General features: G+C 34.4%; 2 protein-coding genes across 4 annotated transcripts; both read left to right on the top strand.

Moving 5' to 3' along the window:
- The first annotated feature begins 862 nt into the window (after positions 1-862).
- Positions 863-9,119, top strand: LOC140881083 (uncharacterized). 3 transcript variants are annotated; one of them, XM_073286102.1, is made up of 11 exons: positions 863-999; positions 1,493-1,799; positions 3,351-3,428; positions 3,539-4,101; positions 4,838-5,464; positions 5,644-5,798; positions 6,877-7,088; positions 7,178-7,305; positions 7,382-7,728; positions 7,809-7,912; positions 8,818-9,119. In XM_073286102.1, exons 2-11 carry the CDS (start codon positions 1,511-1,513, stop codon positions 8,886-8,888), a joined length of 2,574 nt encoding a protein of 857 aa, XP_073142203.1. In that variant the 5' UTR covers positions 863-999; positions 1,493-1,510; the 3' UTR covers positions 8,889-9,119. The 3 variants fall into 3 exon arrangements, with proteins under 3 accessions (XP_073142203.1, XP_073142205.1, XP_073142206.1); XM_073286104.1 differs by lacking the exon at positions 8,818-9,119 and adding an exon at positions 8,517-8,767; XM_073286105.1 differs by lacking the exons at positions 863-999; positions 1,493-1,799 and adding an exon at positions 2,732-3,265.
- Positions 9,120-14,061: 4,942 nt separating this feature from the next.
- On the top strand, positions 14,062-17,829 carry LOC140885494 (serine/threonine-protein kinase PBL34-like). The gene is made up of 6 exons (XM_073292480.1): positions 14,062-14,954; positions 15,380-15,714; positions 15,821-15,956; positions 16,137-16,273; positions 16,396-16,519; positions 16,778-17,829. Exons 1-6 carry the CDS (start codon positions 14,777-14,779, stop codon positions 17,293-17,295), a joined length of 1,428 nt encoding a protein of 475 aa, XP_073148581.1. The 5' UTR covers positions 14,062-14,776; the 3' UTR covers positions 17,296-17,829.
- Positions 17,830-54,186: the final 36,357 nt, after the last annotated feature.

The raw sequence follows: 54,186 nt of genomic DNA, 5'->3' as shown, positions 1-54,186 counted from the left end.
TTAAGTACAAATAAAGAACTATCATCCACAAAAAACAGTTATATAAACAAACTGGCGACATATACACTAGTTCGAAAATAATTTTATTCTATTCGAATAGAGTGTAATTTATTAAGAAAAAAATTCATAATCAATCACTTTTAAAATTACAAACACTATCTAAGATAACTTCTCATTGAAGTAAGAAAACTATTGGGCGGAGGTCGATCCCCGCTTCAATCAACTTATTTTGGTTGGATCTATTCACTCCAACGACTTTAAGTTATCTCGATGCATAATAAAAAATTCAAATCTCTAGTACCATACCATAATAGATGTGTGATGCAAAATAAAAAAATAATCACACCAAATTATCACACTTAAAAATATTCATATTGATTCAGAATCCAAAAAATCATTTTTAAAATTTGTACATAAAAATTACTCAGTATTAAAAGAATGAGGCTTTTTGATCGTTTTCTAAAAACATTTTCAAAAATACAATAACCGAAAAGTTTATGATAGTTTTATCAAAGTGGATATCATCATACATCTATCACAATAAAGAGTAACACTCTTGTGAGACGGTTTCATCCGTGAGACGGATCAATTGTACCCATATTTATAATAATAAGTAATACTTTTGACATAAATTGTAATATTTTTTAATGGATAACCCATATAAAAGATCCGTCTCATAAATATGATCCTTGAGACCGTCTCATAGTAGTTTTTGCCCACAATAAATTATTCCATAAAAAAATCGAAATTATATATATAACCACGAAATTATATTTTAATTTCATAATATTTTTGAGGAAAAAAAACACATTTATGTTATTGTTATATTAATTTAATTTTATTTTGCGAGATTACTTTAAATTTTCGAGCAGAAACAGAGGTAAACATTAAACATCAGCACTAGGGACAGATCCAACCCTCAGTCTCAATTGCATCGTAGTTGATCTCTGAGTTCGATACTGTCTTCGGCGATCCGTAATCTATCCCTGATTCGATCAGGTGATTTTTCGCGATGATTTGAATATGCTGTTTGTTTATGTTGTCATCTGCATCTGGTTTCATCCGTAATCTACGTGTTCTGTGTGTAATTGCTTATGAATTTGCTGAATAGTACTTGCGATTTTTTTGAGTTTCGATGGATCTGAATTCTTGAAGTTGAAGCCCTAGGTTAGTTTTACAGAGTGGATGTATTTGCATGCTTCAAAGAAACTTTGTTATTTATATTTTGAAATAAATGTTTCAAATTCAGCACTATGTCGATGTGCGTAGAAATGCATATGTATCAGCCACAATGCCGTTGTTGGAGTTTCTTTGCACAGCTAACAGATTGAAAATTGTTGTTCTGAAAATGTATGTATGTAAATGGTGGTGCCAAAAAAGGTCCAAGTTAAACGTGTGGTGTGTTATGTCATTGGTTGTAAAATGGAGTTCGGATTTCTTTGAAGTTTGGAATGTTTTAATTCAATAGTTGCTATCTTGTTTGGTGTTTCAGGAAGGATTTTGGTGGGAAATGAATTTCCTAATGATGAGGACTCAAAGTCAGACGGCAATTCAGGAGCCGTCCATTCAAGAGACTCAGCTGGAGGTGAATTATGAGCCAAGACCCACTACTACGTTAGAGGGTCTTTTTTCTGATGATTCACTTCCAGAGAGTACACCTTCCGGAACTCGCAATGCAGAAAACCACGATTATGAGGGTGAGAATGGGAGCGCCACAAGTTCTAGTGGGGAGAGTAATTCTCAAGTTAATAGCCATATAGATGTTGCAGAAAATGACGGGTTGATAATCATTCCATGTAGTAAGGCTCCTTGCTCTATCTTAAATGCTCGCTCCATTTAATATTCATTATCATTGATGCGGTTTTTCTTATCTAGTTCCTTATCTGACAATATCTTTTACAGCACTGTATTGTTTTTGTTTTTTTGTTTTTTTAAATATTTGTCAAGGGAAAAATGAAGATTTGTAGATTGAAGGTACAGTGTCTTTAGCCACCCATCTTATTAACTAGTTGGTTTGTTTTAATTGTTTTTCTTGTCTTGATTACTCTGGCCAGTTTGTTATATTCACATCGCTGGTTTTCGAAAATCTGGTGCTTTATCAGGAATATGTGCCACTGAAAACATAGAAAGAAATTAGCTGTGAAACTGGTAAAATGGACCCTTTGAAAATTTACATTGAGTATTTTAAGCCTTGAACTCTGATCACGTGAGATGCTTGTCTATGTTTGCCATAGATACCAATTAAGACAACAAATTACTGATGAAATCTAGGTTTTCTTGTTGTTGCGCATTCACCTTGTTGATTTTCATGTTCTTGAATCTTGTGAAGCAAATGATCGTGTCTATAAAATTGACATTTCTTTGGTTTTAAAAATTAGATGTTCTTCCTTAAAAAAAATAGATAATGCGGTCTCTGCATTTTATTTTTCCTTTTGAGAGCAGCTAAATTGACAGCATGACTATGAAGTGTGTGTTTACACGTAAGCTTTTTCATGCTACTTTGAGCTGGATGTCCAAGCCCATTGTTGCTTAAAGCTCCAGTGGAAAAATGCAAATGTCAGTCTTGAGTTTATAAGATGGAATGAAACTGATGATGTTCTTGAGTTTATAAGATGGAATGAAACTGATGATGTTTGAGTTCTTTATTTACAGTCTACAGAAATGTTTACTTGTATGAAAGTCATGAATGCTTCATGAAAGACGCCTTGAAAGAAATGCTAAGGCCTAGGTTATCTCTTTCTAATCCTTTCAGTTCTTACTCAGCATGTCACCCTGGAAAGTGTTGGCCTTTGTAGCAACTTTTCACCTTCAAATAAAAAATTTTCAATGTTGCGAGTAAACGAATTAGAAACTTCGTAGCCAGTAATAATTGTGTGAAAAAGGGAACAAAAAAAACTTGATGTTTTGCAGTCTTAGCATGCCAAATATTCAAAGCGAAATTTAGAGGCTTTTCTTTTCTTGGTCAATATTGAAGTTACAAAAACGAATTACGGTTTCTTGCCCCAATCATCAAGTTAGAGACTCTTATATTTGGTTAAGCTTATTTCTGTTAGTCAGCACTTTTGTTTCATGCTATCTACTTAAATTTGAGTTTTTGTGTAATGCCAAGTGACGAAGTTTCATTCACAAATACTTTCACTTAAAATTAGATTTTAGGTTTTGTTAGTTTTGGATATCATTGATAATTGGTTTATTGGGGATTAGAAGTTTGTATTTGCTGCTTAGAGTTTTTGTTTGTCCAACAGGACATATCTTCAAATATCCGGTAAAAGGATCTGATTTATCTTCCCTGGGATGTGCTCAAGTTGCAATGTTTGATCTAATTTTAATTTTTGATTTGTTTTTCTCAGAAGAAGTTCCTGAGAAATGGATGGAAGCCCCAGATATACTTTCCCTTCGCTCCTTGGATCGCAAGTTTGTTTTTGCTGGTAACGTTTTTTTGTTCCTCTTGTTCTTCACACTGGCACACAGTGTATAGTTTCAAATTTATGTTTATAGTCCTTGATTTTTTCTCTTATATTATTGCCTTTGTCCTTAGGTGAACAAATCCATATACTGATATGTTTGTCTGCATGTAAGCAAGATACTGAAATTATTACACCATTTAAAGTTGCCGCTGTTATGAATAAAAATTGGATTGGAAAAGGCAATAGCAAACAAAATGGAGACAATGAAGGTCCAAAAGATCCAGTTACTCAGAGAGTGGACTTGAGTGCTGATGGGCTACGTGATCAAAATGGGACGGAAGGGGTTGACTCTCAAAAAGATGTTCCAACAGGTGAATCTCTCCTCAGAATGGAAGATTACAGACGGCAGACAAAACAATTGTTGCAAAAATTCAAAAGTTCACATTTTTTTGCTCGAATTGCGGAGTCATATGAACCACTTTGGACTAAAAGAAGAGTGCAGAAAGCCAAACTTCCGACTTCTGAAAAATTCGAAAAAAAATCGAGAGGAGATTCTTTAGAAACGGAAAAGATTATGAAAATGAAGAATTCAACTAATGCGGCAATTGACCGAGGAAAATTTGATGCTCGTACATCAGGGGGATTAGTAAGGGATGCTGCCAAATGCTGTTCTCTTCAAAATGGAGACATAGTGGTATGTTTAAGTTTTAACAGAGACCTTAAAGAATTCCGCTGGTCTTATTTCTTATATCAGAATATGTACTTGCTGCATAGATTATCTAATTGATTGTACATCTTAATTTATAGTTCGTACACATATTCGCGATACTATTTATTATTTAATTAGCTACTAAGATCCTAAAGCTGCAACCTATTAAAGTTTTTGCCCATGTTATACCATTTCCTTATTTTAGCGATTCTTGTATTAATGATGCCTGGAGCATCAACCATGCAGTTCAAGTCTGAGCTAGGACATCTTTTTGTGATGGTTTACTCATTTGTTATGGCAATCACTATTGCATGGGGTATGTGGGTGGTCATTGATGTCTGGCTTTAAAAGTAGAATATTCCTGTTAATGAGTCTTCTGACTTTTATCAGGCAATACTTTTTTAACAGTTGAGTTGTTTAGCAAACACAAAGTGTAAACTTGTAAATCGTGTTATTCACATGTACACAAAAACACCGAGAAGTTTTGCAGTTGTTCATTTACTTGGTCTTTAGTCTTTGCTTCAATTTTTACGTGTGCAAGATTAAGAGCAGTTCGGTTTCTTACTGTTTTATTTGAAAATCTGAGTTAATTGTTTTCCTCTTAGTTCTTGTTTTATTTAAGTTCTGTCTTTTTTCTTCTTACACAACAGGTTAGTGGTTACCTTGATTTGTAGGCATCAATACTTATTTGAATTCGTCTTTCTTGTTTGGAAGGATGCAGGTGCTATTACAGGTAAATATTGGTGTCGACTTTGTAAGAGATCCCATCCTGGAAATTCTTCAATTTGAAATGTATCAAGAAAGAAATTCAATTCTGGAGAACATGCATGCTCCAGCTTCTGAGAAGCTGGAAACTTCTGGAGATCTGTTAAAATGGTTGCTTCCTGTGGATAACTCTAGTCTTCCACCAGCTCGAGCGGTATCTCCACCTGTGTTGAGCTCTAGTTCAAGTATTCGGAACACGTCCACAAAACCTTCCATATCTGGGTCTTCTGGTTCTCAACTATTCTCTTTCGGTAATTTTAGAAGTTATTCTATGTCCTCACTTCCTCAAAATTCAGCACCACCGCCTCCATCTGTCACAACTCCTAATTCAAAACCAAGTTTTGAACCAGAGGATTGGAATCAATTTTCCTTCCGTAAATTTGTGGAAAGTGGAAATGAAGGACTCCTATCTTTCCGAGGTGTGCCACTGGAGCCAGAAAGATTTTCTGTTAGGTGTGGTTTAGAAGGAACTTTTACCCCTGGGAGAAGGTGGCGGAAAAAGATAGAAATAATTCAACCAGTAGAAATCAATTCTGTATCTGTTGATTGCAATACGGATGATCTTCTTTGCGTTCACGTAAAGGTGTGTTTTTACTGTTTCAATTCCTCAGTCCTGCCTACTATAATTTTTTTTCTTAGCTTGATGGAAGATTAGTTTTAATGAATGCCTTTTCAGTAGGAAAAGCCAAGTATTTCTGATTGGGTTTTTTTAGTCTTTTAATTTAATACACCAATTGATATATAATGTTTTTTTCCCCGCAGAATGTTTCCCCGGAATATGCTTCAGATATTGTGGTGTTTATAGATGCCATAACAATAATATTTGAAGAGACGTCAACTGATGGACCACCATTAAATTTACCGATTACATGCATAGAAGCTGGAAATGACTACCGCTTGCCAAATTTAGCACTGAGGTATGTGTCTGCTCAGGAAATATATCAACTGGCAAACTGCAACTTGAAAAATCAGGAACTTTATCTGTTGACATGTTTGTTTCATGTGAAATTCAAGTCGCATGAGAACCTCATTTTTACCTGTTCGAGATAATTCCTTTCTTTCACTTACTTTTCTCTATCAAATTCTTGTGGAAATTCGAACTTGCATGAGAACCTGACTTTTACCTGTTTGAAATTATTACTTTATTTTGTTTTCACCTTTCCTTCTATTGGATAAGCAGAAATTTTTTCTATTATCTCATATCTTACGGATACTCTTTCTGGGGTGGTGTTCCTTGGCTAACATCTGAATGAAAAATGTTTAATAATATACATCAAGTGAACTTGATCCATGATTTCTATGAGGCATAATTGTTTCTCATGTAAACATCTTCTGAAATTTCATGATAGATATGCTTCCTGGGATTGGAACCTATAAATTTTGGCGCTGAGGATGTGATAACTTATCTCCCAAGCTCTAAAAAGTACAGTCTACACAAAGTGTATATGGCTTTATTTTTTAGAAAAGAATCGTTCACTTAAAAAAGGATAGAATTGTTTGTTAAGAACTCAATTTATATGAAGAGATAATTGAAAATAGAATAAAAATATACTGAATTAAACCCAGAGAATAATCTCTGTACAAGAACTTTCGTTCTTCCCTAGCTTCAGCTAGTAAAACTCATAATGGAAATTCATCCATTTCCTTAACTCTATGCAACCAACCCCTATTATACTACCCTTGCCCCTTTCCCAAGCCACTCCTTCTAGAATTCTCTTCCTAACTACATAATGGGTTTGGCCCAATATATTATAGCCCATTACAAAACCACCCTTTAAACACCACGGACTTAAGATCATAACATTGTTTGCCTTTGCGGTAGAAGCTTGCGTTTGTTCGTTTATGAGCTTTTATTGTTTTTTAGCTTGCTGGTTCCTCATCCATAAGTAGTATATTTTGTGATGTTAACTGGCAGATGATCACTTGCTTTTGTTTTTTATTTGGTGCTTGACCCAAAAGTTCTAACAGATTAAATGTGGTATAAAATTGTGACAGGAGAGGCGAAGAACATTCTTTTATTCTCAAACCAGCAACTTTTTTGTGGAAAGGTCCCAAGGGTAATAGTGGCAGTAATTTACAACCATCACGATTGCCAGTTGGAAGTGGCGCATCAAGTCGGCAAAACTGCTCAATTGCTGAAGGAAAACAAAGTGCTTCATCAGCTGATAAATATGCTATTCTTGTATCATGTCGATGCAATTATACTGGTATAAGTTCAAAATTACTTGTTTTCCAAGGATGACTCTGAAGAGAACCTTTTAGTCTCTGTACTTATACTCTGTCTCCATATTTGTAGAATCTAAGTTGTTCTTCAAGCAGAAGACAAGCTGGCGGCCTCGGATTTCGAGAGATCTTATGATCTCCGTTGCATCTGAAATGTCGAAGCAAACACTTGGGTCAGATGGGACCCAACTTCCGGTTCAGGTTATATACGAATACAAGCAACCAATTTCTTCCATCTGAAATTTTAAGCTTCATCATATGCTTTTCAAATTTTCAGGTCTTAACTCTTCAAGCATCAAATTTGACTTCAGACGACCTGACACTGACAGTTCTTGCCCCCGCGTCCTTTACTTCTCCTCCTTCTGTGGTTTCTTTGAGTAATTCACCGTCCTCGCCACTGAGTCCATTTGGTTCTTCTGTTGAGTTGTCAGAGAGAACTAATACTGATAGGCGAGGAACTGCTGTGCGGCACCTGAGCTCAGTGACTATGAATCAAGGACAGACAGTGGAAGATGGTCTACAACCAGTTCCGTTGAATGGGGAACTCAGTTCTTTATCCGATGTGGTTCCTAGTAATGATCTTGGTTGTACACATTTATGGTTACAGAGTAGAGTTCCACTCGGGTAATCATCTTTCATCCAGTTTTTCTCTTGGACTCAATCTTGTCCTAGTCACATTAAAGATATATTTCTCTTTGCACCAGATCTGTCCCTTCTCACTCTATGGCAACCATCAAACTTGAAGTTCTCCCATTGACAGATGGCATTATTACTCTTGATTCTCTGCAAATTGATGTCAAAGAGAAAGGTAAGCAATTCTTGATCATATCTGTACCTGGCTCTATTCCGTTCAGCTTTCCCATATTCTAATGATGCTATCAAATAACTTTAGTAGAATACTTGCCCTCAAAAAAAAAAAACTTTAGTAGAATACTATTTCATGAAGTTGGTCAGTAATTTTACGGAGTACTTATTAGGTTTTACGTTATAGCCATGTCTGACATACCTTCCTTTATTTCTACTGAGTTATAGCTTTCAGCGAGACCTGGCATCTTCTTATCACTCCATTAATTTTGTTTGAGACCTGAACAACGATAAGATGAGTTCCCGAGCCAATCCTTGAATTTGCTTGATGTTTAGAATGAAGACACTATTCAAATTAATATTCAAATTATTTTCTTCAACCCAGTGTGCCATGCAAGTTCTATCTGAACACTCTAATCAGTGTCCTAGAAGTCTGAACGTTCTAACCTAGAAATATGGAAGTTACTAGAGAGTTGGAGAGTTGGAGCTAGGCATTTTAGGGACTAATATTTTTAGCTATAATACCGAAGAGCAGATATAATAACAAATCAGAAAATCAATAAATTCAGAGAGGAGCGCGTAAAGTTTGGTATTTTTTCCGTATGCAGATGGAGATGATTGCCCGTGCTCACCCCATTGGATCCTTCTTGATTAATTTTCAAACTTGATATTGATGGACAAATCACTTATATCCGCATGAGTCATTTGAATTTTTCCCATAAATGAATAAGATCAACACATGCTCACCATTAACCTTTCTAGTCCCTTTATCTGATGTCGATTCTCATGATGCTCGAGTTACCATGGAAGTAATCTTCACTCTTCACATTTCTTCAGTTTATCGTTGCATGCATGATTCAGAAACCATATCCATGAACTAACCATTGGAAATTTATTTGGTAATGACAGGTCTTACTTGTGTACCCGAGCATTCACTCAAGATTTATGCAACTTCCAGCATCTCCACTGGTGTGCTTTGAGGTTGTTTCATTTTAAGTTTTGATAATTTTAGATATCATCTTGGAAACATAACGCAAAATTAGACATGTTCCCGATTTGGCTCTTTTTCATTTGTTCTGAGGTAATTTTAGTGTTTGAGTTATATATATATATATCTTGTAGAAGGCCAAATTCAAGACCACATTAGTCAGAGTTGGTTGTGTTGTGATTTATTTGACATTGAATACTCTTGGGCAAAAAAAAAAAAAAAAAAAAAAGAAAGAAAGAGAGAAAAAAACAAAAATGTTGCCTGATAGCCTCGTCTTTTACCATTTTCTGGTCTTTCGAAGTATATTGGCTGGAAAAAAATAGTTGATACCTCTCGAGGAATTATTAGGACAAGGACCGAGGCGTTGCTTATAGGTTTAAGCGTTTGGCGGGTTCTTCCTTCTAATGACGGTCGTGCCCGATTATTAGCGACCAATATATATTTAAATGGTGTTTGGAATAACTTTTAAAAAACACATCTCAGCTTTTCTTTCATAAAATTTTGAAATTTTGTTAAGTAAAAACTGAGAAGTGCTTCTAGAAGTTCTTCCAACTCTATCTTAAATTGGTTAATCAACTTGTATTTGCGATGATCATATATCGCATCATCCCTAGTTCATTGCATCAACCCTATTTGACTTTGTTAGATCTCGAGTTTGAGTTTGAGTTTGAGTAATTCACTTACTACGTTGAATGTTGAGGACCATTGACTACCAAGCTTGGTTCAATCTGATTTGGACCTATCCTGTCAATGAAAAAATTGGATTTGGATTTCGACCCGCCCTGTCCCAAAACCCGGATGGTCCAATCTTATTTGACCTGCGAACTCGTTAAGCAATAAGCATTGACTTTTTATTTTATTTTTATTCTAGTAGATTCACAATAAAAAAAGTTCTAAATTTAATATTTATCCAAATTATATCCAAAATAATATCTTAATAATTAGTTAGCAACACAAGTGACAAGACGACCATTTTGTAAATTAAACTAAGTTTAGAGATCAGAACATTTATTATTTAGTATAACATAACATAAAATATAAGTAGATTATTGTCAATATACATCGGGGGGCTGGTCCATTAAAACTGGTTACCCACATCGGACTCGTTTTGAGACTTGTTGATCGGGTTTAGACTTGTCTCGTAACCGGTTTGACTGGTGGTCCATTGGCATACCCATTTTCGATAGGGGGTCTAAGCTACACATCTTAACTTATCCCAAGGCTACATCGAACTTTTGGACTTTGAGCCCTTTAATCAGCTGCGACTTTTGCGTCGCCATCGCGTAGAAGGAGAAGCAGCTTATCTCGCATCCGATCTATTTAGCATCCATTTCTTTGAAATTGGAGTCAACCATATACGTGTAACATCTTCGGATTCCATTATTTTGGAAGTCAAGATTATAAACAAATCTTTGACGTATATATGTACACTTCAGTTTCTGGTTCAAAATCAGGCTGAAAGTGCCTGCCTTGCTTCTTCATCTTTCTAATCTTATTTTGTTAGGTAAATGAACAACTGGAGGGAAAAATTGACCTGATTGCATGATTGGCAATATATGTATATTCAACGGATGTATATACAATAATACATTAATTTACTCGAAATACGTGTTTCGAGTGCTGTGAGTTAGGCAGGGTGAGTGGAAAGTTGGACAATGTTTTACAACAAAAAATTTCAGTATTATTTCAATAAATTTTATATTCTTTTTCTATAATTTTGCTTTGAACTTCAATCAGGTATAATGTTTTAAGTTTTGACTGATACAACAAGATCGAATCTTCTTTAAAAGTTATAGAAAACAATATAGCTGAAAGTATTCTTAAAAGTGGGAGGTGGGAGGTGGATGGTGGATGGTCATTCGTCGCCTAGCGATTAGACGCCTAAGAGTCATCTAGATATTGTTTAGACGGTTTTTGTTTTTAAGGCTAAATTTTTAAAATATTATTGTTCGTCTCCATATTTCTCTAACACTTCATCTGTATTGGACTCAAACACAAAATCCACGTCTTTTTCTTCTTCATCCAATATAAATTCTTCTTTGTGAAGTTTTACTAAAATGGACAAGATGTGGTATGAAGATAATCTATAAAATATATAAATTACTCCGTCTAGGCTATTTTAGGCGGATTTCAAACCATCCAGGTGGTCGATTAATGCTGCAGTGTCCAGAAGTAAAACACCTTTACACATATTGGGATGATGGATGACAGTTTTACGTCTAGACAACGCTTTTTAAAACACTGATAATCGATGATTACGAGGTGACTCAATTCTTTTCAACCTAACAACAATGCAGTTGTGATATTTCAAATGCTCCGATCATTTATTGTTTGTCAACAATTATATTTTTATTTCACATATGATAAATACATGCAATTTATATTTATTTATTGTATAAGTGTGGACAATTATTAAATCAAGATTCATGTATCTTGGCATAGCCGAAATTTCTTGTGATCATAATGATTAATTAGCATAATTGTGAAATCATCATGCAGAGAATCTCCATGTTTGTTGAAAGTTTTGTGTTATGCCCAATCAATCTTATTTTACTCAAGTATACCTCAAATTTAGTCGTTGTAGTACTCAAAAGACTACTATAAAACATCTCAAATTAAATTTAAAAATAGTATACCTCGTATTATAGACTCAAGTATAAAAGAGAAATAATCTATAATATTCAAAATACTGAGATGATCACCATTTAAATATCACTCTTCTTTCTCTTTTGACGTGATAAAAAAAATCCAAATTACAATAAATTTACTGTCAAGTGATAGAGGAATGATAATCTAAAAGCGTGAGGGGGGGTGTATTTGAGAAAACTTTCATGTTATCACACAATTATTTTAGCGAAAATGTCTGAAAAGATTAGAGATTTTTAAGAAATTTCTTCTTATTTAAGAGATATCATATAAAATACATACAAATTCTCATGAGATCATCATAATTTATTACAGGTCAATTTTGTAAACAGATTTTCTATCCAATCTGATCTATTAAAAAATTACTATTTTTATATCAAATTCAAATGTATTATTTTCAATTTGAATATAAATCAAATTGATACAAATTCGTTTCACAGGAGACCTAAAATAACGACGGATGTTATAATAAAATCCTAAATAAATGAGAGTGGATGATTCATGCACATCAGCGATTGAATTGTACCCACTCCCTCACGCGCGTGGGTAGCCTCCAGTCCGGAACATGACACGCCACCATTCATTTGAGTCCCACCTCTCATTATCTCTCATGCCCGGGCTGCCCGAGTCTGCCACTTCCGCTCCATGAAAACTGACCGCTCCAGCCAACCCACTTTCATGTGTTTCCCATTTTACCCTACTTTCATTTTCTTATGTTTTTTTAACAATTATATTTAGAAGGTGATTGATTAAAATTATTAAAAATTATAAGTTCTAGAAGCTTGCTTATAAGCTGTTTTAAAAGCTTATAAGTTATCATGTTTTATTTTAAAAATAATAAAGTGTTTAAATGAATTTATTTTAAATAACTTAAAAAATGTTGATGCGTTTGGTATTATAAAATCTATTTATTATCAAAATTATCAAAAAATAGTATAATACTATGAAAGTAATGTTAATAGTAATATATATACAAAAATAGTTTAAAATTTATCATAAATGTTAAACATATATTAGAAAAATAAAACTATCATTAATTTTAATTTAGAAAAAAATTAGATAAATTATGTAAAAAAATAGGCAAAAAGTATGATGAGATTTAATAAAATATATAAGGATAATATGGAGAATTAAAATATCAAAATAAGATTTTTTTCTAAAAAAATAGGGGACAACTTATAAGTGTTTGACAAAAAAATTACCAAACAAATTTGAGCTTATGAGCTATGCCAAACACCCTATAACTAAATGATAGATTATGGTTTATAGGAGCAAATAATTCATACAACTAGCATTTTTAATTAAACGAGATAGATTAAAAATTGAAATGTAATTTGAAAGCTTAATCGAGATGCATGGAATGCTAAAAATTAAAGTTGTGCAAATATTTTTTATATCTGAAATTATTGAGAAATTTTATGGTTGTTTGGTAATTTTGGATAATTTTATCTTATACCGAGTCGTTACACCTGTATTCTATTTTTTACACGCGTCCGATTTTATTATTATTATAATGCTATTTATTTTTGACATGTAGTGATGACTGATGATAATGATGATATCACAATTGTCATTATTAACGTCGTGAAATGATAACGTTAGCAACGAGAATTAAGACAAGATCTTATATCATATATATTTTTGTTTCCCTTTTTTTTTTTTTAATTTGGTAATAACCGAGGAATCTCATGAATTATTATAAGATTCATCAATATTTTGCGTGGTTAACACGATAACTATAAAGTGAGATATTGTTTTTTAATGTTAAATGAATGATGGTTTAAGATATAAATTTACTTATAGCTCAAGATTGTATATTAACGGTGAATAGTAGAAACAAGAGCAATTAATATATGTTTTGACATTTCTCTTTGTGTTGTCTTCGGAATGTTGCAACTTGCAACGACTCATTTTTTCAACACTCATTGAAATTTGTTCTATGAATCTCGATGATCATCAACACTAATCGAATATTGTTTGCTAATTTTCTTGTTAGGTATTTTGTGTTCGTAAGGCTTAATAACTGCTTAACTTTTCATCTATGATTGATGAAATAAAAAATTTATTAGCACTTCATTTTATATCTAAGGTATTTAATTTTATGAATGAATAAATAACGCGGTAGCTAAATAAAATTTTGTTCATAGTTTAAATCTTATTAAATTAGGAGTAGCTATTTTGTTAGACAATTTCATGGATTTATATTCATCAGATAAGACTCATCCATATCTATAATAAAAATAATTAATTTTATATAAAAATTATGATTTTTCTTGGATTATATTAAATAAGAGATTCGTTTTACAAAAATAATTCATGAAACCGTGAGAATTTTTCTGTTAAATTAGTAAGAAGAGAGCTCAAATTTGTTAATCCATATTTCAAAAAATAAAAAATAAATAAAGTCAGAAAGGTTATTCTTGATATTTACCTCCCCGCTTGCATTCTCCGGGCAGCTCACCTTTGCTTTATTTAGTCGTAGATTCTTGATAAAGAAAAGGTTAGAACTGATATTACAATTCTCTTAAATACTTTTAATTTTTTTTTCTTCATAGGTAATAAGTAATATAATTATATATACCTTAAAATATTATGGGTAATATATATATTTCTTAAGCATTGAAATGGTCATTATATTAAAGGTTTTTGTTGGGATTTCGGTATCTTTTTGAGGAGGGAGTGATATTAGCATAGCTAGAGGTTTACTTTTTGAGCCGATAGTGTTGTTATCTGATTCCAGCTTTGCTTGTTGTACAGTTGGGAGGGCCTAAGTTCTCTACTTTGAAGGTCAAGAATGTGATCTGCAGTAATCGAGTTCATTTGGATCTCTCTTTTTTTCTTGTAATTTTCGCTCGTTTTGTTTTTTTGTGCCGATTGGGTCTGAACTTTTTCTACAATTTTTTTTTTTTGGTTTTAGCTAATCTTTCATGTTGTCAGGGAAAAAAATTTGTTTTGAGATTTGATTAAAAATCGGTTCTTGAATTAAAATAAGGGTAGATTTCTCTCTCTCTCTCTCTCTCTCTCTGTTTTTTTTTTTTTTTTGAATTGGGGTTTCTTGAAAGTGGATGAGAGGTTCTTGATTGTCATGTCTAATTGATTTTCTGAAATGGGCACGAGTTGTTTAAGGTGATTTTGTGGGGGATTTGTTGGATGAGATTGGATTGGGATTTGAGGGTCTATTTTTCCAGATATAGCTAGGAGGAGGGTGGGATTTCTGGAGATTATTTTTGGAAGATGGGACTAAGTGGAGATGGTTTGAAGGGGAATTCTTGGAATGCGAAGAAAGGAAAAGGGGTCAAGGAAAAAGATGATTCTGTGGAGACAGGTTGCTGTTTTAAGTTAAGGTTTATTGGCAGCTGTATTTCTTCAAGATCTAAAGTGGATAACTCTATTAGTGGCATCAGCACACATGGTGATCCATCTCTCCATCTCCTAAATTCAGCGTGCTATTTGTTTGTTGGTTTTTTTCTTTCTTGTGTGCCATGATCTTCAAGATTCTTTCTTTAGGTGATGTGGATTACTTTTTTTGTGATTTGTTTGTTGCAACTTGTATTGATTGACATTATAGTATGGTATTGTGAGCTGAATCGACTCATGAAAGTTGGAGAGACACAAAACGAGGCATATGATATAGACACAGCAAATGGGCCTTTTCTTGTTACGTTATTCTTCTGAAATGTTACTCAGCACACCAAAAAAGACAAACTTATAATGTGTTTTTAGTTATACATTGTTGTTCCGTTGAAAATGTCTAATTGTATAGGCATATTTCAAATCTTTTCTATCAGTAAAATGTGCATTATCTTGGCTCTTAGCTTTTGTTTTGCATGTGAACAGAAAGTAAATCTCCAAATGGTACTAGCATAGACCGACCAGCTGCCACAGAGATACCTTCCACCACCACAAGCAATGCTGAAAGCAATTCATCAAGCTTCAAACTGGAAGATGAGCTTAAAGTTTCTTCCAGGCTGAGAAAATTTACATTCAATGACCTTAAGTTGGCAACAAGAAATTTTCGACCAGAATCACTTCTTGGAGAAGGGGGTTTTGGCTGTGTGTTTAAGGGGTGGATTGAAGAGAATGGCACAGCACCAGTTAAACCCGGAACAGGGCTTACTGTTGCTGTCAAAACCCTGAATCATGATGGGCTTCAGGGTCACAAAGAATGGATGGTTTGATACGTTTGCATTTGATATTTTTGAATTAGCTTTCTTTCCTGTTTTAGTTTTTTGATTGTGTGCTGGATCGATCATTCTGAAGTGCAATTTTACATGGCAGGCTGAAGTAAATTATCTTGGGGACCTTGTCCATCCTAATTTAGTCAAATTGATTGGTTACTGTATTGAAGATGATCAGAGGCTTTTAGTTTACGAGTTTATGCCTAGAGGAAGCTTGGAGAATCACCTTTTCAGAAGTATGCATCTAGCTTTATGCCTTTATCCCAGTTCATTTTGCATTGAAATTTCCTGGTGTAAAAAAAAAAATCCTTCTTTACAAGGATGATATTTCAAATGAAGTCCACAAAATCTCTGATGCACAATATGATACGTGATACAGTGCACTGTTGAGCTATTCTAATCACTGTACTTTGTAGGGTCTCTCCCTCTTCCATGGTCTATCAGGATGAAAATTGCTCTGGGAGCAGCAAAGGGTCTTGCTTTTCTTCACGAAGAAGCAGAAAAACCGGTTATATATCGTGATTTTAAGACATCAAACATCCTGTTAGATGCTGTGAGTATCAAATGCTGAATAAACTCTCGATTCTTCTCAAATCCTAATGTTCTATGGTGCGACATTTGTTCTGAATTACTGAACATAAGGATTTTTAGTTGATTACCTTAAACCTTCTGCAGGAGTATAATGCCAAGCTTTCTGATTTTGGACTTGCTAAAGATGCTCCAGATGAAGGAAAAACTCATGTTTCTACGCGTGTGATGGGCACATATGGTTACGCGGCCCCAGAATATGTCATGACAGGTATCTTGTTGTGTCTTTGATTTCAATGTTAGATTGGTTCACTTGAGTCGCTTCTGCCAAAAACCAACCTATGGACACTTGAGAACTATTGACATGAATTTAAATTTCCGACAATGAGAAAAGGAAGTCCACTGATGAGTGATATTTGACGGAAGATAGTCTATTTGAAGCAATAAAGGCATAAACATTAACAATGACTAATTTCTTGAGTATTTCCTGAACAACTCACTTATTTTGGACAATCTGTCTCTTTTTCAGGACATCTTACATCAAAAAGTGATGTGTATAGTTTTGGAGTAGTCCTCCTTGAAATGCTGACAGGAAGAAGATCAATGGACAAAAACCGGCCTAATGGGGAGCATAACCTTGTAGAATGGGCTAGGCCTCATCTTGGTGAAAGGAGACGTTTTTACCGTTTGATAGATCCACGACTTGAAGGTCATTTCTCAATTAAAGGTGCCCAAAAAGCTGCACACTTGGCTGCTCGTTGCCTTAGCCGAGATTCCAAAGTTAGGCCTCTAATGAGTGAAGTTGTTGAAGCTTTGAAGCCTTTGCCAAACCTCAAAGACATGGCTAGCTCATCCTACTACTTCCAAACAATGCAAGCGGATCGAGTAGGATGCAGCCCAAATGGTAAAAATGGTCTCAAAACTCAAGGGTCGGTTTCAAGAAATGGGCAGCATCATCCAAGAAGCCTTTCGATTCCAAACGGTTCTATTGCCTCACCATATCATCAGTTTGCCCATAATTCACCAAAACCGAACGGTAAGCCATAAGGTCGGGTTGGCTGGTTACCGTTGCATTTTCGTCGCCCATTCTTGTTTCCATGAGCATCCAATTTGAAAGGAAATCTTAGCATTTAACCATCGTGTCATGTTGGAGGGGAAAAAGACTTCAACTTGGGAAAAATGTTAGGTCAACGAGGCCGATTCAAGGTTCGCATCCATTTCTGTGTCTCTCTCCTGGTCTTGGTAGACCCCTCCCTCCACTGTATGATAACATCACACGGTTTAACCACTCTGAAGTGCATTTTGATGTTGAAGCTAATCTTCAAGATAGCGTGTGTTGTTGATCAACATAGGTGTGTATCCATTATTTGGAGTTAATTTTTAATATATTCTCGCTCAATTTTGTGTACATTTTGTTGGTCTCGTTGATTGAGAAGCTGTCTCAACTCTACTTCCATGGCTGTATTAATGGTTTGGTCTATGATATTATGAAGAAATTCTCGTCATGTAACGCATTTTGTTGGATTTATGTATTCTGCGCATAGTTTGTTCAGGATATATCATATACGTAGTTATTGATGATGCAGAGATGTTGAACATGATTCTTGGAAAAGAAACTTTGACTTGCTAAACATGGGCATACAATAGTTTCCATATATGCTCGTGACTGTGTGTCTGTGCAAGAAATAGCATTTGACCACTCGTCGATGGCCAAGCATGACCGAGCTGTGTGGCTACCTGGCTGTGCACACTGCACAGCCGCACCAAGCTGTCTGAGTCGTGTCTGCTGCGCTATAGCCCAGCTTAGCACGGCAGATAGCCGGGTACTAAACACTGTTGTAACACACTTGGTGGGACAACGTTTGGAACGAAATCATGTGAGACCAATCTATTTCTACTATTCTACTATATCTATTTCTAATCTAATATAAATGGATGAATGTAGGGGTAAAGTTTTTATTGTGTATATACATCTTTACCCTTTCATTCTATATAAATGAGATAATAATGAGGGCTAAACAAGTAAATTTACAAAAAAAAGAAGGGAGAAAGTTGGAAAATGCACATGACAATTAATGTATTAATTTCACATATAACTTTCATTTTAATGAACTCTATTTAATTTTATTTCTTTCATTTCAAATCTATTTCTTTCATTTCAATTCCTTCCTATTATTAATTTGAACAAATTTTCATACATACATTTTATATGTTATTATTATTTTTTCATTTCTTCTATTATTTGTAATATTTCAATATAATTTTTTTTATAATATATTAATATTATTCAATAAAATAATAGAATACTTTCACCTTGCAAACAAATGCATACACTAAATTTATATACATTTTGTCCATTTTACTTTCTTCATACTATTAATTGTGTTGAATTTTCATACATTAATTTTATATGTTATTTTATTTATATTTCTACTATAAAAGTATGAATGTAAGGGTAAATAATAGAATATTGTCACCTTGCAAACAAATGCATACACTAAATTTATATACATTTTGACAAATATTCAAAAAATATTTAAAGTAAATATACTCTATTTAATTCTATAACTTTCATTTTAGTTTTATCTTACTATTAATTGTGTCAAATATTTGTCATACATAAAATTTATATGTTCTTTCATTTTACTTCCTTCCTACTATTAGTTGTGTTGAATTTTTATACATTAATTTTATATGTTATTTTATTTTTTTTCATTTTGTCCATGAATTTGCAATATTCTAATATAAATTTTGTAATAATATATTAATATCAATCAAAGAATAGATTATTGTCACCAATAAATAGTATGATTGTAACGGTGAAATTTCTAAAAAAATATTTAAAATAAATAAACAAAAATTAATGGATTATATTTAATTTTGTACTATTTCTAATTTTTAATATAAAAGGATGAATGTAGGGGTAAAGTTTTTATTGTGTATATACATCTTTACCCTTTCATTCTATATAAATGAGATAATAATGAGGGCTAAACAAGTAAATTTACCAAAAATAGAAGGGAGAAAGTTGGAAACATGACAATTAATGTTTTAATTTCACATATAACTTTCATTTTAATGAACTCTATTTAATTCTATTTCTTTCATTTCAAATCTATTTCTTTCATTTCAATTCCTTCCTATTATTAATTTGAACAAATTTTCATACATACATTTTGTTAGGATCGAAAATGTCTTTCTTAGTTATATGGAGTTCAGATGAGTTAGTAAATGAACTCTTGTCTTTCTCGTGTGTCTATGTTAATCAATCAACTTAAATCAGTGCAGAAGAGATTGATTAACAGATTGAACACAGATCAAATGGCTTGATCGAATTTGTGAAGTGAGTGAACGTGTTAGGCAGAAGAGAAATAACACAATGACTTGTTTCTAGATGTTCGGAGCTCAATCTCTTACGTCATCCCTTCTTCCACCTCAGAAGGATTCACTCTCTTCTAGAAGACTTTGATCTTATACAAACAATTTGCACATATCCGATCCAAGATTAGACTTACACCTCTGCCTATCTCAAAACTCCTAGACACTCAAGAACTCAGCCCTCGACTGATCCTTGTTACAAAGATAGTGTTTTGACAGACCACTAAACTGATCTGGTACAATCTTACAACTGAATAAACTCAGCACGAATGATCCTCACTTGATATGATATGATGCTAAGTGTGTGCTTGATTAATCTGATCTGATTGCTATTTGAAGCTCTTAACTTTCTGATCGTGTATTATCTTCTTTTTTTGTAGCTCTCTCATTCTTTTCTTGTTTGTCTCTTGTATTTATAGCCTTCAGAAAGTATCCGTTAAGGTGTCTGACAAGTCTCCTAAATTTGCTCTCAGATCTTGACTTTCTGGTTCTTTGTTAGTAACATTCAAATCTTCATTTAATGCTTTTTGTCTTTTAGCACAAAAGCTCCTTGGTTGTTGAGCTAATCTTCTCTTTTTGTCTTTTAGCACAAAAGCTCCTTGGTTGTTGAGCTAATCTTCAATTGATCTGCTCCTTGTTTCTTCTGCTTCTTCAATTGATCTGCTTCTTCAATTGATGACTTAAGTAATTTTTCAAACACCGAAACTTAGATCTTGAATTCCTAACAATTTTTCCCTTTTTGGTGTTTGATAAAAGTAAGCGATTTATCTGTCATTTTCCCTCTTTTTGACAATCGCATCAACTGATGATCTTTTCCTTTTTAGTCGTTCTTTTTAGTCGTTCTTTGATCTGCTCTCACTTTCTTTGAATCTGTTCCCCCTTAAAAGGTGATTCCAAATGAAGTGTTCACTTGGATGAATTGATTGATCTGGTTGACTGATCTTTTCTGGTGATATTGAACTGGTCCTTTTTAACTGTTTCTGGAGCTCAGCTGATCTGTTCTTGGTCAAATTTTGATCTTGTCTGGTTGATCTTTGATCTGGTCTGGTTCGAACTTTGATCTTTTCTGGTTCGATTGATCTTGTCTGATCTGGTTGAACTTTGATCTGGTATGGTTTGATTTGTCTGGTCTTGTCCAATCTGATTTGATTTGACGTTGATCTGGTCCAACTTTAATATGATCTTGTATGATCTTTGATCTGGTCTGGTTGATCTTTGATCTGGTCTGGTATGTTCGTCTGATCTGATCTGCTCCAACTTATCTTGATTCTTATCTCTTGCTTTGTATCTTCGAGTTGATATGTTACCGCCAAGTTGATCTGGCTCCTTTTGCGTCTATTGATCTGCATTGCTCAGTTCTTCAGTTCTTCTTTCTTCTCGACTGATCTGCTTTCTTTTTTAATTAAGATGCCAGAGAGAATCTTCATTCCCCCTCAAACTGTTGCGTTTCTCTCCAAATTTTGGGTTGTGTGGTGTATTCTTGTGTTCTTCAAAATCTCTTTTATATGTAGATGAAATCCCATCGATCTTTTATTTTTCACAGTTCTTCATCTAGTCTCTAAGACTGGTGCGGGCTCGCATGCTCTTCGTAGCAACAGCGCTATCGCGCTTTGGAGGAGCTCTACTAAAGCGCTATCGCGCTTCCAAGGAGCGCTAGGAGCGCTATCGCGCTTCTAAGGGGCGCTAGTAGCGCTATCGCGCTATTGAGGGCCGCTATCGCGCTAGCAAGGGGCGCTACTTTTTTGTTCTGTTGAGCGACAATTTTCAAAAAATCATATCTCAAAATCTAGCCATCGGATCAAGCTAAAATTTGGACAACAGCTTTAAAACATCTTAAACTTTATTATGAACGGTGAAGATTGGATATAGTTGTCTTTAACATCCTTAATAAATTTCTGAAGTTTGCTGTACTGTAATTCCTTTCTCAATTTTTCTCAGTACTTGTCACCTGCAAATACAAATAAAAATATGCTATGGTACCCATATATTATGTGGGTCCTCGATGGATTAGTCCTTTAGGAACCCAAACTTTGATTAATCTAACAGGTCGATCATTGAAAGTGTCCCATAAAGTTTGTATATTGTGCCGTGTGTGCTGACGATATGTATGTGAATGATAAATATGATATGCATTGTGTCGTTTGTGCATTGGATATGTCTGTCTAGATTGATTGTACAAGTTAGGCCTCCAATATCTCTTTTGAACGGATCTATTTTCAAAATAGGGTGGTCTATGTTGTACCTTCATAGAGTCTTGTCTTGCTTGACCATATCCAGACCGAACTAGTCTTTTATTGATCCAGCTTGAGTTAGAACTCTCTGGTTCCACATATCCCAATCCTCGAGTGTAAAGAGTTTTTGGTTGAGATATAGGTGAACTGACATGATTATCAGGTTCTATATTTTCATATATCGTGCTGGACTTGACAAATTTCACATAATTTGAAGTGTTCTTGTCCAGACAGGATTGAGTACTTTTCTCAGTTGATCTGCAGTCCTTGTCATCAAATCCGAGACCTGTCTTGTCTCCAAAATACTTTTGTGACTCTTGCATCTCAGTCAACAAAACAGAGGACTTATTCCATGTGGTTATCAGTTCAGTAAGTTTTAAGTTTTCTGACTTTAACTGCTGACTTTCCACTAGTAGCTTATCATTTTCAGTCTTAAGCTTGACAATCTCTGCTTCTAGACTGATTTTCTCAACTGATGTTTCCCAATTGGGTTCAGTTGAGCAGTCCGACAGATCATTTTGCTTGGCCTTAACTTCCTCAAATGCTAAGCATAGTCGTTGATACTCATTACTCATGTCATGTAATGCATTTGCTAAATCTTCTCGTGTAAATTCATATGAGTTGAAATCAAATACCTGTTCACTGGATAAGAGTTGATCTGATGATTGATTGCTGATAGATGGTTGGTCACTTTTGGCCATAAGGCAGCTATCTTCATCTTTGTCATCAGAACTTGATGTGCTCACTGAACAACAAGATTCTTCAATAAAAGCGATTGGTTTAGTTGAGCAACTTTCTTGTAAGTCAAATGGATGGATTGGTTGACTTGTGTTCTCTTCATCATTTGATCTGGAACTATCTGAGCAGCAGGGTTCTTTGAGATCTTCAATTAGTGGACACTTGATCTGCTCAGCCTCCTCATTATTTTCAAATTTGATCAACTGTTGCCAAAGATTCTTAGCAGTGGAGCAAGTCTCAATAGTTTTGGCAGTGCAGTTGTCCACGGTGGTGTACCAGAATATTTTAACGATCTCACTGAATGCAGCCATTTGAATATGTTCAGAGACGAGAAGGTACCTCTCTCTGATACCACTTGTTAGGATCGAAAATATCTTTCTTAGTTATATGGAGTTCAGATGGGTTAGTAAATGAACTCTTGTCTCTCTCGTGTGTCTATGTTAATCAACCAACTTAAATCAGTGCGGAAGAGATTGATTAACAGATTGAACACAGATCAAATGGCTTGGTCGAATTTGTGAAGTGAGTGAACGTGTTAGGCAGAAGAGAAATAACACAATGACTTGTTTCTGGATGTTCGGAGCTCAATCTCCTACGTCACCCCTTCTTCCACCTCGGAAGGATTCACTCTCTTCTAGAAGACTTTGATCTTATACAAACAATTTGCACAGATTCGATCCAAGATTGGACTTACACCTCTGCCTATCTCAGAACTCCTAGACACTCAAGAACTCAGCCCTCGACTGATCCTTGTTACAAAGATAGTGTTTTGATAGACCACTCAACTGATCTGGTACAATCTTACAATTGAATAAACTCAGCACGAATGATCCTCACTTGATCTGATATGATGCTAAGTGTGTGCTTGATTAATCTGATCTGATTGCTATTTGAAGCTCTTAACTTTCTGATCGTGCATTCTCTTCTTTTTCTGTAGCTCTCTCATTCTTTTCTTGCTTGTCTCTTGTATTTATAGCCTTCAGAAAGTATCCGTTAAGGTGTCTGACAAGTCTCCTTAATTTGCTCTCAGATCTTGACTTTATGGTTCTTTGTTAGTAACGTTCAAATCTTCATTTAATGCCTTTTGTCTTTTAGCACAAAAGCTCCTTGGTTGTTGAGCTAATCTTCAATTGATCTGCTCCTTGTTTCTTCTGCTTCTTCAATTGATCTGCTTCTTCAATTGATCTCCTTCTTCAATTGATATGCTTCTTCAATTGATGACTTAAGTAATTTTTCAAACACCGAAACTTAGATCTTGAATTCCTAACACATTTTATATGTTATTATTATTTTTTCATTTCGTATATTATTTGTAATATTCCAATATAAATTTTTTTATAATATATTAATATTATTCAATAAAATAATAGAATACTTTCACCTTGCAAACAAATGCATACACTAAATTTATATACATTTTGTCCACTTTACTTTCTTCATACTATTAATTGTGTTGAATTTCATACATTAATTTTATATGTTATTTTATTTATATTTCTACTATAAAATTATGAATGTAAGGGTAAATAATAGAATATTGTCACCTTGAAAACAAATGCATACACTAAATTTATATACATTTTGACAAATTTTCAAAAAAATATTTAAAGTAAATATACTCTATTTAATTCTATAACTTTCATTTTAGTTTTATCTTACTATTAATTGTGTCAAATATCTGTCATACATAAAATTTATATGTTCTTCCACTTTACTTCCTTCCTACTATTAGTTGTGTTGAATTTTTATACATTAATTTTATATGTTGTTTTATTTTTTTCATTTTGTCCACGAATTTGCAATATTCTAATATAAATTTTGTAATAATATATTAATATCAATCAAAGAATAGATTATTGTCACAAATAAATAGTATGATTGTAACGGTGAAGTTTCTAAAAAAATATTTAAAATAAATAAACAAAAATTAATGGATTATATTTAATTTTGTAACTTTCACTTTAGATGTATCCTAATGTTAATTTTGTCAAATATTTGTCATACGTAAAATTTATATGTTTTTTTACTTTATTTCTCTTCTACTATTAATAGTGTCAAGTTTTGATACATGCATTTTATATGTTATTATACATCATTTCGTCCATGTATTTTCAATATTTTAATATTAATTTTGTAATAATATATTAATACCAATCAAAAAATAGATTATTGTCACCAATAAATAATAGTGATTGTAACAGCAAATTTTTCTCAAAAAATATTTAAAGTAAATAAACAAAAATTAATGGACTCTATTTAATTCTATAACTTTCAATTTAGATATATCATACTGTTAATGATGTCAAATATCTGTTACACATAAACTTTATATGTTTTTTTCTATTTTATTTCTCTCCTACTATTAATAGTGTCATGTTTTGATACATGCATTTTATATGTAATTATACATCATTTCGTCTATGTATTTGCAATATTACAATATAAATTTTGCAATAATATATTAATATCAATAGAATAATAGATTATTGTCACCAATAAATAATAGGGATTGTAACAGTAAAGTTTTTTAAAAAATATTTAAATTAAATAAAAAATGGACTATTTAATTCTATAATTTTCACTTTAATTATATCCTACTATTAATTGTGTCAAATATTTGTCATACATAAAACTTATATTTTTTTCTACGTTATTTCTCTCCTACTATTAATAGTGTCAAATTTTGATACATACTCACTTCGTCCATTTATTTGCAATACTCCAATGTAAATTTTGTAATAATATTTAATACAATTCAATCAAGGAATAGATTATTGTACGTCACCGATAAATAGTATATTAAAAAGTTTTGAAAAATAAAAAAATGCATATAGTAAAATTAAATAGTATTTTGACAAATTATAAAAACAAATTTAAAATTAAATAGAGAGTAATTAAAATTTTTAAAATAACAAAGGATGATATATATATATATATATATATATATATATATATATATATATATATATATATATATATATATATATAGCATTTCAAAATTTTTCATAAAATATTTGAAATAAATAGAAAAATTCAAAAATCCAAAATTTGTTTCAATTATTTATTATAATGATTTATTTCAAAGATCTATTATGAGGACACTTTAAATAGTATATTAATAAAATCTTTTCAAAAATAAATAAATGATTATATTAAAAATTACATAGTGTTTTAAAAAAAATTAAATATTTAAAGTTAATAGACTGAAATTCAAATATCCAAGAAATATTTCAATTATTTCAAAAGTTAATGCTTTTAGTAATTCTATACTTAACACTATTTTGTTCACGATTATGGTATTAATTTGTTTGATTTTAAAAAAAATGACCGCGGTAACATCATTTCAACAAAAAAATATTGATGTGTAAATTTATTTTTATGTACGTAGCTTATTAATCAATAATTATTAATAATTCTTTACAAAGATACACTCTAAAATAAATAAAATCTAATGCATTTGGGTGATCACGTTGACAAAATAATATTATATATGAATTGGTACAAAGATCAAAGATTAATAACAACATTGAAAATTAGAATACTTTGATATATATAAATAATTATGTATACTAAAATAATTTTTTACCACGTAACATTGCTCTTATTCATTCAAAAAAATTTGGTAATGAGATTAATTTATTCTGATATATTTATATTTCGTATTTTTTTTGAATAAAAAACTATTTTGTTAATAATTAATGAAATATTTATAATTAAAAAGTGTTATAAATTATATTTCAATATACTTCAGTTGGTGGGAAAAAAACAAAATTTTAATTAAATATAAAAAAATTAATATGATAATTAAAATTTTTAATTAATATAAAATAATAATTAGTGAAAGTATCCTTTTATATATAATAATGATGACGAAAAATTTTGTTTAAATGATTAGATGATGATATAAACTATTAATTAATATAAATATAAAATTAAATAATAAATACTAATTTAAATTAATATAGTGGATTAATTGATAATAATTTTTTAAAAAATTTAACTATAACATAAATATAACATTTATTATTTAAAAATGTAACATTTATGAAATTTTAATTTGATATAATTTTGAAGGTTTTAGTGCAAATAAATGGAGTGAAAAATTAATAATCAACATATTAAATATTATTTAAGTGTTTAAAACAAACTAATTCTTATAGAAAACGATGAAGTGATAATCACGATACTTTAAGTTAAAAAATCAGAGTACTTTAAATTTTTTTAATTAATTTTTTAATAAAATTTTATTTTAATTGTTATATTTCTGTGTTAAATGAATCGTATTATAATTTAATAAATAATTAAAAAAAATAATATATATATTAAATAAAGTTTGAAAACATAAATGAAAGATAAAGTAATAAATTATCATGACAAATAACTTAGCAGTTAATAATTTTAGTTATTATGTTGTTTGTTAATTATGAACACTAATTTCGTATATTATTTTATGTAAATACCAATTATTACAATTATGTAATATGTTTTGATCTTTCATTTTTTGGCCATTTAATATTTTGAGTTAATGCTGTAGAATATATTTTTTCATCACTTTATACTTTCATCTATATATATATCATTTTGTATCTAACGTGCTAAATATTTAATAGTGTCTTATTTTTCACTTGTGATATATTCAAAGTTTCTAAGTTATATACAAAGACTTCTGAATCAATATTTTTTTCATTGAATTAGATAGTGAAGTAAATAGACATTAGTATATATATATATAATATTTTATTATTAGTATTATTTTTTAAATTCAATTATATAATTACTGGATCATAAAATAAGTTATTTTACGTGCGGAGCACGTGCACTTTTACTAGTCTACTATAAAAGGGTGAATGATGGGCAAATTTTTTTTTTATTGTGTATTGTCATAATTGCCCAAATTTTGTTCATTGAAGTGTTAAATGCAAGGGGTATTTTTGAGAACTGCATGAAAATTATAAGGACATTTGAGGAAGCACAATAACTCTTCTCTCTCCCTACATGGATTAATGAGTTAATAATTGAGTTTGTATTTATTCTTAATAATTGAGTTTTTTTTATTACCTCAAAATTAATTATTGATAAAATATTTATACTATATAATATAAAATTTCACACACAATATTTGGCTAATATTTTTATAATGTAAAATATTTTACTTTTGGAAGGTGAAAAAAAATCCAAATGTTTATTGAATGCTAAATGACACAAACCCGATGTCTAATTGTTACACACCATAAAAAAATTGAGCAACAATATTTTTAAAAATTAAATATAAATTATTTTTATTTAGATTAATTGACTCTTAATATCTGAGTTTTTTTAGCGAGTGTAATTTTTTTTTGGATTTTTTTAATTGGATCTAAATATTGAGTTTGTTTGTTTTATTGCGTTCCAAATGTTTATTGACTACTAAATGACACAAACTGGATGTCTAATTGTTACATACCATAAAAAAATTGAGCAGCAATATTGTTAAAAATTAAATATAAATTATTTTTATTTAAATTAATTGGCTCTTAATATCTGAGTTTTTTTAGTGAGTGTAATTTTTTTAGGGTTTATTTAATTGGATCTAAATATTGAGTTTGTTTGTTTTATTGCGTCTTATTTTTATTGGGTTTTTAATTGACTCTTAATATATGAGTTTTTTAGTGAGTTTTTTTGGGGTTTTTTTAATTGGGTCTGCTCTTGTGGATTATGTTCTAAGTGAATTTTTTTTATTTTTATTTTTAATATTAATATTTATGGATAATAATGATTTTTATCTTGAAAAATTATGGTTTAATATTATTACAAAATTTTATTTTTATTGAGTTTTTAATTGACTCTTAATATCTGAGTTTTTTTATTGAGTTTTTTTTGGAGTTTTTTTAATTGGTCCTGCTCTTGTGGATTATGTTCTAAGTGAATCGTTCTTATTTTTATTTTTAATATTAATATTTATGGGTAATAATGATTTTTTATCTTGAAAAATTATGGTTTAATATTATTACAAAATTTTATATTGGAATATTGAAAATACATGGATAAAATAAAAAACGAATCATATAATAACATATGAAATTTATGTATAATTTTTTTTTGACAATTTGACACAATTAATAGTAGAAATGGAGTAAAATGGAAGTTATAGGCTAATGAACAAATTTAAAATGTGAAAAAATTGAAATAAAATAGGCTAATGAACAAATTAATTAAAAAAAACTCTTAATTATTCTCATTATTAATTTAAATAAAAATAATTTATATTTAATTTTTAACAATATTGTTAATGCTCAATTTTTTGGTGTGTAACAGTTAGACATTCGGTTTGTGTTATTTAGTAGTCAATAAACATTTGGATTTTTATTTCTACTATAAAAGGATAAATGGAGGGCAATAAATAAATTCACATATTTTTTGTACTATGACAATAAAATAACTGATCATTTAAAATATTTAAGAAATATTTACACTGCTACAAAATTTGTGTTTAATATAATATATAGTGTTGAATCCGACATTTTGGTGATAACAAACAACAACTCATTGTATAGGAATGTGCTGCCAATCTTTTGTATTTCAGGACTCTACTACAACTTCTACCGCAACCATCTAAACCCTTCAAGTTATCTACCGGAAGCTTGTCAACCGCCTTTGTCTCTCGACCGGTTGCAGTCACAAGCCTATCGACTGGTTATTCAAACCAGCAGAGGATAAATCTATCTACCGGTAGAATGCCAACTGCTTATCAAGATATCTCAAGACAAGTACTTGTGACAAGACGTTCATTGCAAAATCTTTATCAAAAGCAGAACCGGCGTATCAGAAGATCTGTTGACTCTTGCATCGAGACAACAGGTTGCACTAAAATGGCAAAAACGCAGAATGGCTACAGATAAAGCATTCAACCGTTTATACCAGTTTTGGACCCTGGAAGTTGTCTGCAGTTAAAGAAGTGTACGATCTTCATGCAGAATTATCAATGCATTTATAAAGCATTAAATGTGCATTCAATGCAGCATCAGAACGTTCAAAATAAAGACGTTGATGATTGACCTATATAAAGGGAAGATTGCTCAAGAAGTGACAAGAAGACAAGCAACACAAAAAATCTCAATCAACTCAATCACTTGAATACTATCAGAAGTCCTCATCTGATATACTGAAGCAATACTTGAGCACACTTACAAGATCATTCACTTGCTGCTCAAATAAACCCTCGCCTACAGCTTACATATCTGATCTTCAAGGATCATCCTAGGGTTTCCAAGCCTCTCGACCGCTCTGCAGTTTGAGAAGCTCAACCGGACTGTACTCATTATTTAAGAGACTTGAAGCTACTCTGAAAGCTTCCACCAGTCTGATAAGAACTGAGAATCTTATCTGTGTAAATCTAGGAGTTTCGGATTAGGCATTGGATAAGTCCTAAGTCTGAAGTGGGTGTATTGCAAGACGTTGTAATAACCAAAGTCTTCTAGTGAATTCCTTCCTAAGTGGAAGAAGGGGAGACGTAGAAGGATTAAGCCTTCGAACTTCCATAAATCGTGCCTTAGTCTTTACTGCTATTTATCTTACATATTGCTCATACATTGTGTTATAAACTTTGCATCACTAAAACCTCTGAACTATTTTCGCACTATTTAAGTTGTTCAAACCGTTTTAGAAGTTGAGAAAACAGATTAAGTGAACTAAACTTCACTTGATCATTTTGAAAAGAAAGAAGAAAAGTTTCAGAGTGTATTCACCCCCCCCTCTACCCTCTGAACCGATCCCAACAAGTGGTATCAGAGCGGGTTCCTTTCTCAACTGCTGATCTAAAGTTTTAAAATCATGACTTCTTTCAACAAAATTCCTATGTTTTCTAAAGAAGATTATGATGACTGGAAAATTCGCATGCAGGCACATCTTGCAGCACAGGACGATGACATGCTATATGTCATAACAGACGGTCCTATCAAAATCATGAAGGTCAACCCAGCTCTAACCGATGGTGCAGGACAAATGATTGAGAAACCAAGAGCTGAGTGGACTACTGAGGACAAAAATAAGGCCAATCTTGACAATGTGGCCCGGGATATCCTATACAAAACACTGGACAAGAACATGTTCAGCAAAATCAAGTCATGCTCCACAGCAAAGGAGATTTGGGAGAAGCTCACTCAGCTGTGTGAAGGAAATGACCAGACCAAGGAAAACAAGCTCACCATGGCCATTCAAAAATATGACAATGCCAAAATGAAGCCAGGGAAAACCATGGCTGAATTTGATGAACGGTTTAGTAGTATCATTTGTGACCTTATTGCTTTAGGAAAAACTTATACTAACCGTGAAATTGCTGTGAAGGTTATGAGAGCTTTGCCCAAAGAATGGGAGATCAAGACAGTGGTCATGAGGGAGTCAAAAGACTTAAGCAAGGTTGAACTGCATGATCTCTTTGCAGATCTCAAAGCCTACGAGTTCGAGCTCAACATGAGGACAGAAGATGAACCATCTAACTCTCAACCAACCAAGGCCTTAACCTCCACGGTGATGCGTCCACCGGTCGAGGAAGCTCCAAAGAGATCAGCTGAGCAAATCAGCAACGAAGCCATGACACTCTTTGTCAAGAAATTTGGTAGATTTATGCGTAAAAACAATTCTAAATTTAAAAATTATCATAAATCGGACCATACAGACGATGGTCCTACTTGTTTTAACTGTGGCTAGCCAGGCCACTTCATTGCAGATTGCACCAAGCCTAAGAGCAATGATCAGAAGCAAGTCTTCGAAAGAAGAAGGGGCAAGGAGGACAAGAGGACGTTTAGAAAAGGTAGAGACCAAAGGGTTCTAGTAGCAGACGAAAGCAAAAGCAAGTGGGCTGAGTCTGACTCTGACAACCCCGATACCGGAAGCTCTTCAGATGACAACGATGATGAAAAGGTGGAATGCCTTATGGCTGACATCGAAGAAGAAGCTGAGGAGGTATTTGACTTTGGTTCACCTGAATTTACTCACAGTGATCTAGTTACTGCTTTACACGAAATGGCTAATGAATACAGAGCATTATCCAAGGAATTCGAGGAGGTAAAGGCAGAAAGAGCTGACCTAAAAGATAAGTCAAGCGAATCAAGCTGCATGCAGCGAAAAGAGCTTGATGGTCTTAAGGTCAAGATAAGTCTGCTGGCTACTGAGAATGACACCTTGAAAAGAGTGTTCCAAGCAACCTTGACTGAGAACAAAAAACTACTTGAAATAATTAAGGCTTGGAATAAATCTTCTGTAACCATTGACAAGATTCAAGAAATCCAAAGACCGGCACATGACAAAACCGGTCTAGGGTTTGGAACAAATGAACAGTCTATGGAATCTTGTATTCAGTCAAGCCTGGACAAAGGCAATCTTAACAAAATAAGATTTGTCAGGTCCAGCACGATATATGAACATGATGAGTGCAGCTTTGACAAAAATCAGAAAGTATTTAACGAACGAAGCTCTAAGCATAGAGGGCTGGGATATGTGGATCCCCAGATCTCTAATCAAAGAGGAACTTGGGTCAAACCAAAACCTAATGAAAGAAGAAAGGGAAACCAATCTAATTTCAAAAGGCCATGGAATGAGTCTAACTACTCTAAGAGAAGATGGTCAAAGGAGAAGCCTTACCAGTACTTTAATTGCAGGCCAGTTCAAAAGAGGTACATGCTAACTGATAAAGATAAAAAAGGCAAGCAGCACACAGCAACCTCACAAGCACACACATTTACTGCTTATCGACCGCACAGATTTCTGGACACACACACGGGCAAACCTGTAAGGGTGTTTCAGGTGTGGGTCCCGAAAGGGCTAATCCGACTTGGACCCTACTAGATATGGGTACCAAAAGTTCTTCACTTTTTGCAGGTACTAAAAGTCCAAACGGGCGAGAAGACCACTTCTATCAAGGACACTACCTGGTACTTAGATAGTGGTTGCTCACGGCACATGACAGGGAATCCAGAACTTCTAACAGAAGTTGTGCTGTGCAAAGGACCAAAGATCAGCTTTGGAGACAACTCCAAAGGTAAAACCGTGGGTAAGGGTAAGATTATCCATGGTAACATCATTATTAAAGATGTGTTGCTTGTTGACAAACTGTGCTATAATTTGATAAGTATTAGTCAATTATGTGACAATGATCATTCGGTCGAGTTTCACAAACACACTTGCATCATAAAAAATGACAAAGGTGAGACTCTTATGACCGGTATAAGAGACCTAAACACCTACAAGGTAAACTGGTCTTGCTCACATATTTCTTCACCTACTTGTCTTACTGCTCATCATGATAAACATTGGTTGTGGCATAAGCGGTTAAATCATCTAAATTTTAAGTCCATTTCTAACTTGAGGAAGCATGATTTGGTTTCTGGTCTGCCTGAAGGAGAATTTATAAAAGACAAAGTTTGTCCTGCTTGTCAACTAGGAAAGCAGGTGAGAGCAACCTTTAAAAATAAATGGTGTATGTCTTCTTCCAAATGCTTAGATTTACTTCACATGGACCTATTTGGTCCTATACCAGTAAGAAGCATAGGGGGAATGAGATATGCTCTTGTTGTTATAGATGACTTTTCTCGATTTACTTGGGTCATCTTTCTCTCTTCAAAAGATCAAACTGCACCTCACCTGATTAAGCTTTTTAAACGCTTGCAAAATGAACAATCTACTGTGATAGATAGAATCAGGAGTGATAGAGGGACTGAGTTTTTAAACACCACTCTTATGACTTATCTAGATGATCAGGGAATCAAGCATGAGCTGTCAGCTGCTAGATCCCCACAGCAAAATGGGGTGGCTGAAAGAAGGAACCGTACTTTAAAAGAAGCAGCCAGAACTATGATTGCTGATTCAAATGTTTCTCAAAGGCTTTGGGCAGAAGCAGTTAACACAGCTTGTTATACTCAAAACAGATCTATGATTAATAAACGATTTAACAAAACTCCATATGAGATCTGGAATGGCACAAAACCTGATATTTCTTACTTCAAAATTTTTGGGTGCAAATGCTTTATCCACAACAATGGCAAAAATCATTTGACAGCCTTCGATGCCAAAGCAGACGAAGGAACTTTTATTGGTTACTCAGCCGTTAGCAGAGCTTATCGAGTGTTCAATCAAAGATCACTAACGGTCGAGGAAACCATTCATGTTGTTTTTGATGAATCTACTCTTTGTACAGAACAAACTCAAGGGAGCATAAATGATCTGAGTCATAGACTGGAAAACACAAATCTACAGGAAGAGAGTGACAGTGATCCATATCCTCCAAAGAAGGATGATCCAGTTCCCTCTACCGTGTGTGATCAAACAAGGCCAGAAGAGGATCCACCGGTTGATAACGATCCTCCTGCCAATGATGATCCAGTAAACGAGGACGTTCGTCAACCAATTGATGACAACCCTTTAGGGAATTATTTTAGGTGGAACAAAGATCATCCACCTGGGTTGGTCATAGGTGACCCTTCTGCTCCTCGAAAAACACGTGGTCAAATGATTAATGAATTCTTGCATGCAGCTTTCATATCTCAGGTAGAGCCCAAGAAGATAGATGAAGCTCTATCAGATGCCAGCTGGATTGAAGCTATGCAAGAAGAGTTGAATCAATTCACCCGCAACAATGTTTGGCATCTAGTTCCTCGACCGGAAAATCAAAATGTGATTGGAACTAGATGGGTGTTTCGTAACAAGCTCGATGAACATGACACTGTTGTGCGTAACAAAGCTCGACTTGTTGCACAAGGATTCAGACAAGAAGAAGGCATAGACTTTGAGGAATCCTTCGCACCAGTTGCAAGACTAGAAGCAATCCGCATCTTTCTTGCCTATGCAGCTTTCAAGGACTTTAAAGTTTATCAAATGGATGTCAAGTCTGCATTCCTCAATGGTCTACTTCAAGAAGAGGTGTACGTTGAACAACCACCAGGTTTTGTCAATCCTACTCATCCTCAATATATCTATAAACTTGACAAAGCCCTCTATGGATTAAAACAAGCACCGCGTGCATGGTATGATACATTACTAAAATTTTTACTGGAACATGATTTCCAAATTGGAACGGTCGATAAGACCTTGTTTAAATTTGTAAAAGGTGATCATGTGTTACTAGAACAAATTTATGTTGATGACATTATATTTGGGTCAACTAACCCCAAGTTGTGCTCAAAGTTTTCTAAGATGATGCAGGAGAAATTTGAAATGAGCATGATGGGCGAGCTAAACTTCTTTCTTGGATTGCAAGTGAAGCAACTTGAAACTGGAATATTTATCAATCAATCCAAGTATGCCAAGGAATTGGTAAAGAAGTTTGGAATGGAATAGTGCTCAACTGTATCTACCCCCATGAGTACATCAATCAAGCTTGATAAAGATGAAGGGGGAATCCCGGTCGAGGTAACAATGTATCGAGGCCTTATTGGCTCATTGCTTTACTTGACTGCCAGTCGACCGGATATCATGTATTCAGTTTGTTTATGTGCTAGATTTCAAGCAGCACCTAAGCAATCTCATTTTATTGCCGCCAAACGAATAATTAAATATATTAAAGGAACTACTAATGTGGGTCTTTGGTATCCCAAAGATTCAAATCTTAATCTTATTGGCTATTCAGATGCAGATTATGCAGGTTGTAAAATTGATCGCAAAAGTACAAGTGGCACATGTCAATTCCTTGGAGATAGACTAATTTCGTGGTCAAGTAAGAAGCAGACATCAATTGCTACCTCGACCGCCGAAGCAGAATACCTTGCTGCTGGCAGCTGTTGTGCTCAAATACTCTGGATTCAATAGCAGCTTAATGATTATGGAATCCGGTCGAGTGAAGCTCCAATCTACTGTGACAATACAAGTGCCATAGCCATCACTCACAATCCAGTGATGCACTCTAGGACAAAGCACATTGATGTCAGGCATCACTTTATCCGAGATCATGTCTTAAAGAAGGAAATCAGGCTGGAATACATCTCTACCGATCAGCAAGCAGCAGACATATTCACCAAGCCTTTACCGGACGCTAAGTTTTCATATTTTCGAAATATTCTTGGCTTAGTAGATCTAAGTTAGTATGCATGTTTTTAGGGGGAATGATTGCCAGCATGACGTTAATAGCTTAGCTGTTACATTGCCATAAATGTTGGCATATCATCCGCCTTTAGCTAGTCTCTGACAGGCTCCGTACTAGCAGCTTTGTGCTTTGAACCAAATGACATTAATTGGGCGCGGTGATTATACTCTTCAAAACTTTTTGAATTTCAAAAATACTTTTCATGACGTCACCCTATGGCCCATAGGTTTCTATATATACTTCTTTACACTCGTATATCAACCTTTCACCGTTGCTGAAGCTTTCATATTGCATTAAAAGTTCTATCGTATTACTATCAAGCTTTTGCTTACTCTCTGCTCGAGTTCTTATCTACAGCTATCATGTCGATCCAGAAGACTTGCCTTGCAATCAACTTTGATTCCGTTATTGAGGCAAACAATGCAGGAATCACTGAGGTTTTCACCATGCTTGAATCCTCTGGACTGAAGAAGTTTCTGGGAAGCAGCGCCATCTGCGATCTGCCTGTATTGAAGGAGTTCTTTGCAACCGCTCAAATCGAGCATGGGACTGTCAAATGCTTGATCCGGACAGAGTCCTACTCCTTCAATCAAAAGTTCTTTGCCAGCACATTCGATCTGCCCTCCAGGGGTTTGACAAAATGCGCGGATCTTCCCGATGGGAACTGCTCATACTGGTTGAAGGAGTTCTCAACCACTGATGCTCCGATCAAACTGCCGGCTCAGAATACATCTCTTAAAGCTCCATTCAGGCTATTGACCAACATCGTGGCCAAGAATCTTCTTGCCAAGGCTGGATCATACGACAAGGTGACGATGGAGAAATTCCAATACATGGCTTGTATCGCCTCCAAAATCAACATCAACTGGTCAGACATATTGTTCACTACCTTATGTGAAATGATCAAGGGAAAAGGGTAATCCGAGGGATTTGCTCTGCAAATTTGCCACATATTGAGCGTCCTTGTAGTAGACTTCTCCAAGACTGAGCCTCTGCATCCCACCAAATGGCTCAACAAGTCTACAATCTTCAAGTTTCTGAACAAGAAAGAGGTTGCGGTCGACACTCTGCCTTCAACCGCAAGTGTTGTTGCTGTCACTCAACGCTTTCAACAGTTCCGGTAGCGGCCAAACCAGCCCATACCAAGAAATCTGCCAAGCGTCAACTTATCATAGAGTCTGACTCTGAAGACGAATCACGTGAGAACGTTCCACTGATTCAAGCCTTCAGCAAGTCATCTCCTTCTGTCTCCAAAGCAGCTGTGTCATCTACGCCTGCAGGCGAGAAGAAGAGGCAGCACAAGAAGTTAAAGTCCCTTTCTGGACTTGCTCCTACCGTTCCAACACCAATTCTGCCAACGGTTGAGACTACTACCACTGCTGCTACTACTGCTCCACGTCCTATCAAGGGTGTGATAATCAGGGAAGGTGCCTCATCAACTCCAAAGGTCACTCTCGCTGATCCCAAGGACAAAGGGAAAGGTGTGATGATCTACTCACCAAAGGCTCAACCAGCAGCTACTGTAGAGCTCAACTTGATCATCTCTCACGTTCTCCGCACTGTCAAGCGTCACCTACAACGCTTTGACAGATGGCATCATTCCCGTACTCACCTGACGCTTGCTCAAATATTTCCTAAGTGGAAAGCTCTGAATGTTATTGAGCAAAAGATGCTTCTTTTTGCTGACACTGAAGACATCGTGGAGGCTCTGGGAAGAATACAGCTCATCGACTTGAAGCTTCGAGGAAGCCTGTTATCTCTGTTGATTAATGAGCGTGTCAAGAACTTCAAATCCAAGAGTCCTACCGCCGCCGATGACTTTGTGATTTTTACTGGACTACAGAATAGTCTACGTCAAATCACTCAACTACTTCAGCACTTCCAAGCTCTTAACAACGTAAAAACGACAGCTTCAGCAGCTTGTTTACAGGCTTATGGACTGGAAGCACAGGTGATGATGAAGACTTTTCTTACCCAAGATCAGGGTGAAGAAGACGTCTCTGCTCTTACTCTTTCAGATGGGATTCTGACCGGTCTCATCACTGCTGACCTGTTTCAGTCATCCGCTCTAGGATCGATTGTGGGAGCATCTTCATCGGTCGACCCCGCCTCAACCACTGTCCTAGCAGTAATTCAACCGGAAGCAGCTGTGACTGCTCACTCATCTCCAGCGGCGACCGCTCACACCTCTCCCAGTCGTCCACAAGTTTCTTTCAAAGTGATTACACAAGAAATTCCTGTCACCTCTGTGACAGAGGCTCCTTGCAGCAGTGAAGCAGTAGTGCCCCCAATAGAGATACCAAGCACTATTGTACCACCTGCACCTCCGGAACAACCAGTGACTGATGCTGACCCAGCACTTCAACCGTCTCCATCTACTGAAAAGTTTGTGGAAGATCTCCTAATGGATGAACCGAGTGCTGATCCTGCTACTCCACCAACCATCTTGGCTGCAGTCGAGACCCCTATATCTCCAACTGTACCACTATTGGAAGGTCCATCAGATAGCTCACCAGCCAGATCACCAGCACCACATCATCTTGAGTCTGGCCCGGTTTCACCAAGGAATGACACACAGAGCCAAATGCTTCAGACTGATGACTCATTAATTGAAGCCATGGCCGCAGCTCTGGATCACACTTTGATAAATAGGCTTCATGAGCTCATGCAAACAGTTCGATCCTTTTCACAAGACATCACAAACTCATCCTTATCGGTTGACAATTCACGCCAGACGATGATTCGGCATTTTGAGACCGTGTCTCGAGATCTTGCTCATCTGTCCAAAGAGATCACTGCCCATCATCGCACTCAAATCAAAACGCTCTCTACCGTCTCCGAACAAGTTTTCAGATCCGAAAACCGCCTTCATAGGCAGTTGAATGATCGGATGGACACTATGCAAGCTACTCTACTTGCTCAACTAGATGCAAAAATTGATACTATGCTTGGCACTCAACTCACTGAGATCATCCTTCGACTCAACCAAGGTGATGCCAAAAAGGGGGAAGAAGAGCAACAAAGAGCAGCAGAGGCAAGAAGACGTGAGAAGAAGCCGACAGAAGAAGAAGAGAAGGCGATAGGTCAGGAGGAGCCAGTTGGTTCAAAAGATGAACAACTTGTCTCTTCTTTACTTATCGCAGCTGTATCTCATTTTGTTTCTCTTCAGTAGGTGTAATAAGAATGCTTATTATAATTAATGAAATTCATTCTCTCAATGAAGTTCATTTTAATACTTTCATATTGTTTTTGGAGCACTTAAGTTTTGTCATCACCAAAAAGGGGGAAATTGTTGAATCCGACATTTTGGTGATAACAAACAACAACTCATTGTATAGGAATGTGCTGCCAATCTTTTGTATTTCAGGACTCTACTACAACTCCTACCGCAACCGTCTAAACCCTTCAAGTTATCTACCGGAAGCTTGTCAACCGCCTTTGTCTCTCGACCGGTTGCAGTCACAAGCCTATCGACTGGTTATTTAAACCAGCAGAGGATAAATCTATCTACCGGTAGAATGCCAACTGCTTATCAAGATATCTCAAGACAAGTACTTGTGACAAGACGTTCATTGCAAAATCTTTATCAAAAGCAGAACCGGCGTATCAGAAGATCTGTTGACTCTTGCATCGAGACAACAGGTTGCACTAAAATGGCAAAAACGCAGAATGGCTACAGATAAAGCATTCGACCGTTTATACCAGTTTTGGACCCTGGAAGTTGTCTGCAGTTAAAGAAGTGTACGATCTTCATGCAAAATCATCAATGCATTTATGAAGCATTAAATGTGCATTCAATGCAGCATCAGAACGTTCAAAATAAAGACATTGATGATTGACCTATATAAAGGGAAGATTGCTCAAGAAGTGACAAGAAGACAAGCAACACATAAAATCTCAATCAACTCAATCACTTGAATACTATCAGAAGTCCTCATCTGATATACTGAAGCAATACTTGAGCATACTTACAAGATCATTCACTTGCTGCTCAAATAAACCCTCGCCTACAGCTTACATATCTGATCTTCAAGGATCATCCTAGGGTTTCCAAGCCTCTCGACCGCTTTGCAGTTTGAGAAGCTCAACCGGACTGTACTCATTATTGAAGAGACTTGAAGCTACTCTGAAAGCTTCCACCAGTCTGATAAGAACTGAGAATCTTATCTGTGTAAATCTAGGAGTTTCGGATTAGGCATTGGATAAGTCCTAAGTCTGAAGTGGGTGTATTGCAAGACGTTGTAATAACCAAAGTCTTCTAGTGAATTCCTTCCTAAGTGGAAGAAGGGGAGACGTAGAAGGATTAAGCCTTCGAACTTCCATAAATCGTGTCTTAGTCTTTACTGCTATTTATCTTACATATTGCTCATACATTGTGTTATAAACTTTGCATCACTAAAACCTCTGAACTATTTTCGCACTATTTAAGTTGTTCAAACCGTTTTAGAAGTTGAGAAAACAGATTAAGTGAACTAAACTTCACTTGATCATTTTGAAAAGAAAGAAGAAAAGTTTCAGAGTGTATTCACCCCCCCCCCTCTACCCTCTGAACCGATCCCAACACATGCATATTTTTATTTTCCAACATCTGAGTCATTTTTATCTTAATTGTTTTTAGATTTTCTTAAGAATTATGTTTCGATAAAATTTTATTTCTCTAATTTATTTTTATTATCATATATCTATTGAACTATGACGTATCAATATTTTTCAATATTTTTATAAGTATTTCGTAACCAAATTTTATTTTTTTTATTAAAATTGCTTTTAAAAAATGTGTTTTAAATTTTGTATTCTTAAATTGATAGAAAATAATTCAAACCAATATTTCATTGAAGGTAAATTTTTATAATTAAATAAGAGGTGAATAGACACAAAATATTTGTAATAACAAAGAAACTATATGAAATAATTTATTTTTTGATTTCACTTATATTGCTATAGTAAATAATTAACTTTACAAATGCAATATGATATTTTAAAAACCAATTAAAATTTTGTGTTTAAAGAGTTCAAAAAAAATTTATATTATTTTTTATTTTATTTATAATATAGCATGCTTTAATTAACAAATTATCACATTATGAAACTTATTCTTTATAAAATTTATGGTGATGTTATATATCTATATATTATATTAAACACAAATTTTGTAGCAGTGTAAATATTTCTTAAATATTTTAAATGATCAGTTATTTTATTGTCATAGTACAAAAAATATGTGAATTTTTTTATTGCCCTCCATTTACCCTTTTATAGTAGAAATAAAAATCCAAATGTTTATTGACTACTAAATGACACAAACCGAATGTCTAACTGTTACACACCAAAAAATTGAGCATTAACAATATTGTTGAAAATTAAATATAAATTATTTTTATTTAAATTAATATTGAGAATAATTAAGAGTTTTTTTTTAATTAATTTGTTCATTAGCCTATTTTCTTTTAATTTTTTTCACTTTTAAATTTGTTCATTAGCCTATAACTTCCATTTTACTCCATTTCTACTATTAATTGTGTCAAATTGTCAAAAAAAATTTATACATAAATTTCATATGTTATTATATGATTCGTTTTTCATTTTATTCATGTATTTTCAATATTCCAATATAAAATTTTGTAATAATATTAAACCATAATTTTTCAAGATAAAAAATCACTATTACCCATAAATATTAATATTAAAAATAAAAATAAAAACGATTCACTTAGAACATAATCCACAAGAGCAGTCCCAATTAAAAAAACCCCAAAAAAAAATTCACTAAAAAACTCAGATATTAAGAGTCAATTAAAAACCCAATAAAAATAAAAATTTTAATAATATTAAACCATAATTTTTCAAGATAAAAAATCATTATTACCCATAAATATTAATATTAAAAATAAAAAAAATCACTTAGAACATAATCCACAAGAGCAGACCCAATTAAAAAAACCCCAGAAAAAATTCACTAAAAAACTCATATATTAAGAGTCAATTAAAAACTCAATAAAAATAAGACGCAATAAACAAACAAACTCAATATTTAGATCCAATTACATAAACCCTAAAAAAATTACACTCACTAAAAAAACTCAGATATTAATAGTCATTTAATTTAAATAAAAATAATTTATATTTAATTTTTAACAATATTGCTGCTCAATTTTTTTATGGTGTGTAATAATTAGACATCCAGTTTATGTCATTTAGTAGTCAATAAACATTTGGACCGCAATAAAACAAACAAACTCAATATTTAGATCCAATTAAAAAAAACCAAAAAAAAATTACAGTTAAAATATATTTTATTTTTCAAACATATATTCACTTTATACATCAATTTTTATATTTTTAAAACAATGTGTAGAAAATCTCATATCAATACAATTAATCGAATAAATATACAATCTAAGAAAAAAATAAAAAATCCAAAGTGAAAAATTTAGTCATTCTATTTACACTTTTATAGTCATAATAAAATATATATATATTATCTTTAATAATTTTAAAGAATACATGCATATTTTTATTTTCCAACATCTGAGTTATTTTTATGTTAATTGTTTTTAAATTTTCCTAAGAATTATGTTTCGATAAAATTTTATTTCTCAAATTTATTTTTATGATCATATACCTATTGAACTATGACGTATCAATATTTTGCAATATTTTTATAAGTATGTCGTAACCAAATTTTATTTTTTTATTAAAATTGTTTTTAAAAAATGTGTTTTAAATTTTGTATTCTTAAATTGATAGAAAATAATTCAAACCAATATTTCATTGAAGGTGAATTTTTATAATTAAATAAGAGGTGAATAGACGCAATGTATTTGTAATAACAAAGAAACTATATGAAATAATTTATTTTTTGATTTCACTTATATTATTATAGTATATGATTAACTTTACAAATGCAATATGATATTTAAAAACCAATTAAAATGTTGTGTTTAAAGAGTTCAAAAAAATTTATATTATTTTTTATTTTATTTCTAATATAGCATGCTTTAATTAACAAATTATCACATAATGAAACTTATTCTTCATAAAATTTATGGTGATGTTATATATCTATATATTATATTAAACACAAATTTTGTAGCAGTGTAAATATTGCTTAAATATATTAAATGATCAGTTATTTTATTTTCATAGTACAAAAAATATGTGAATTTTTTTATTGCCCTCCATTTACCCTTTTATGGTAGAAATAAAAATCCAAATATTTATTGAATACTAAATGACACAAACCGAATGTCTAACTGTTACACACCAAAAAATTGAGCATTAACAATATTGTTAAAAATTAAATATAAATTATTTTTATTTAAATTAATAATGAGAATAATTAAGAATTTTTTTTAATTAAAAAAACCCCAAAAAAAACTCACTAAAAAACTCATATATTAAGAGTCAATTAAAAACCCAATAAAAATAAGACGCAATAAAACAAACAAACTCAATATTTAGATCCAATTAAATAAACCCTAAAAAAATTACACTCTGTTAGGATCGAAATATGTGTAGAGTGGGGGGGTGAATACACAATATAAAATTTTGCGAGTACTTCGATCTGATTTGTAAGAGTCAGACAGAAGTTTCGTTTGCTTAAAACTTTTGATCTGTTCGAAAGATCTGAGCAAGTTAGGCGGAAATAATCTTCCTCACAGATTGAATGCCTAGTAGTACTAATGCAAATGAAATGAAATAATTGCAGTAAAGAGATAGAGTTGTTTCTGGATGTTCGGAGATGAATTCTCCTACGTCACCCCTTCTTCTATTTCCAGAAGGATTCCACTAGAAGACTTTGACTTATACAATTCCTTTGTACAAATCCAATCCAATCAATCCTTTGATAGGAACTCCTAGCAATACTCTAACTCGAAGTAGAACAATTTTTCTACTTAGAGTTTACAAGATGAAGCAACAGAGTATGCTTCGATGGTTTGAACTGGGAAGCTGTAGCTTTTATCTAGATCGATTTGAAGTGTATCTTTGAACTTGATCGATCCGTGTTGTGTTCTAACTCAAAATATCGAGACTTTGATCTGATGAAATAAGTATCTGAGTTGGTATATTGAGTGAAGGCTTTTTCGACTTTGAATTTGATTGCTTTGTAATTTTCACTCTTGGTCTCGTATCTTGAATCTTCAAAATGCTTGAGTATTTATAGTTTCCAAAAGTAGACAGTGAGCCGCCAACAATTTCTGATATTGGGCTGCCAGCATATCTCATAAATAGCTCACAAATCTTGACTTAAAGCGAAGGCCGATCAACGTTCAAATTCTCATTAAATGATTTTGTCATTTTCTTCAATTACAGCAACGGATAGATTTCTGATGAAGCTTCGATCTGGTTGTTGACCATTTGATCTTGTGTCAATCGATCCGGTGTAATAAGATCTGTGGAGCTTGATCTGTATCTTGGTTTAATCACGATACTTTGATCTGGCAACTTTCGTAGAAATCTTTAGTCTTTAATATTTGATGAGTCCGATTAATTTATTTACTTGGTTTTGTTTTGACTTTGTAATCACCGAAATTCTGGAGTTTGATCTCCAACAATTTCTCCCTTTTTGGTGATGTCAAAACCAAGTTAATATTCGGATCAAAAATATGATGAAGACGATAGATCAAAAATCTTTTCTAAAATTTTCTGTCATAGATCAAATAATAATTTAGACAAAATAAATGTCGAAAATTAATTCTTCAGATCTGCTTGTCTATGCTTTTCTTCTGATCTGAAAATTTTACTTCTTTCCCTTGCCTTTAGCCTTTTCCCCCTTTTTGGCAGCACCACCCTCAGATAAAAGATCTAGAATAACTGTGAGCTGAGTACCAAAAGTGTCATGAATCTGTTTGGTGTGAGCTTCAGTGGAGGCTTCGATACCTTCAAGCTTCCGAAGAATATTTATATATTCTGCAGTGTGTTGCTTTCGGACATGCAGAATAGATTCACTAATATTGTTTACCATTGTTAGCACATGTGATTTGAAATCACGCAGCTCAGTAGAAGTTTGCAGCTGATTAGCTTGCAGTTCACCGACTATAGTAGAGAGTTGAGTGAGTGAATTAGCCAAGTGTTGATCTGGTCTGATGTCAACCGGATGAGAGAGATGAGCTTCAGTGGCGTCAGTAGAAGTAGAAGCACTAATTTGAAGTAGTGAAGCAGAAGCAACAGGAGGTGTAAGGGTAATGTCATTCATAAGCTCGGATGTTCTCTCTGGATCTGTGATGCAAATCTCTGAGAGAGGTGTAGATGGAAGATCCAAATTGTCTTTGAACATAATGGTAATAGGCCTGAATATACTATGAATAAGATCAGTTCTAACTATCTCAAAGATAGGAGGCAAATCCATTACCAATTCCTCAGAAGGATCTATCATCAGAGACTCGTCAGATAAGAGACAACTTTGTTCTTCCATTGGAACAAATGGTACCAGTGCTGTGTGCGGATCAATAGCAGAGGTCTTTGTTCTTTCTGGAGAGTCCATGATGATATCTTCAATATGGGAATAATTCGGAACAGAGGTATCCACTTACAATTCATCTGCAACTTGTTCTTCACCAAAGATAATAGTTTTAACTGGTGGAGTGTTGAGAACCGTAGATGCAGCTAGTGGTACTTCTATTTCTTTCTCAGTGGTTGAAAGGTCAGGAGGAACAGAAGAGTCAGGCTGTTCTGTATTGACAGATCGATCAGCTGACACATCTTCAGAGATCGGAGGAATCAGTGGTTCCTTGTATTGAAATTCCTGAGCAGACTGATCTGTGGGAACAACATCAATGATTAATGACTCTTCTGGAACAGAAGTATCCTTAGCTGATAAAATGCTCGCATCGATTGGTTCGGCAGAGAGAGTGAGTTCATCTATCAGAGATAGTTCATCTGTTTCAGACGGATAAGCTGAAGATGAAGGTTGAACTCTGACTGGTGCTTCTGATGGAAATTCTTGTCTCATAAGTTGAGCATTTTCTGTCATCAGATTAGCATCATTCTCCAGTTGGTTAAATGCGGCGGTCTTATAAAAAATATCCAGACTGGTTGGATTGAACTTGGCTCTCTCTGTTCGAATGATGTGTCGAAGAGTGCTTTCCCGTAGCCTAAGTTGAACAAACTCTCTTCTGTTCAAGGCTCTAGACACCATTCTTGTTTCAGCCCATTCAAGAATTTTATCTTCAAGGACTGCAATTTTGTCCAGCGTGTTCAATTCCTTGATGTTGATGAAATGATCCTCAGTCCGATGAAAGACCCATCTGTCAAACGACTTCATTTTTAGATCCACATTTTTGATAATGTGTTCAGCAGTCAGATCAATAATCCTTTGAATGTTTGACAGTAGATTTGGTACATCATCAGGCTGTTTGAAGAATCCGGACTGAAGCATGGATATATTAAGTTGAGTCACTGGTGGAACAACATCTTCTACCATAGAGAGAGGAATAGCTGGAACTGGTGCAGATGGAATATGCATTGGAATCCGAGGTATCCTGACTATTCTTCTTCTTTTCTGCAGATGAGGTGGAATGATGACAGCAGTAGTAATTTGATCCGATTCAGAAGATTTGGACTCAGATGAAATTGCTAAAAATTTTCTCTTTGTTGTAGTCTTCCTTCTAGGAACTGTTCTCCTTGTAGGCATAACTTCCTTTGTTGATGTGATGGCCAATGATTTAGATTCATCCTAGAGCATTAAGTCTTCAATCTCATCCGAGTGAGATGAACCATGCTTGAAAATAATCAGCTGTTTAGCTTTGTATACATCAATGGCTCTTTTATTTAAAGTTTTGTGCGGATGAAGTGCAGACGAGGGTCCCAGATGGACATTCAGATCATTCAGAATATCTTCGATTTGAACTGCAAATCCTTGAGATTGTTCTGTAGGTGTAGTTATCATAGCAGATAGAATATTGAACAGAACAACTGACCAATTTACGGTAATACCAGCAGATATAGCAACCATAACATCAAATTTCTCAGATGTAATTGCATCGAAAGAACCTGCTTTGGCCAGAAGAGATTTGGCCACAATATCGTGCAGAATCCTGAATTCCATCTTCAATTCCTTCTTCTTGCACGGAATGCGAATTGGCTTGTTTGTCAAGGAGTACATGCTCTTCATCTGCTTCTTTGTTTCAGCAGAGATTGATCAGAAATTAGTGATACCCTGTCTCAGCAAATCAAATGACGAAGTGAAAAGGGTAGAGGTGATGCGGACAGATTCTCCACCAAGACTTGCAGAGATGGAGTCGTCTTCAACTTTGGCCGTCTGAAAGAATTTGGGTAGGGCTTGCTTGTAAAGCAATTTCCCACCTTCGAGAAATTTCCGCAGCCCAGATGCTTCAATCGTTCTGAACATATCCACCAATCCTTGATCTGTCAGATCGAATATTGTGTGAAAATCGATGAGAAGAACATTTTGGGTAATGGACGTCATCTTTGTCCTGGAAATCGAAAAATAAATGCGAGTAATCTCGTTTTTGCAAAGAAGGAGCAAATTAGGGCTCAGAAGAATGCGAAGTGTAGAAGAGGCATTTTTTTCGATAATTTTTAAGAGGCTAAGCATGTGGCAGATGACGTAAGCGACTTTTCAAATTCAAAAAGTGTGGCTGATGTGGGATGCCAAGCACGCGGTAAAAAAAATACTATTTAATATTATCTTGGGAATGCATATCGACATAAATAAATAAATAAGTAAATAAATCCCTTATAAATAGATCACTCGGATGTATCTTCCAAGTATTCCGTTTCATACTCAAACTATAAACTCAAATAAGGGAAATGAGTTCTAATCTGTCTCTTGAGAAATTTAAGGAAGAACTTCAGGAATTTATCCTGAAGTGGGTAATGCGTCTCTGGTTCAAAGTGGAAGAGATCCAGATGTATCATCAGGCGCCATTTCCTCCACGCAAGCATGAGGATGTTTGCGAGCTTGAGGATCGCAAGGACAAGTACAAGGAGTTGCTGGGTGCCATAAGCGTTGAGGAGATCCTCTCGAATCAGGGTGTTTCCTTCTGATGTAGAGGAAAGAAGAGAGGGTCCTCACTCATCTGATCAATGCAGGTGAGTTCAAAGGGAGGCGTTTTGATCCGGTTGTGTTGGAATGGTTGAACAGGTGGCGTTTGGATGCTGATGTGAGAAAGCGGGTCTGGGGGCCAATGAGAGAAAATTTAGGGGATTAAGCTAGTATGAAGAGTATGATGTACTACCTTTGAATTATGCAATGAAATATTATGTTTTATCTTATAAGTTTTGTGTTTTGTGCGTGCGATTGATACTTGTGAGTATAAACAAAAATACTAGAGAAAACTTAACCAGCATCGAATAAAATGAAGATTTATTCAGATAAAAGTTTAAACTAAACGTTTCATCTATAGTCGGATGAAAGATCCAAAGTCAGATGAAAGATCATTAAAGAAATTGAACTAATAAAAAAAATGGACGAAAAATGATGATGATATTTTGAAGGTTACGAAGCAAAAAGCACAGAAGATAAAATAAAATAAATGTGATTGGACAAGTTGTCTGTGAAATAGTCTTGCGACTTATCAACTTTCTGCAATAAAGTCAAAGAGAATTAGAAAGTTTTTGATAATCTCAAGAAGAATTATCACGATCTAGGCAGATCAAATTGAATTCCCGTAATAAATAGGTAGAAGTTGATTGGACGTTTAAAGAAGATGAAGTGGCTGAAGCCTTTTCATCCATTTATCTGTCCCTATAAGAAGCAAAGTTACAAGACACTAGCAACTCATAATTTAAAGCAGTAAGAGTAAATGGCAAGTGAGAATAATAACACCGTTGTTCCATCTGTTGAGCAAGAGTATGAAATCCGAAAGGATTTATACAGGAGAAGGGTGTTTGAGCGCGGAATGAGGATGTGGAATTTCCTTGATTCCATTCGCTGTCCTCATCGAATCCTCCTCTGGTGACTCAGACAATGCATCGTCGAAATTGTGCTAGGATGCAGTGGTGTAAAATCATGCTAGGTACTCATCGTGCTAGAGATGTCTTGAAGTCTTTTGGAGTTCGTCTTGTCATTCTCCTCACAGAGCAAGATGAAATGCAGAACATTTGCTTTGAAGATGACGTCTGCAATGGTCAAGGCTCCCTAAGTACTTGGATGATCAACTGGAGCCATGAGATGCGTAGAAGAATATATCCAGCTCGTATAGCTTATGAGACAAATCAGTGAAATGTAATAAGTTTTATGTTCTTTATCTGTTAAATGTACTGGAACGAGCAGATATAAAAATTAAGTGTTAAGCAGATATTCCCCCTAAACATGTGATTTATTTAATCGATATCAACTAAACCAAGAACATTTCGAAAATAAGAAAACTTAGCGTCGGGTAATGGTTTGGTGAAATATCGGCAACTTGCAAATCGGTTGAAACATGTTCCAGATAAACATCTTTCTTTTGAACATGATCTCGAATGAAATGGTGACGAATATCAATATGCTTTGTTCTGGAATGTAGAACCGGATTGTATGTGATAGCAATTGCACTTGTATTATCACAGAAAATTGGTGATCCAGATGAATCAACACCATAATCTCTAAGTTGTTGTTGTATCCAGAGCAATTGTGCACAACAACTTCCAGCAGCTAAGTATTATGATTCTGTTGTAGATGTAGCAATAGATGTTTGTTTCTTACTGAACCAAGAAATAATCCTGTCACCAAGAAATTGACAAGTCCCACTTGTGCTTTTACGATCAATTCTGCAACCTGCATAATCTGCATCTGAGTAACCAATTAGATTAAAACTAGAATATTTTGGATACCATAATCCAACATTCTGAGTTCCCTTGAGATATTTTAGGATTCTTTTTGCGGCAATATAGTGAGATTGCTTCGGATCAGATTGAAATCCTGCACACAGACCGACTAAGAATATAATATCCGGTCTGCTTGCTGTCAGATAGAGTAAGGAACCTATAAGTCCCCTGAATAGAGTTTGATCTACCGAAGGTCCAGCTTCATCTTTATCCAATTTGATTGAAGCACTCATTGGAGTACTAGCAGCAGAGCAATTCTCCATTCCAAATTTCTTTAGAAGCTCTTTTGTGTATTTGACCTGGTTAATGAATATTCCCTTTTCCATCTGTCTGACTTGCAATCCCAGAAAGAATGTTAGTTCTCCCATCATACTCATCTCGAATTTGTCCTGCATCATCTTAGAAAACTTTTTGCATAATTTGGGGTTAGATGACCCAAATATGATATCATCAACATATATTTGTACTAATAAAGTATGATCGTCTTTGACTTTCGTCAAAATCAATGCCCTCTTCTTGTCTATAACCCTGTGCTACTAATCGAGTCTTATTTCTTACTACATTACCACTTTCATTGAGTTTATTTTTAAATACCCATCTAGTTCCTATTATATATTTATCTAAAGGTCTAGGAACTAAATGCCAGACAGAATTTTTTTCGAATTGATTCAATTCATCTTGCATGGCTTCTATCCAATTACTGTCAAGAAGAGCTTCTTCTACTTTCTTAGGTTCTATATGAGAAATAAAAGCAGCATGCATGAATTCATTAATCATCTGACCTCTGGTTATCAAAGGTGCAGATGGATTACCTATTACTAAGTTTGGTGGATGAGTTTTGGACCATCTGTAATTTGGATCATGTTGATCTGTGTTTCCTTGTTGATCTTGATCATCGTGATGTGCAATATGATATGTGTTTGTAGTAATCTCATTCTAAACTGGTGGTTCTTCTGGTCTCTGTTCTTCAACTTGATCCGGTTCATATTGAATATTTTGTATGATCTGGATTTCTTCTTCATCATCTGAATCAAGATTTGCATCCTCAATTCTGTTGCTGAGATCATTTAGACTTGAAGATTCATTAGTGATAGATGTTTCATCAAAAACAACATGTATAGATTCTTCAACTGTTAGAGATTTAGTATTATATACTCTATAAGCTTTACTAACAGATGAATATCCAAGAAATAAACCAGCATCTGATCTGACATCGAGTGCAGTCAGATGAGTCTTACCATTGTTGTGAATGAAACATTTGCAACCAAATACCTTGAAGTATGATATCACTGGAATTTTACCATACCAGATCTCATAAGGTGTTTTTCCAACTTTCTTATTAATCATTGATCTGTTCTGAGTGTAACAAGCTGTGTTTACAGCTTCTGCCCAAAAGTTTTGTAAAATACCTGAATCAGCAATCATTGTTCTAGCAGCTTCCTTTAGAGTTCTATTTCTCCTTTCTGCAACACCATTTTGTTGTGGCGTTCTAGCTGCTGAATACTCATGCTTGATTCCATGATTTTCAAGATAAGTAGACAGAGTTTGATTTGTAAACTCGGTTCCTCTGTCACTTCTAATTTTATCAATCGATTGAGATTTCTCATTTTGAAGTCTTAAAAGGAGTTTAATCAATTGGGTGGCAGTTTGATCTTTGGATTTTAAAAATATCACCCAAGTGAATCTTGAGAAATCATCAACAATAACCAAGGTGTACTTCATTCCCCTAAGCTTGTTACTGGTATAGGACCAAAAAGATCCATGTGCAATAGTTCTAAGCTTTTGGAGGATGACTTACATTCTTTGTTTTTAAAAGTTGATCTGATCTGCTTACCTAGTTGGCAGGCAGAACAAATTTTATCTTTTGAAAACTCGATTTTAGGCAGACCTGTAACAATTTCATGTTTACTCAGATTGGCTAAAGCTTTGAAGTTCAAGTGATTGAGTCTCTTGTGCCATAACCAATTTTGGTTCACTTTTGCTGCTACCAGACAGACTGAAGTGAATGGTTGATCCGACCAATTGACTTTATAAGTGTTTCCATTTCTTTCACCTGTCATAATGATTAGTCCAGATTGATCTTTTACAGTGCAAGTGTGCTTTTGGAACTCTACGCAGTAGTCATAGTCACACAATTGACTAATACTAATCAGATTGTATTTCAAATTTTCTACGAGTAATACATCTTTAATATGAATATTTCCATGGATAAGCTTACCCTTACCCATGGTTGTACCTTTAGAGTTATCTCCGAAAGTAATCTTAGGTCCTGATCCTGGTATATATTCAGATAGCATTCTTCTGTCTCCTGTCATATGCCTTGAGCATCCACTATCCAGATACCACACTGTTTGTTTGATCAATTCGCCCTTGTTTTCCTACAAAAAGAAAGTAAAATAACTTTGGTCCCCATTCCTACTTGGGTCCACGCTGGATTAATCCCTTTGGAATCCATACTTGGATTATCCTTACAGGCTTTCCATGATGTTGTCCTTTGGGAATAACATATTTATCTGATGACCTTTGTGCCTTGTGCTGTGTGTGCCAAGTATTGTGATCAGATCGATTATTCCCATTTGAATTCCAATACTTTCTATACGAGCTGTTAGAATGTTGATGATGTCGATTTTTTCCTCCGGCTTCGGTCTGGTATAGCGAATCTCCAAATCCTCCACAAAACGGGTCGGGTCGGGTCTCACGTGCACTGCACAGACAAAAGCCAAGTTAGGGGGCGCCGAAAGTGTTTTTGGCGTGACCCCTCCGAGGCCTAAGTCAGTGCTCGAAAGTAAAAGTGCGTGACTATAAGGAAGAACAAGAGAATATGCGTGCGTGAGTATGTGAGCAAGAAGTGAATATAAGAGATCATTCAATAAACCATGAATCATACCTGTATTTATAGAGGCTTGGAGGGGTAAGTTACCTTGTCAAGGTAGAACATGTGTTAGAGTAGGACTCTAATTGATGAGTCTGAAATCATATCAAATCTTGAATTCATAAGATATTGTCCTTATCTATTGCAGATCTTCATGTGTTCGAGAGTACTGGAAGGTTCTAGATATTGGGCCCTTCTTGGGCTTGGGTCGGGCTCCAACCATACCAGTTCGGGCTCAAGCCCATGAATTTATAATCATGAGCTCATTCCCTAACAGGGCCATCCCAGACTGGGCTTCTCATAAAATAAGACTAGATGGACCTCAAAGTATATTTCCAAAAATATGGATTATTGGGCTCGGATCGGATTAGACTCGTATATTTTTTAGGGGCATCAATAGTAACTCCCCCTACTGGTCTAAAAGAAGTATGAAGTTTAGACCATGTGGTCTGGTCGGATCCCGAGCCCATGTAAGAACTCTTGTATTAACCAAGTACAAGTAACATTTCCCAATCGGATGGGCTTTTGATGGAGGCCACGAGTGGCGTGGTAGATATCGAGCTGGTTGGGCTTTGAATTTGACCAAGAAGTGCGTGGTAGGAGTCGAGCTTGGTCGAGATTTTGAGATAACCATGAGTGGCGTTGGTTTACATATTGCCGAGCTAGTCGGGCTTTTGAGATAACCATGAGTGGCGTTGGTTTACATATTGCTGAGCTAGTCGGGCTTTTGAGATAACCACGAGTGGCATGGGTTTACATATTGCCGAGCTGATCGGGCTTTTGAGATAACCACGAGTGGCGTGTGTTTACATATTGCCGAGCTGGTCGGGCTTTTGAGATAACCACGAGTGGCGTGGTGTGTGCCGAATTGATCGGGCTTGGATTCTGACCACGAATGGCGTGATGTGTGCCGAATTGATCGGGCTTGGATTCTGACCACGAATGGCGTGGTGTGTGCCGAATTGATCGGGCTTGGATTCTGACCACGAATGGCGTGATGTGTGCCGAATTGATCGGTCTTGGATTCTGACCACGAATGGCGTGGTGTGTGCCGAATTGATCGGGCTTGGATTCTGACCACGAATGGCGTGGTGTGTGCTGAATTGATCGGGCTTGGATTCTGACCACGAATGGCGTGGTGTGTGCCGAATTGATCGGGCTTGGATTCTGACCACGAATGGCGTGGTGTGTGCCGAATTGATCGGGCTTGGATTCTGACCACGAATGGCGTGGTGTGTGCCGAATTGATCGGGCTTGGATTCTGACCACGAATGGCGTGGTGTGTGCTGAATTGATCGGGCTTTTGTAGTTTGCCAAGTTGTGTTGGGCTTATAAAGTGTCAAGTCGTAGAGTAGGCCTTAGTGCTAGATTGCATGCCCGATGTGATATAATTGGGCCTTATTGCGAGATTGCATGCCCGATGCGTAAAAGAGACCTAAACAAAAAATACAAGGCAATAGAAGTCCAATACAATATTTGGTTAAGTAAATACATGACTCCACATAAAAAATTTATTACGAGATATCTTAAAATTTGTCACAATAAAAATAGTTTGCTAAAAATAATAACACTTAAATAACTTATCTTTATTTCTCGACTTGCTGATTAGACTTGACTAGGTTGTCATATTGTGTCAAGCTAAGGTGTCATGAATTGAGTCCAAGCAATGTTCATGTGGTCAAATACACGTTCTAAATAAACTACAAATAATACTACTTGAAGTCTTGCATGTACCGTGCAACACAACTAAGACAAACAAGTACTTATATTGCACCATGTGAATATAGTGATTAAAAATTACGAGGCCACCAACATCAAGGGAAAAACCTCATTTTCGAGAAAGTTTTATGATTAACGACATTAACTACACATGCGTATTAAATAATTAAATTACA

This window comes from Henckelia pumila, chromosome 2 (assembly GCF_033568475.1).
Source record: "Henckelia pumila isolate YLH828 chromosome 2, ASM3356847v2, whole genome shotgun sequence".
Taxonomy (NCBI): Eukaryota; Viridiplantae; Streptophyta; class Magnoliopsida; order Lamiales; family Gesneriaceae; genus Henckelia; species Henckelia pumila.
The sequence above is the reverse complement of the archived record's forward strand: the minus strand, read 5'-3'. Positions and strand labels throughout refer to the sequence as shown.

Excerpts from the sequence above, each read along its gene's own strand:
- LOC140881083 (XM_073286102.1), top strand. The coding sequence starts at position 1,511 with ATGAATTTCCTAATGATGAGGACTCAAAGTCAGACGGCAATTCAGGAG. Across the intron at positions 5,799-6,876 it reads TTGCCAAATTTAGCACTGAG|GAGAGGCGAAGAACATTCTT; the intron begins GTATGTGTCTGC and ends AAATTGTGACAG. Across the intron at positions 7,913-8,817 it reads AATTGATGTCAAAGAGAAAG|GTCTTACTTGTGTACCCGAG; the intron begins GTAAGCAATTCT and ends TGGTAATGACAG.
- LOC140885494 (XM_073292480.1), top strand. The coding sequence starts at position 14,777 with ATGGGACTAAGTGGAGATGGTTTGAAGGGGAATTCTTGGAATGCGAAG. Across the intron at positions 15,715-15,820 it reads AGGGTCACAAAGAATGGATG|GCTGAAGTAAATTATCTTGG; the intron begins GTTTGATACGTT and ends TTTACATGGCAG. Across the intron at positions 15,957-16,136 it reads GGAGAATCACCTTTTCAGAA|GGTCTCTCCCTCTTCCATGG; the intron begins GTATGCATCTAG and ends TGTACTTTGTAG.